We start from the raw sequence: 72089 nt of genomic DNA, 5'->3' as shown, positions 1-72089 counted from the left end.
CGTGAAGTGTGTATTTATGACACAATTTAGTAATTATCTGCCGCCAATCCAGTCCCATCATGCTGTTATAATGATTAAAACAATGTGCCTTGAAACATAGAGATTTAAACAACCACGTGTCATAAATACAAATGCAGCAAATCATCCAAATGCCAATACATTTTTGTTGTAGCTAGGGCGTAAAATGCGAAAACAACAAAAGGAAAACATAATTAATATAAAATCTTATTTAAGTTAAAATGATTACATTAAATATTGAAGTGTTTATGATTTTATGACTTTATATTTTTATTCATTCATTTCGAATGAAAGTGCAAAATGCTATTTTCTCAATAAAGGTTGCATTTAAAACATTAGATTAAAGTCCTAGGTAGAGAGTGAAAGGTCGTTGTTTGTTCCTTCATAGGATGTATCAATCAAAATCAAAAATATCGTTGAGTAGGCATGGCAAACACGAATGCAAATTTTAATTACGTAAAGTTTTGCTCCTTATCCCATTTCAATAGTGTATAATTCAAATGTAATATTCTGTTATGTATTAGCTAGTTCGTCCTGTGAACTTCTACTTATTGCAGCGGATATATTAAAAATGTTAATAAAGTTCTCGTTAAACAATATTATTGTTTATGTAGTACATCGTTCAAAATATATGTTGTAAGCATGAAGATAGTTATGGTTTAATGAAAAAGGTATTTACTCGATAATTTTAATCACCTAAAAAGAACATCTCTTGTAACACGGGAGTTTAATGTCGTCAGGAGAGAATTGAAACATAACGTAATTCCTACATCTGAGTCAAGATAATGAGGAACTGCACACATTGATGTCATTATGGAAAAGACAAATTTTATATAAAATGTAGAAGTATCTTATGGTTGATTTAAAAAAGAATTATAACAAAACATTTCTGTTATTTAATATCCTTGCATGTTATTGTTTGCTTACATAATAAAATATTACGGAAGAAAATAAAATGATGATATTTAACGTAGTAATTTTCTTTTCAAAACATGATTGTGTCAGAAAACATGTTGTAGATGTTAAATTATTTTGATGCACTCTGTGCATATACTGCTGCTAACTACCGTAGTGACAGTAACTTTCCTAATAGTTGATAGGACAAATACCAACAAAAGTACTTACCTGTCTTCTTCTATGTTTCATACTTCATGTAAAACAGTGCATTGCGTTGTTTTATAACAGTCACATGACATAACTTTAGAGACAGCTAATAATATATTATGTGTACAGACATATTACGAAATACACTTTGTGCCGAAAGTAATATTCTGGGTTTTTTTTTGTTTTTTTTTGTTTTGTTTTTTGTTTGTTTTTTGTATACTTCGAAGACTATAATAGTTTATTATGTAACTTGAGGTCTCAAGCTATGAAGTTGAGCGAAGATGTTACTGTCGGATATAAGGAAAATGCAAATGTACTTCATGACAAGAGCATTATCTGGATATATTTGATAAGATATTTTGGGAAGCATCAATATGGCCCAATCTGTGTATCTATATACTGAATGTGGTACTTGGAAACTTAATAACGTCTGTTCATCAACAAAACAGCTAAATGAACTATTTACATTCCGCATTTGTAATAAGTCTGCTTGATTGTCAGGTAATTTGCAGAAGGACATCATAATAAGAATGTTCTTTACATCTTTCAAACTTGATAAAATGTTCTATTTCATATCAATATTTTGAATATTGCAAAGGTTTCAGGTACATTTCATATCGGCAGTTCAACAATAACATGAATAAGTAGCATAATAATGTCAATAAATTGCTCAAACATAGTATATATGCTCTTAAATCGCAGATCGACACTTAAAAAAGCAAATTGTACATGTACTTTACTACTATTTCCCATCTGCATACATACGTATAATATGACATTTTGCTATTTTGATTTATTTAATATTTTGGGAATATTCAGAGGGACACAACAATGAAGATGTACAAACATATTCAAAAGACCTTTCGATTTACAGGCAACCCTAAAACGGTAAATTGTGTTTTTGTCACTGACAGTAAGTCATATTCATTGCATAAGAATAAACTATTAATTAATTACGTATAATTAATTTATATAATTATATCAGTACTGTGCACATAAAACACGTGTGGACGTTTTTGAAAGGACAAAAGTTTTGTAACTATTTGTATAAAACAAATCATAAGCAGTGACTTAGTGTATAAAATATAAAAGTGAGAGTGATATCTAGTAACTAAAACTCCTTAAATGAAAAAAAACTCATACGTGTATTTTTGTACAATATACAATATTGTACGGCAATCAAAATGTCCTTATAAAAGGTATTTCTTTGTCAAACCAAAAGATGTTTGTTAGCAAAGTAATCATACGGTTCAATCAAAGTAAAGTTAATTCTCTTCTAAATCTACCTTACTGATATACTGTCGCTTCTTACCGAGTTACAAATAATGATTAAGTATAAAATTGAAAAAAAAACAGTAAGTAATCTCTTCGCCTTAACGTAACTGATAGACTATCAATTACCTTGTTACCAATTCTTGTAGAAAACCTTACCGGACGAATTAACTTGATAATGTGTTCTTATTTATAAAAAAAAATAATGATGATAAGCATTGTTAATAATTAGTTATACATTATATATCTACAAACATTATATGACTTAAATTGACCTCACATAGTTACACTCTCTGTTATTATTTTATACTATTTCTGGCATATCATACAATAACTATATCTATCTACACTGGTGTTAGACATACTCTTTATGTATTTCAAACGAGTGTTTCCGTAACTTTTATTAAGGCAGAAAATCTAATTTTGGCATCTTGACGTCATTCCGACGCATGTTATCAATAAATTGCATGCTTAGGATCATGTCATAACGCCGTGTGGAATAAAGATAAAAATTCATACGCTACTTAATGAAAAAAGTATCGGGGCAAATGGCATTTATTTCAATAACAATTATAATTATTGTAGGAAACCAATCATTTAAATTATGGCAAATATGCAAACTTCTTAACGGCCTAGTTCCCCCAGGAAGACGTCACTTCGTTTCTTTAAAGAAGTTGTAAAATCATACGTTCCAATTAGACAAAACAGAAATATAGAAGATAAAAATATCAGTTTTCGCAATTCTTTTCAAATAAAGATTTATGCCCAATATGCAAGAACAACAATCAAGCACTTCCTTTTCAATTTTAAGGTTATTTTTCAAAATAAGAAATATTTATTCTAGAAAAAAAAACATTGAGGGAATAATCTTAAATGCCTCACACAAGTTACGGAAACTGAATGGAAAATTAATCTTGTAACATTATTGCCAGTCATGTTATGTCAAACAAAAAAATCAGTGGAGTCTCTTAAAAAAGTGAAATATTTGATTACAGAAGAAGAAAAAAACATTAATAAAACCAGAGATAGAGCTAGCATTTTGCCAAAGTCCTCACGCGAAATAAAGCGATGTGTATCTGAATATAAGTGGTAGTATGTTTTCCCAATCACGTCATTAAAGTTGCGTATGGTCAATACCAGGATTTGCCAGAGTCTATAAATTCCGATAAAATGCATTGGAGCAGCCTCTTAGATATCGAAGGCTAGTGGAATCGGAAAATTGTACAGAGAATTTGAGTATTCTCGTGGCTTTAAAAGTGTCAAAATCACTGCCACAAAATAAACGCGCCAGAAAGAGTGTTTATAGATATATAATTGGAATATTTTTTCTCTTCTGTCGGACTTAAAATATACTTCATTATCAGTTGAGATTTTTGCTGAAAGCTTGGATGTTTCAGAAGAAGAATTAATACAGGGATACTACTGAAATTTCTACTGTTTTAAGATAAATTAATATTTTTTAATTGAAAATGAAATACATCGCCTATTTATTTGCTTTGATTGTTTTGGCGTGTGTTGCTACAGCCTATTGGATAGGTAAGCATTTTCATTATTTTTTATTACCAATAATAATGCAGACAATGTTATACGGTGTTATTTTATACACATGTTAAATATTATGAATATTCTAAAATTGAAGGATTTTTAAATACACATGATATTTGTAGGTAGCAAAGTCATTACCAGAAATTCGAACAACACAATATTTTTCTGATTCTGATTATTAAATTTTTCAAAACGAAAATTGATGGAAAAGCAAGCAACAGTTGTTATTCTTTTTTTTTTAATTTTATACAACATTTATTTTAGAAACGGTATTTAATATGAAATTAAACAAGGAATGTCTCAGCAACCTATAATCGTATATATTTTCATTACATTTAGGTTATAAGCAGATATGAATAATAGAAAATGTTGCCGTGTGATTAAAAAAAATGTAAATAGAATAATTCCTGAAAAAATTGTACATTGTATATAGAAACATGTATATTTTTCTTAAGACGCAAAATGTAAAACAATTTTGGTAATTCAAATTAAGAATAAATAACACACAAAATAAAAACTATAGATTTGTGATGTAAAATAAATCATGCATATTTAGGTAAATTAAATATTACTTAAATGATAAATTCATATGAGGTCATCATTCTATTTCACCAAAATAATAATTTTAGCGCTTTCATTTACTTTTAGTGACTTCATTTTCTTCAACCATATTAAAATTCGACTGAAAAAAATACGCTAATGTATATCAAAGTTGTTGTTTGTTTACTTTGTCGAAATTGTCAACATATTTACAAAATATCTGTCATTTGACGTAAGTGTTCAAAGCACAATGTAAACGATTATGTGGTGTTAACTTCCATTATATCAGACGAGTTATATGAGCAGTGATGTAGCAATTGTTCGACTCAAACAGTGATTGTCCTTTATGTAAACATTTGGCAATATATTCTTCAAATGAATGGGAAATATCTATCTCATATCATAACGAATCAATTATACTGAACACACCCAGAAAGACAAAATATGGCTGCCAAACCATAAACAATCGTTTACCTCTATTTTATTATAATAATTTGTATAACTATGGCAACGAGATTAATTCTCCAAATGAATTAAACTTTTCACGATTTCCAGCAATTCAAAGAATTTCAAAAATGTATTTTTGAACCAATTTTGAAATCCCATGGGCATTTAATTCAGCAGGAGTATTACATCGCACTGAATAAATTGCGCAAATATAGACATATGTCTAAAGATAGGCTACAGAAAGTTTCGTGCTTAAACCTTTCAACTGCCATAATTTAATCTCCATTAATGACAACGTCTAGAATAAATGTCTCTTTTTATGGCCTGTTTTGTGTTACTTCCTTATCGTACTATTAAATAGATATGTATCGTTTCAATGGGTTTAAATCAAACGGAAATGAGGTAGACGCTACAGAAGAATAAACATTTAAAAAAAGTGTTCAGTATGGAAACAAGATCTCTTTGATTATTGCTTAGGTTTAATTTATCCAATTATGAATATAATTTTATTTATTTTAGGATAAAATATGTCTTTTAATTCTTTTATTTATTACTGTGATGCTATAATTTGTAATGAACAAATAACGATTTGAAGTACAATTGTATATTTTTTAATTCTTTCACTCTGATTTTCATTTTTCTATTTGTTGACACAGCATTAACCTTGGGTTTTTGACAAATACATGCAGTGTTTAACACTTAAGATTTTGGCTATGAAAACCCTTTAGATACGTTTGTAAGTGTAAGGAGTTATGTAATAATTCTTGAAGACCTTCTATCAGTGTTAGTAAAATCTAACAGTAATTTGCCAATAACTATCTGTTCACAACCCCAAACAGGGCGCACACTCTTTATTTGCTTTACAGTGCTTAAGTTTAAGTAATGAAAATATAACCTATAAAAAGTATATGGAATACCTCCGATTGGGGAACAATAATAATACAGGGGATGTGCCAGTTCATTGAATTTTAACTTTTGAATTTTAATTTTTATAACACTTTCATACATTAATCCAAACTGACTGTTCAATATCATTTGCACACGAACGATTAAACTGGTCATAAACTGTTGTTAAAACAGTCGTTGGATATACGAGTATATTTTGTTACCTGTTTTCGCCAAAAATATTGGAATAGACTTTATTTCATAAAACGTATTAATGTGTAAACTTAGTAAATAGTCTTATATTTTTGAATTTATAGCAATTTGCAACTTAATAGCAAATATATAGTAATACACATTCATCCCAGTGTGCCACAATTGTTTAATAAAGAGCCGTGGACCATATTTGTGTTTATGTATTCCTTGATGTAATAATACCATAACTTGAATAGATAATAGATAGATCATTTTCATTTTATTTGATAAGTTTTATAAGATATACTAATTGATAACGATGTTTCTAAATTATTATCTCCCTTTTTACAATGTCAACACGTGATTAAAGCACATTTTTTTTCGAAATTCTAAACTTTCACATAAATAACTGTTATTTTCATACTTGTTGTAATTATTTACTAGCCTAGTTTCTCAATGAAAATATATGTATCTTTTGATCCAGTTATTTTATGTAATTATTTTCGAAAATTATATATGCTATGTAAAAAAATTACGTTTATACATACATATGCACATGTTTTATTGTATGTTTTGTACTATTACGTCATTTCCTTTATGTATCAACGGAGGAAGCTGAATAAAGCGAAACATGTTTTGATACTTAATTTGTGTTGGTTTCTGATCCAATTGTCTTGTCTTGATGTAAATTAAGGTATTTCTCTGATTGTCATTTGTCGATCTTAAGTTATTTGATTATTTATGCAAAGCATTAATCTATTTCAATATTGCGACAGCGAAATAACGAAAACAAAAAAGGTAAAATCGAACAAAGAGTTGGTAATAGTTATACTTTATGGCTAGTTGTTAAATTTTCATTGACACATTTACTTGTAGTCAATACAATTTAAGTAGAATAAATATAAAACCTTATGTAAATATAATAATGTTTGTACTCTTTGTACGCTAATGGCCAAAACTCTCATAATGTGTGTGATTGTGTTACAAATTGCATAGAACATATTGAAGTCGCAAACAAAATCTAGGTTAAATGTTATTATGCTTTAGATTTTCTAATATAAAAACGTTTTGCGTATTATACACAAATATAGTTTCGTAAAGGAAAAATAAATTTAACAAACCTAACCTGGTGCATCCTTGTATTAAAAGGATAGAAGACAGTGCTCATGATCTATGCAGAATATAGTTTTAATGGCAAATAAAATCAATCAAAGAGTTTTTCAGTCATTGCTCTCAGTATTTAAGCATATAAGAAGAACGTTGTGATGTTCTGGTACATCTGGAAAAAATGTGTCTAACGTGATACATTTAGTTGCTTGAACTTATTTTCGCCTATTGTCTATTAAAACAGAATTTCGGTGCCATCATAAAAATGGAGCGCCGTTTATTTAAACATATTTAAAAATTTATAAAATAGCTGAAAATGTTTTAAACTTGCAGACTTGATTTTATAGGCATAATTTTCTATGATATATTGTGCAGCCGTCAATTGCAGGATAAAAAAAACTTACCAAACGCACAACTGTTCTAACCGCAACCAACGGATCTACTTGTAACAAGGATTTGAAACAAAAATAAGCACATGTATTTTTTGTTATTTTTAAGTTTTTACGTACAAATGTAAGACCCTTTAAGGACAAAAGTGACATTTTAAAAGTAACTCCCTTTGCCTCTTCACGTTTAAATGTACAAGCAAAATACTATATAAACAAAAGCGTATATCTAAATATACTTCTAACACCCTTCATTTATGTAGTCTCGAGATGATTTTGTCTGTCCACATTTTGTCTGTCCACAGTGCAACAATATCAGCAGTGCATATTCTTTCTGCATTAAGTTAATAATTATTAAATCAAAGCATTTGGGAACGAACTGGAATTACTCTCTTTGTTGACATTTACGTCAGTTTGCATGAAATAATTTAGAAATCAATGGGTTCAATCATTGCAGCCGTATTGCTATCTGTGTGCGTTACTAGTTGCTAAATGAACTGTCGCCGCCGCCAGCGTTTATTGATAATCGTAAACAATTTTGAATAGGAGTTTCCCAGATGAGAGAGAATAGTTCACACTTTTCTTAACATCATTATCTTCCTGTTTATCTGTTTGCCTTTTGATGTTTTGGAAAACGTAATAGGAAAGATTTTCTTGTTGTGTTCATAACTTGCAGGAACTTGACTAGTCAAAAGAATTTTGAGTATATATCAATTCCGCTTCTTGTTAACTATGTACTAATATTCGCGACGTAAGATACCAAGGTACAGTTGCATTAAAGTATATTCTATCAAAGGTCAATTGTTTTTGAAAGAGTTGATAGTGTTATTTAAACTGTTGTCAAAAGCAGACTAAACTTAAATGAAGACATTGCAATATACGCATTTTATTAAATGTAACCCAAGTACAGAAAGTATAAACAATTGGTATTTGTTACATGTAAGAACTGAACCTTATTTTTATAGCATAGATGCCACCGACATCATCAAAGTCGCTTCATTTCCTGATTTTAATGAAACAACACTTTTTCATAGCTATTGATAAAACCTCATTGAAACAATTTAAACAGGCATTTAATATGATTTCTTAAAGGTCATCGTTGAAAATGAACAGAAGTTATTAATTCATTTTGTAATGTTACAATGATAAGCATTATATTACATATTTTAGTTTATTTGAATAGAATAAAGAAAATGTAGCTGTTTTAAATTCTCTGATATTTTATATTGGTCATTGTTTAGTAATGCATACTACGATGTAGTTAAGCATGCTATACAATAATAATCACACTCTAATACAACCGTATTCATAGTCATTCCGAAGGTTAAAAAACAATAATTATGATTTACCTAAAGTGTTCTAAAATAATACGAGCTGATTGGCGTTACTTACGCCTACACAAGTTTAATTAGCAAGGCAATTTTATTGTTGATGGCATTTTCAGGAGAATATCATCTTTTTCAATGGAAGTAATTAAAAAAGCGCCATGGGTCACTGTCAAAATCGATTAACATGTGATTATTCACCATTCTAGTTTAACTATTTTTTCCTCAGCAACCAGATCTGATCACTCTATTTAATGCGAATGCAATTTACAAGGAACGGATGCTATAAATGGTCATCAGCACAGATCCTGACAAATAATGGTTTTCGGAAACTGATATTTTCGACATTTGTTAGAAATATGAGTATCATCATTAAATTGTCATGAATCAATGGTTATACTATATAAATCTTTGTTGAACATTGAAGTCGGTTAGACTGACAGCTTAATGAATGCCAATACTAGTTGCATTTTCAAAGAATATATTTATATTCTTTACTGGTGCTTCGTCCTCTTGCCAATGGTAAGACATGGTTTGTATAATATGTTATTTCAGTCTTTCATTCTGGAAAAAATGTAAAGTATCATGTGACATTTTGTGCACGATTGTCGGGTATATTGGTAAGGTTTATTTTAGAAAAGGCATCTGAATTTAATAATCAAGACGTTAAGTCGATCTTATAGAAGAAAATAATATTCACCCTCCAAAACCGGAGATGGCTTTAACATATTCGATTGAATATTACATATATTTGTGATCAAGCTTTAGTTTACAGGATTTTGTTTCAGTGCACAACGCATGATGTGTCTTTGTTTTCATAATTATACTTTAATTGAATAATATAGACATATATGTTTAAACGCCATAAATGATGTCAGACATTACGTTAATAACATCCATAAAGTCACATAATTCACGTTTTTTCTATATGTAGTGCAATATTCACAATTTCTATAAGCATATATTAGATATTTCTTAGCCTAGTATGCGTTGTCAGCATACAGTTGCATAGTGTTATGTTAAAATAGTGTGCAATATGTTAATAGAACTTGTTGCTTATTTGTTACATCTGAACCAGAACTTTGAAACAGTGCATGACAATGTTCTACATTTTGTTCTCCTTAATTGTTTTATACCAGATTTGAACAGAAAAAAAGTCTGACAGACAATGTAACTTGTGTGTGCATGTTTTTACATTTGATTTAATTATCACTCCTTTGTTGTTGTTGTATCTTTATTTGTCTTTTTAAGAAATTATCAAAGAGAAATAATAGTTTCTCCTAATGTTATACGTTTCAGGCAGGCAGAACTTGATGCATTGCGGAAAAGGCAATAACGTTGATAGTTTCCATGGAAATTGCTTTGTTAATAAAATCGCAGTTGCATGTAGAAATCAATACCGCAATTGTTTTGTAATATGAAAAGCATTTTCATAAAATACAAGTCCACATTACAAACTTTAACTAGTATATACATATCATGTTAAAGTGAGAAAAAAGGTAATACCTTTATAACGTCCCATACGGTTAAGCTTAACACGCTGCAGGTTTGTTGTTCAAATGACCGTCAAAATCCCCAGCAGTTGCATTAAGGAGAATTCAACATTTATAAATGATAATTGTGGAGTTTTTAATGTACATACACCCACATAATGAATGTTTTTATGAAAGTTGTCAGTATTGATTGAAAGAAATTGATAAATGATAGAATTTGAACAACATCATACAAAGCATCATACAAAATGATAGCAAAAAGTAGCATTGACCTTCCGTAACACTTTTTTCATTCAGTAATTCTCTCGCTAAATTGATCAGGTAACTAAATTATAGAAAACATAATGTTTTATTAATGGTTGTAGCATGAATACCGTGTATGAACAAATGCAATAGTATTGGAAATTAATGACATGACAGTTATTCGCTGCCTACATGATTTCTAAAATAACACACAAAAAGGCTTCGTTTCTAAAGAGGTCAGATTTAATATCAAACCGTGTTTTTTTTATCAACAATAAACATATATTGTTTTATCACATTTTAACGGCTTAGGTCAATCGAATATTTTGCATTGTATAAAATCTGTTCAAATTTGATATAATTGCAAAATGTAGAAACTAAATATGTTTAAATATACATTTTAATGCTATTTAAAATTACATTGTATCAGTTTACCACAGCTGCAAAGCATTTTTATTAAGATTTTGTAATCAAACCTTGAATAACAAGGGCTGACAATTAAATGCATAATTACAGTGCTATGAAAAAATGTTCAAAAGTATTATAACCTTTAAACTGAGCTAAACTGGTGACAAGTGAGATTTTAACATAAAAAATTTCCTTTTAGCACAAGAATAGTTATGTTTAATCCATGCGAACTTTGCAATTTAAATCTGCGCAGCTGTGGCGCAGAAAATACTGATGAAATATAACCCTGCTGGGACTTCCTTTTTTGCAGATAATCTTGGAAGAAGCACTCAAGCGCATTTTTATCGTTTACTGAAATTCTAATATATTAACAGTTTACATCACAGATATAAAGTCGAAAATCAATGCATTTCTGTTAGCCCTCTAGTGTATTTTATCCCCAAATTTGAATGAAATGGATACATTAACCAATATGTTCCTCAATTCCACAGTTTCTTTCGTATCCTATACCGATTATTTATATAAAATGTAATCAATGCGACACTTTATGTCACTAAATACTATGATGTTACTTTATATGACGCCACTATCTGTGCTATTGCCACGTTTCGGAAAACAAGGTTATATAACAGTATTCTCATATAAATAACACATAAGTAACATATCATCCCGAAAAAAGAAACCATTTTATGGATATGATCTGTGAAATCTGATCCTATCCAGAATATTCTTTATTGCCTTCTATACTCTCCTCTATGGGCGTGATTTTTGACAATGGGTATTACGATATCCTACATCTGAAATGTTTTTAAATATGTCTACCACACGTGTCCTTTTTAAATGCATAGTATCTTCGTGTTCCCTTTTGACACATAACTATTTCAATAACTACCAATGAAAACGGATGTTTACTTTAGACTTTTCAATCTAAAGATATTTAAGACGCGAAAAACACTCTAGGTTGCAAAAAAGTAAAATCTGGTGATGTTTCTTCATGGTGATCTACGACAACATAAAAAAAATCAACCATGTGACCTGATGTTTAACTGTTAATAAATGTACTGTTGCCTATGTAACAGTACAAATTTCTTAGCCATGTGGAACATGTGCATTGAAAGAATAACTTACATGGATATGTTGGAAATTAACATTACAAAAAGTGAGGGTAATCAAATCTAGATATCAATGTGTTACAATTGAAAATTTGATTTTAGCCATAATGTTTTTAAGGAGTAACGCTAATTCCTAATATCAATGATACATTATAAAACTTTATTCAAGTTTAGAAATGTTACCTTTATAATTTTACTACATTCGATGCATCCTATAAGTCTCGCAATACCGGTTTCAAGTAGCCATTATTCCTAGTTAATGACATATCTATCTGTAGAAATCTTTAAGTTATTATAATTTTGTAGAAAAACATATTGCAATACTGACATGGCGATGTTTCAGGACGATTGTCTTTAGGATAAATATATAAAAGCTATTTGTAAAACTAACATATTGTAGAATCCATGATGTGTTTTGGACAATGGTATTTTGAATGTCTTTTATTACTTTACTTACATCTTTAAATCAAACACATTGTAAAATGACAGCATTACACTGGCATGTTGACGTTTTTTTCGGATCAATGTTTTAAACTTAACTTTTTAATATACATGCATTACTTATTTTTCAGTGTATAATTTGTCGTGTATATTTTTATGTTGATATGATTATATTAAACATTAAATTATTTTCAATTCAGTAAACAAAAAAAAAATACAAAAAAAAAAATAAATAAAAATAAAAAAAAAATAAAATAAAAAATACAAAAAGAACAACAACAAACAAACGAGAAAAAAAAAGATAATTAATGTAAACACAAATTTTAAAGTCATTTCTACTTATCATCATCATTACTATAATTTTGAGGGAAAAAAACACACAAAAACACGACAATACACTAACTGGAATTAAAACTTTTTTCGTGTACCATTTTGTGTACTCTCAGTGTACTGTAAGCAGTATAAGCTAGACATTTGTATTGTCGTCCTAAAAACTACACGTCATTGTTATGAATGTCACTAATGTCTGATATTACGTGATTATATATATTATCTTCTTTCTCTTATATACATGAAAGCGTCTGGCACAACTGATTAGGAACACGTTTCATGTGATAATAATTATGAATACTTGTAAGAGGACTTGTTTAGTTATAGCACAATATCAATGACAGACACTCTACAACTTGTCTATTTGTAACCTATTACATATAGTTCGTGTATGAAACGTGTCCAGATGCACTTAAAATGATTTCAAAGAGGAAACATGATGGTTGTTTAAATATACTTTGTCAATAATCCTTTTCCGTTAATGCGAATGAGAAACTTTTTAATATTAACAATTAAAAGTAAAGTTTTTCGTTCAATACACATAGGAAAAATATTAAAAACAAACAAACAAATAAAAATAAATAATATATAATATAATATTTCTCAAAAGAATGCATGCTAGCGGTTAGTGTTCGAATTCAAAATAAGTGTTCCTTCTTTTTAAATTTAGAAAATAGTATGCAAAGGAAAGCGTATTGATTAAACTGCCTTTCCTTTTGCTGACGTTCGTTACGTATTTCTGTTTTGTAATTAAGATAAATTAACATTTTTTGTTTGTTTTCCTTTTCCCCTAAATGTCGTCAAACCTCTTTTGTCGGTATCGAATCCCATTACGAAATAATCAAAATAAAATGGATTATTATGTATATTGTCTTATCAAAACAAAAAAATCTTGAACATTTTTCTTGTTATGTAGTTAAATTATAATCTGTTTTGCTACATTTCTCGCCATATAGTTAAGAATGTGAACTCAGCTTTAGATAATTAAAAACAACAACAACAAATACAAAAAACAATAAATAATCTAAAGTAACAAAAACAAAGAAAGATTTAAATTTCTTATTCATTTGTCACATGTTGATTCATGTAAACGAACATTTTTGCCATGGAAAAAAGTTTTCAGCCGCCGTCATTTCATACATTGTTGTTATTATGTTCATGTGTGGTTTCATGCAATCAATTCTTGTTCTGTTTTCAGATCAAGACAGTTATTCCAACTACCTAGATGACCAAGGTGACATGCGTCTAGATGCTTTGAACGGAGCAAAACGAAAGTAATTATAAGTAAAATGCATGAACAAACCCTAAACAACAATAAACAGATAATTAACATAAGCAAGCAAAACATAAAGAATAATAATACTTCAAATATAATACATATCTAAGTAAAGCTTTATTATTTATGTTTATTAATCGTTTGTTGAATATGGCAATGAATATGTACATGTATTATGCTATGTTTAAAACACGATATTTTTCTTTTACAGTTCATTATTTTTTTTTTTGGTTTGAACTATTGTTTATTTTAAGCAAGTGAATAATATGATATGGAAAGCTCAGCACTGTAGCACATTTGTCTTTTATGTATGCTGTAATTAAATTGAATATTTATTTGTTTTGCTCTTATTCAATTTGTTAAAATTTAAAATAAACCGATAGGTTCATATAAAAAGTAAATATGAATATTTAACTTATAATCAAAGTGTTTCACATAAGGACACATTTGTTAAGATCACTTCAAGTTGACATTTCTATTCATATCTATATTACATCAATTGGATATGTAACTTTGTGACATCACAGTTTTCTTTGTCCAATCGCATCTTAATATTTTAAATGCAAGTACCTCATCTTGCGTAACCAAAAATGTTTACAGTTGCGAACATGTTGAAATATGTAACATGATAAAAGAATAATGATTAAAATAAACTAATATATTGTATAATTCATTGATTATATTTAACCTAAACTGGTTCATGATATTTTCTTCAAAAGCATACTACATATATATGAAAGTTGTATAGTATAAAGAGGAAAATGAACGCGAATAAATGTGCTCGTGGTGTTTAAGTGCATTTATATTAAATCACTTTCATTTATTCAGATACATTTACAAAGTTTGAATTTCAGTAAATGAAAATGTAAAACTATCATATATTTATATGTATTTAACGTATTTTCAATATACAGACACTGATATGAATCATCTTATCACAAATGATATATATGTATATATTCTATGTTTCAGACGAGGAGGAGTATGTATGAAATGGGGCTTCGTTTGTGTACCTGACTCACGACTTAAATTTACCAAATGCTGTCGAGGACTGAACTGTGTTTGTAACATATGGAGCACACATTGCAGATGTCGAGCTAAACTCGGATAACCGGCATTTCCGGACACTTGGCCCTCATAGGGCATAACCACGTGCTTTAAAGCTGTATCTCAACTTTTCTGTTTATATTGATTTATTCCTGACATGCCAACAGTAGCGTAATGTGAAAATATCCGTATAATGTCGCTAACTATACAAGCATTGTATATATAAATTCGAATAAAATGTTTTCTAATACATTGACAGGACAACGTTCAAGCATAAGTATGTATGATTACTATTAATAACCGAATAACGTAACAAATTATCATCACATTTGTATATACTTTAATCAGTAAATAAAAATAAAACAGAACTGGTCTACATATCGTTGGATTAAAAAATAAACATATTTAATTGTATGTTTTTTAATTTCCTGAAATATTAACAAGTATGAATCGTACTTAGAGAACTATGTTTACTTCTGAAATGTAAGTCATAGCCAATAATTTTATCGGCTTATGTGCAATTAGATAGGTGCTATTAAATATATCTTATATTTTTGACATTCATAAACTCATAGTTTATTTCGGATGAAGACGAACATTTATTTTAAAACAAACTTCTGTAACAAAAAGTTATCTATGGCATGATATTTCATTCTTAAAATATTAATATTTCGGTGTTCCATATGATAACGACGAGTTAACACCTGTCGATGATTTATTGTAATTTCAATATTAAAATATTGAAACTCAATTGTGTGTTGTATTTTAATAAAACATGAGAAAACAGTAATAATAGTGAATCAAATTGATAGATAGCGCGTAAATTAATACCACATCTCGTGATATAACAACCAGTTTTATTTTACCTTAGGAAGCACAAAAATAAACAATCTTGTGTATTTCGAATTGAAAATAAATCCTAAACTGAAGCATAAAATGAAAATGAACACTTAAAAGATGAAAGTATCTGATATTTTACTAATTGCTTCTTAAAACTCTGCCATGTAGCTACAAAGGACTATATCCTGAGGCTAAAAACCGTCAATTATCGTCACGTATTCCGTGAACGACAATTTATTGATCATACGCAATCAACATACTGTCAGAAGTAACGAAAACCTCAGAGGTATTGAAGGTCTCTGAAACGCACTAATGATTATGATTTTTCACGTATCAGTTGCATGTACATTGGATTAATTAGAAACAGTTGCTAAACGTTTGATATGTAGCTTTTAAAATAAAATATATACATGGAACAGTTTAGGATAAAACTCAAACATGTTTATAGTTGTGAGTTGTTTTAGTATTCAATTACAACAGAACGAATTGCTATCGTGTAATTTGAGAAAAGCAATCGATTTCTGATTATAACTGATTTGTTTTTTTAGACAAATTATATTTGTAAAGTGTTAACATTGCAGAGTAATGCCGCTTTAAAAATGTATTGCGATGAAGGTAGACTTTAAAGAGCAATGAACGAAGCCGCTTAGATTTACAGTAAACACATTATATCGCTAGGTTTCAAAGTTTTCTTGACCTTTTTTTTAAACAAACCATGCACAAACATATTTTCAAATCATAGCCATGAACACCGTGCATATCCACTAACGCAGGAATGTGCAAGTAACGTAAAAGTAACGCCAAATCTGTGCAACGCTATTGCCAAAACAAATAATACAGTAAGTAAACGAGCCAAAATATTTTATTCTAAATAAAATTTAAAGAAATGAATTAGCGCATACGGCTGCTACGACATAAAACTTTAACCAGCATTACAATTTATGTCAGGAATGTGTTTACTTTTCTAGATCATTCGTGAGAAAAACAATCTGATTACTGTTTTGAAGGTAACTTTTGTGTTTTGACAAATAAATATGTACTTTAAACACATTTAAAACTTTATTTTTTTCATATTCTGTATACCTAAGACATTTATCAAACTACCATTGTCGTATATTGATAGAAGGAAGCTGGTAAAATCGGATTTAGCTACTTTTAATGAGATAACCGCCGTTTCTTCAGTGCTTCATTAACGAATTCGGCGTTACCTCGTAAAAATGGTCTCAATTACATTTTATGTGCTAAATTAAGTGTAATATGACACGAGTATTTCTCCGGTACACCGAATATAAAAATCATTACGTTAATGTATCTAAAGATAACAACGAAACTAAAAATCGCCATCAATTCGATAGCAATATCGTCATTTTCACGAATGATCTTGGAAAATAAACTTTTCATGGAAATAATTTTGATGAGGTTTAAAGTATAATGTCTCAGCAACCGTATGCGCAAACCGTATGCGCAAACTCATTTCTTCCAATTTGTTGTACAATAAAAACATATTGGTCCATTACCCTATCGCAGTGCTCGTTTTAGCCACTAAATTGCACAATTCTGCGTTACTATTGCACAATTTCAGCGTTATTTGCACTTTCCCGTGTTACTTGATATACACGGTGATGAATATATATCAACGTTCTACATATATTATGGTTTTGCTTAGTTTTTGAAATCCTCACTCATAAGAGTAACCTTTGAAAAATTACAACTCATGGCGGAACAAAATAAATGTTGCAAAACTTAATCAGACATTATATCATATCTAAATAGAAATCTTTTGGCAACAGTCTTTTAGAAATCGAGTAAAAATGTATGTGCTTATTGCATGTATATCGAATTAAGAAGTTAATACTGAATACAACTGAAAACAACTATATCAAAGCATTTGGGAGCGCGCTGAAAATTACTTTCTTTGTTGTCATTCACGTCAGTATGCATCAAATGATTAGGGAATCATTGACTACAATAATTACTGAAGAATCGTTATCTGTGTACGTGACAACAGCTAAATGGCTCGTCACATCAAAAGTATATTGTAAAAGAGGTTTATGAAGAACGATTTCAAAGGAAAAAAGAAAATATCTTTTAATGTGTGCTATTTATTGCTCAAGGGGTTACGTTGTTAGTAATCAAAGATATAAAAAATGTAAGAAATTATAATAAAGTACATACAAAAACAATAGAATAATCTCGAAATTAATACAAATTTAATCAGTTTAAATTTTGATTCAAATAACTTAATTTGGAAAATGGACCATGCACATGACTTGATGAAACTTCTGAGCTATGAGTTGGTAACATAAACTGTTAAACACCAAACTGCAATAGAATAAAGTCGACATTGTATTAAGAGACCACCCAAGGGACTGCCAAAATGGGTTCTCTTAATAAAGTGGTCTCTCAATAGAATTCTGGAAAATTCGAGACTTTTTTATATTACAAGTCATAGATATAATAACATCTTTTTATAGAAACAAATACTGTACAATATTATGTATGTATTACAGTTTCATAATTACATTTATGCCTTTTTAAAAAACGTCATCAACATGAGTTTTATTTTTTGTACAAATGTGATCTACGCTCATAATTCTATCAACAGGTCATTTTGACCTTGAAACAAAGCATATTGTCTTATATTGTTAATATGTACATACACATCTCCTGCTGAACATACTTTCGAATCATCAGCCAGAGCTCCAGATGATTGTTCATGCAATGAGTTTTAAACTTCTTGATTTTTTCCAGCAATTAGTTTTAACACTACCCCAATTTCAAATTCAATAAGGTTTTTTAGAGATCTAGGATTTTTTTTTTGTCGAAGGGTCATATTTAATGGGATACTACATGTATTTTATAAAGCATCAGATGAGCACCTATCAGCATGCTTGGTTCTGTAATAATTAGTCCACTACGTTTCACGATTTTATTTTGACTACAAACGATGACATTTGCTTTTTACTTTGACTCAATTCCATGCAAGATTTATTTATTCATTTTTTTTGGTCTTATTAGTTGTCTGTAATTTTTTTGCTCGTTCCGACGTCATTTTCGATTTGATTTTCTGGAAGGGCGGTCACTCTGAGCCCATGACAAAACTGTGCAAATGCGGTGTTGTGATACGTTATTGCTCTGACAAAATATGTCACAATATATATTAGGATCGGAAAACTGTTAGATACTTTAAGACAAAGACCATGAAAAAAATATTTGTTTGTTTGCTTGTACACATCTAACCTACTCGCTGATTACACAGGTGAGAATGACCGTAGGGACGATTGTTTGTCACGGCCGTTTTATAGATACTGTAACTTTTTAATTTTGTACATTGGGGCCGACATTAAGTGGCCGCTAGCCGCGATATAAAATCGTCGTTAAATTGAATTAACTTATATAGTAAAAATCATCGGGAGGGATTTTATGCGGCCGCTTAATAAAAAAGTCGCTTAAGAAAGGTAGACGCAAGTACGATGCCGACTGTATTGCATATGTATTCAAAATCGAAGTACTAAACGTTATATACATCCACATTAAAAATTCCTTCCAAGTTAAAATACGATTTCAATGTACATGTATGCAAAGATACGTAACTTCTTTAATATTCTGGCTTTACTATGCGGTTGAATGTTGTTTCAGTTGAACATTTGTCTTCAATTGTTTAAGCAAACACTTTTTTCTTCTAATGAAGTATCATATTTATTATTGATTATGTATTATGTGTCAATACTAGTTTTAATAGTGGGTAATTTCTAATCAGAAGATAATTGAAATGAAAAAAATGGCATCTGTTTAAATATGATATATTTACATGTCCATTAATTTGTTGAACTGAAGGCTTCGGGAGCTCTATAGAAATTACTTGGCAAATATACATACCAATAATAGAGGATTATCTGGCTATCAATAATAGAGAATTATTTTGAGTTATTAAACCAGACTCATTAAAAATTTACTGTCTTAATCGGCATCAATCTAATTTATCATTTCTATAAATATACTGAAAAATAGTATTCCTGAAAATAATTGAAAAGTATTTTTTATTAACTTTGTAAAACGAGATATCAACAAAATTATGTTCAATACGGTGAAACTTGAAACTTTTTATTTAATTAAACGCCTGTTTCTATTTAACAATATTCAACGGCGTTGTACAGTACATATAATATAATAAGAATAAAATTGTGAATGCATAAGAATATGTGGATCAACATCAAATGAAATAAAAGCTTTTACATACAATTCCAATCAACATATTTTTAAAAAATTTTAGAGACCATAAAATGATAAAACTGATATACATGTAGCATGAGATAAGATTATTTACATACATGTAACTTGATTACAAATAGATTAAAAAGAATAAAACATTCATTTACATTGCACATTCATCACACTGTCAGTCATCAATTATACGTTACTCATGTTTATCTCATTTCAGATTTTAAAATAGTGATTCAAACTTTCTGAAAAAATGTGTTTTAAGATTTCTCTTAAATACATCAATATTTTTAGATTGTTTCAACTCTAATGACAGCGGATTCCACAATTTTGGACCAATAGTTCCGAAACTTCTGTCACTAAATGTTTTTCTTTTATTGAATGGAATAACGTAGCAGTTCTCAGAGGTTTTAGCTGAACGTAGTCGGGTATTTGGTACTTGTTTGGTTAGGAGTTCAGAAAGGTATTTTGGAGCATGACCGATTGAACAATTGTATACAAAAGTCAGAATTTTATATTCGATTCTAGATTTGATGGGCAGCCAATGAAGGTCGAACAATGCTTGCCTTGAACTGTCAAATTTCTTTCGTTGCAGAACTAACTTAGCGCACATGTTTTGAATACGTTGCATTTTTTCTCAATTTAAAATCGGATACACCATAAAGAATGACATTGCAATAATCCAAGTGTGACATTACGAGTGCTATTACTAGTATTTCAGCTGCTTCTTTAGTGAGGTATTTTCGGATACGTTTTATTCTAAGATAGTTTAACATTGCAGTACGGCACTTTCGTTTGACATGTTCCTTGAAATTTAGTGTTTGGTCTAGAAATGCGCCTAAATATCTAATGGACTCTTCGGAGTTGATCTTATCTCCGTTAATACAAATGGATTTTAGGTGACACTTTTCGAGTTGTTGAGAACTTCCAAATGTTATGAATTCTGTTTTCGATGAGTTCATCTTGAGTTTATTAGCGTTCATCCAGTTGTTGATATCAATCGCACCATTTTCTAATTCAGCGATTGCAGAAATTTCACTATTTTCTTCAGTCGGTTTAAACGTTTGGTTGCAGTATGGTCATCAGCGAATCCATACACCGATAATCCAGATGGAATCACGTCAAACAAGGTTCCCGCATACGTTAGGTAGAGCCAAGGCCCTAAACAACTACCCTGGGGGACACTGCACTCTAGTTGCCGTGGAGCTGAGACCGCCGAGTTGACACACACACGACAGCCCCTTGGACGAAGGTATGAATCAAGCCAGCTGAGCACTGAACCGCTCACGCCGTACTGCTTCTGTAGCACGTCGACGAGTATATCATGATCCACAGTGTCGAACGCGGCACTGAGATCAATCGCGATTAGCGCTGTAACTTCTTGTTTTTCCATGGCTGCCAACAGATCATTAACTAATCGCAGTAGCGCAGATTCACAGAAGTGGTATTTCTGTAGGCGGATTGGTTTGTAGGTAGTAAGTCATACTGATCAGCATGTTTATTTAGTATTTTCAGAGCTGCTTTTTCAATCAGTTTTTGATAAAAAACGATAGATTACTAACAGGTCTATAATTTGAAAACACAAGTTCAAGTCCAATTTTCTTCAAAAGTGGTCTCACGATAGCCTCTTTCCATTATTTGGAAATATTCCTTGCTGTAGTGATAAGTTTACCAGTTTTGTTATAATTGGGAGTAGTTCTCCAAGGAATAGTTTCAATATTGCTGTCGGTAATATGTCCAATTCACAAGATTTTGTCTGTAGTTCATTTATCAGCTCTTTAACATTATCATTTGAAAATTCATCAAAGGTAAGAAGAGATGGGACGTTTCTAGTATTTGGCTCGAATTTATCAAATGGTTCCAGGTCATCACGTATTTTCTCTATTTTATTCATGAAAAATGAGGCAAAGTGTTCGGAGAGCTCACTATCACTGTACCCAGGTGGCATTGGGTTTTCTGATTTAGTTCCTGTTAACTCAGACACTAACTGGTACAGCTTCTTGGAATCACCCTTTGTATTAGTTACTTTTTCACTTATTACTTTTGTTTTCTCTTTTTCGAGTTCATCATTGTACTGGTTCCGAGACTTTTTGAATAATTCATATTGTTGTGGTTGACGATATTTTCTCCATATTTTTTCAGCTTTCCGAGTCGATGTTTTAAGGCTGAGAATTTCGGGAGTGAACCATGGTTTAGGAGCTCTAATTACTTTTGTTATCTCTTTTTCAGGTGCATGAGTGTCCAGAACGTTCTTTATTTTTTTTTCAAACTCATTCACGTATAGATTAATATCACTCTGATCTATTGTAGTTTCACTGAACTCTTTTCTAACAGATGACTCGTCCATGTTTTTAAAGTTTCTAAATTTGACTGACTTACTGATTATGTTTTCTTTTTGAACATTTGTAACACATTTTATTGCTCGATGATCAGACACATAATCACCAGGTTCACATGCCACAATTTCAACCCCATTGACTGCTTCCGTAATAACAACGTCAAGAGTATTGCCAAAAACTTGTGTGCCAACGTTAACATGCTGCACCAAAACCCATAGCGAATAATGAGTCTTTAAATTCTGATATCACGCTATTTTCTTCATTCAGATGTAAGTTAAAGTCACCCAGTGTTAGAAGATTGGAATATTGAGGCATAATCCCTTCCATGAATTGGAAAAAGTCAGAAATAAATTGTGAATTTGTTGACATGGATGGTGGTCTATAAATGCCAATTACATGCATTGTAATGTTTTTGAATACCAGTTGCCAAAATACCAAATTCGAAACAATTTGTCACTCCAGATTTCAATTTCCTCATATTCACAACGGTGCGACAGGTCAAAGCAATCCACCGCCGATTCGGTTCTTTCGATTGGCTACACTAATTTTATTACCGTTTTGATTAAGGTCACTAGTTTCATATTCATGCTGATTTTCGTCCGAATACCAAGTTTCAGTGAGGAGGCAAAATCAAGTTTTCTGTTCTCGTAGTATCTGACCAACACGAAACATCCTTGTTTCGAACTGAATGACAATTAACAGTTATGAAAGTTACTTTTTCATTGAATCTGTTATTCAGTGTATTACATTTCTTTGGATATATGAGATTACGAGAGTTAATCCCATTTTGCTTTGTTAGAGGTTTTGATTGTCCACCCCTCTTTCTTTTCCTTTTTTTCCAGCCGGGGGCTATATCCAATTTATTTATTGTATAGAACACAGATTGATCTGGCTTATAATATCTCCAGTGGTTTGTGACATTTAATCCAATGTTCAATAATTGATCACGGTCGTAGGCAATTTTGTTTGTTGAAATATTTTTGGTTTGTAAAATGTCTACTCCATTATGATGTAAAAATTGTCCAAAATATTCAGTTGAAGTATGAGTAGCCCATTCAATCAATGACACAGCCAATAAATAAACACAAACAAAGATGCACACCGCATTCATTATCACATATGCACACTTTCAGTCAAATCCAAATAGAAATGAACTAGCAATTAAATATAATTCAAGAGCACAAAATAGCACGTCTGCTTCATACAGCGACAAAAGTTTAATTTGTAACGGTATGATACTTTAACAAACAATAGGATCGTGCAAGCTAGCTTGGCACGTTTACTATAAAGAACAATGAGTGCCATGTTCCTTTTTGTGCGACAAAACGCTCTTAGACTAATAAATGATGCTTCTCGTCGCGAAGACTATAGAAGGCGCATAACTCTGACACTTGCTTTGTTAATGCGAAATAAATGGCGAAGTTCAACGGCCAACATAAATGGGACATATATGACTACCAGTACAAAGTTGGAATATTGTTTTCTAGCTTGGTATATGGTAATTAGATACTTTAAGACCAGGCTAATAGATACTTTATTACCACTATAAATTTGGCCTTTATTGTTATTTACCAAACACTGTACAGTTTCTGTATTTAAGTTCCATAATAAAACAATAGTTACGAAGCTGAAATATTTAGATATTTTTTATATTACTTAGCACTATCCAGGCATTTCGTGAGCTTCACATGTTTTTGTTCTGATATATCAATGCCATACGGAGGGAAGACCATGCATTTTGTATAGCTATTTTGTAAGACAATTCAATCACGTATAATGTCCCATGTGACATTCATCCTTTAAATGAGACTCAGCCATGGGTCAATGTCAAAATTGATTTGATCTATGATGACTCAAACTTTATGTCCACGTCATGGAATTACTAAAGGCAAAATAAAAAATTCATAAATGGTAAGATTACTCGAATAATAAATATAAATTATGAAACGTTTGACTTGAAAACAGAAGTTTATTATCAAACTTCAGACATAAAAACTGTAGACGATATCACATTTAAGAATATTTGCATATATTAACAATAAAAAGGACTTCTTTACGATAGGTATTGTCAAACTTTGGCAATAAACGATAAATATTTAGCACTACCTTTGATCTTAGGTAAAGAAACTTTCAGGAACTTTTATATCTTATGTTACCTCTATTCTAAAAACATACAAATGTTAAACAAACTAAGGATGAAAAAAAGGTGCTTCATTTCAACCAATATTAGATATTATTTACTAAGCCATACATCAAAATAAAAACTGGACAAGCAAGTCAATATAAGTCGATATCAAACACAATAATTACGACATCGATAAGGAAGTCAACATTGTTAATTTTACTTGCTTATTATTTGATTTACTCTTTTACATATTGTTTTATTTAATTAAAAGAATGTGGCACTTTAAAGTACGTGTCTGTCTACTTTTTCTTCAGTATTCCAATGGAACCTTATGCAATATGATTTGATTAACTTCACTTTCAAGTAGTTACATTTTGTAAAGAAACATATCGTATTGCAATATGTTGTCTGCATATATCAAATTACTTTTAACAATTTCTCACATAGCGTTAACTTTCTTTGTTCATAGAGACATGATTACGTCCGTATATTTGCTATTGCATCATGCTCTTCGTTGACTATTATATATGAAAACCGATAAACAAACGTACACGTAATGAATGTCTTGTCTAAATAATGTTTCTATCATGTGTATGACGTTAGCAAAACGTTCTCCGTAGAATCTACAAAGAGCGATAAGCATGTACAAACACGAAGTCTTAAAGTAACTGCTCATAATAATACTTGTTCACTGATATGTAGGTATTTTAATCATTTAAGTTAATGACAAATAATATTGATACATGTAACAATAATGATGATACACCAACACATCTGAAGCAATTATGTAAACACTTCTATTGTCGGCAGTTGTTCATTATTTTATTATAACACATTCTTGCGAAAACAAGAGTAGCTTCAAGCAGAATAATCTAAATCAACGTTGATGTCAAGTTAAAATCACAATCGTCATAGCATGATAGCAAAACTTCTCATCCCTGGATATTTTGACGACAGGTTCTTATTCTACTAGTGTATTTATTCTGTCATTGTAGTCTGTAAAATTAGTAAACTACACATACAAATATGCTTTTTTGGGGGGGCTGATTTTACCATTTCGTCATAATATTGTGTTAATTGTATGCAATTATTGTTAAACAGGAACTAATATTGTTGCCATGTTGTCAACATCCAATTAATAAATTCATATTTAATCACAAGAAAGTATAGCATTTTTAAAACCTAATACACATAAGGTGATATCACACTACTATAGTACAATCATAAAAATATATTAAAAGTAGCCTAAATTACTTGAGACAATTCAACGTTCTCCACACAACATGAGGTTTAGAATGGTAACACGATTATAAACTTGACTGACCAGAATAAATTGAATACTTAAGAAATGGCACATAACATAACTTTACATAAAAGCACTGTTACTGTATCGTTAACTTTGTGGGTTTTAATTTTGATATTTAACACAGGCACCGAGGGTCCAATATATTAAAAACTCCCTTGCAAATACAGTAGCTTAAATTGCATCAACAAATATCTCTGAGCAGTGCTGGTCTGATGTTGATATTGATTACAAACCTAAATAATTACTAAACAATAGCTAAATGAGTCGCGTCACGACAAAACCAACATAATGCGTTTGCGACCAGCATGTATCCAGACCAGCCTGCGCATCCGCGCAGTCTTATCAGGATCCATGCTGTTCGCTTACAAACCCTATAACAAGTAGAGAAACTGATAGCGAACAGCATGGATCCTGATCAGACTGCGCGGATGCGCAGACTGGGGTGGAGCCATGCTGGTCGCAAACCCATTATGTTGGTTTTGTCGTGACGCGGCTCAAATCTAGGCGTAGTGCACATAATTGAATTTTGATTGCTTTTCGATTTTCTCTTCATCATGTATCAGTCCATTTCATTATCAAAGGCTACAAAGGCTTCACTAATTGCAGAAGAATTTATTGTCATAGTGTTTATTGGTTGCGGTAATTGCTGAATGATTTGCCGCATTAATGGAATATTATTGATGAAAATACATGACTTGTGATGCAGAAGGAATGGATGTGTTTCCTTCTTTATATTAGATATTTTTATCAATAATATTTTCATGATTTTTGTAGTGGAACAAATGTTAGTTTCAAGGTCATATTTCTTGTAAGTATTATATTACAACACTCGTATACATGTGTAGAAATGAATATTTAATCACTATCGTGTGATACTACGCATACAATTAAAACATTTCGAAACTACGAATTATTAATATTTTCTTATCTCCATATTTCAAATAAGATACACAGTTACTTTTACGGTAAAGGGGAAAAATCTTCTTTGCCAATGAAATATTAAAATTAGAAAAATCTCCTTTTACAAATATTTGATATCGCCTAAAGTATTTTCCATAAACTATAAAACAATATCAACATATCTTTAAGCGTAGATTTGCCAATTAGCGTTTGGTTCCCTTTGACATTATGTAATTGATTGAATCACCGAGAATCTCATAAGTAAATAACATCTAAATTAGGAATAGATAGATAACATTATAAAACGAGGCACTAGAAGTAGACAATGTAAAGGTTGCCCTTCTTAAGCGTAAAATATATGAAGGTATTTTGAAAACTGATACATTTTATTAATAGATATTTTGACATAAAGTAAAATTTCATCTTGCTGAACAGGTTTGATGGTTTAAGCACACTCTGTACCTGAAATTCTATTTTTTTCTTAATTTTATTGAAATGTCCAACATGTGTAAATAGTGTTTTTGATAATTATGGATTTAAAGCATGTTAGATGCTAAACAACTGAGGAATTTAGCGCGGTACATGCAGTTACGTCTCGTAATGGTAGCAAAATGTAAACAAAGTAGGTTTATTATTATCATAATCTTTATTATTATTATTATTATTATTATTATTTATTATTATTATTATTATTATTATTATTATTATTATTATTTTTCATACAAATACTATGATCATTGACTATAGTTATTCTAATTATTATTCTATAGTTATTCTAATTGCCAACAGAACAGAAGTAGCATATAATTGGCAAAAGAATATTTCCTTTGAAACTGTAACAAGATGAAATATTGTCGTAAATTGGTATCTACGGCATCTTACATGTATTAACATGATAAAAGAGTCAACGTTATTTTAACCTCATATCAGAAGAATTTACAAGAAATTATCTTTAAATGGAAAGCGAATGAACTTATTGATATGCAAGAGCAATAACACATTAACCCTAGGGAATAAAAGATGTAACACAAAGATTATTCCCAACATAGTCCCTCTGACGTTTTGCCTACTTACATTTAACCTGAATTAGAGAGTATTCTCAAGGATATTCAAAAACAAGAGAAATTTCAAAGATAATCACAATTTTGATCAGTTTCTTAAGTATGAATTTATAAAGAGATGCAAATCCAGGCACTAGAGACTACAGTATAACTGTCTTTCTGACATTTCAATACGTCCTGGGATTTTACAGACAAAGCAAGCAAAATGTTAGACGTTTCTATATCTATTCGAAACCTATTTAAACATATTGCAAATCAACATGAACACACAGAACTAATTTAGGTTAATTCCAAACAGCGATTAAGACTAATAACAAACATACGTCAGGGTGGTCCGTAAAGTTTTAAGACTGTGGTTATGAAACAAAGTGCTAAAACTTAATAAAGAAAATAAAAAAAGACATTATGAGAGACTTGAAATTAATGTTGACAGAAATAGTACGAGATGTCGGAAGAACTAAGAATTTTGTCAATAGAAGTTCAGTGAAACTAATTAGAAACACACTTCTGTTGAAATGGTCAGTTGTCTAAAAATTATGAAATTTTAAAACAAATTTTAAACGTTTCAAATAATAACAATAAATGTTAAATGGGTTCTAAGGCTGCTTTTGTCAAAAAAGTGTACAAAAATAGACGACATGACGTCATGAAAAAGTGATCAGTGAGTTGTTACATGTGCTTTTCTTAAATGTCCATGGTATATGTTTTTTTGCAGGATTTGTTTTAATGTTTCAGGAGTAATCGGTATAAGATACGTCTGTCAACTGGTGAGTGTTTCATTGTATTCCTTGAGCAGTTCTACAGTCTCAAAACATTACGGCAACCCTCGTATCATAAAAAGAATCTTTATAACTTAGGTATGACGTTGTTGATATGTTTTACTTTCGCAATTGAAACATGTGATGCATTTGCGTTAAGTCACATAATTATGCAATATATTAACTGAATATGTATATAAACAAGGTAAATAGTCCTTAAATAAAATCTTGAATTTGAAATACATTTCGATTCTTTTAAGTTACATTATTCCGATCTATATAGTTGTGTCTATCTATTTCTTAAACATTGCTAAACTTTTTACCAAACACAGAATTGAAAAAATTATAATTATAATTGTACGTGCCGTTTCGAAGTAATGAGAGCAATGACGTTATGATAATGCAAGTGTTTACCTAGATGCTTGACTACAAAGTATAGTAGTAAATAATGTATTGAATAATAAGAAAGGCGAATTTAATTTGAAATCTGTAATAAATATCGCTTTATTTAATTGTTTCCAACAAACACACGTTTAGTATATAATGGAATAATGAAAGCGTAAAGAACGTATAGAAAAGAAGAAACATCATCATTTTGGCTTAATACCACTCTGCCGACCAATTATAAAGTAACAACAAAATGGCCTTAAGCTGCAAAACGTCAATTAGTGTCTTATTTCAATGAGCAATATGTTATTGATTTAAACATCGTCTACCAATTGTCAGGGGCAACCAGTTCTTACAGGCATTGCGTGATCTGTGATCTAAATAAATTATTCGCCATAGTCATTATATCTATCTTATGTATAAGATACATTTTTACCCCCACACACACGCACGCGCGCACACGCGCGCGCGCGCACACACACACACACACACGCACACACACACACATACAACAAAAACCTTTATGTAATCATTCGGGTTATACTCAAGTGCTTTACTATCAGCGGTTTTGCATCAAGGAAACTATGGCAACGATTTCCTTCTTTTCATCTTCATAATAACATTAAGGGCGAATATTCATTTCAGTGTTATGTTATCAATTCTAGTAAGTATTGTAAACACATTATATATAAACGGTAGGTAATCAAGTTATATATTGCATCTACATGTCAAATCCACAACGCATCAAATACACAAACAATATTATATTCAATGATGAAATTGTTGTTTTCCTTTTCTTTAAAGTATTCATTAAAGACACCTTTCGTATCCACTCACTTTTACAACAACATTTATTTTCTTTGTTATTTTATTGGTCTCTATGTCTTATTGTTTTTATTTCGTAATGTCTTGGTATACTAGTTATTAAGATATAAATGTTTTTGTTTGAAAGTTTGCATTAAATATACTCGTATACTAAACTAATTCTTTCTTAATTTGTATACATGTAACTGTTGCCAGAGATAAAAAACGGAGCAAACTGTCTTGTTCAGTTGCAATCACCTAAAAGTAAAATTTAAGATCATGCTTGCATAAAGATACTTGTTATTATATCTTAAGAACAGCTGGTAAAGCGTCTTCTTGACCAAGAAGCGTTGTTTAGTTTTTGTCTAAAAGGCAAAATGTTAACAGACAAAGAAATTTCTGATTTTGTCGACGGACAGAAAGCTAAAAAAACACTGTGAGCAAAGCTAAATAAGACCTTAGAATATTTGTAATGGTTGACTGCTACACTGCCATCTGAATCGCGGAACTTAAAAGAAATTACCCCTGCACAGCTCAACTCGTTCTAGAAAAGGTTTTATTTGAGAGTGAGGAAGAGAAAAAAGATTTTACTGTACAATTCGGGAATATATTTTGACGAGTGCACAGCTTGAATAGTCATATTTGACGAGCCGAAAATGTTTAATAATATATAAATGAAAAATGATAAGGATAAAATATAAACACTACCTTCAAATAAAAGACTGTCCCACTCCTTTTGTCATTTAAACGTTACTGACAATTTACGAAGGCTGTCAATAGATATTTCTATTGGTCACGTGAGTTATTGATTAGTTAGTTGTAATGAAAACAATTATGTCTAAATGTAGACTTATTATGACTTTTCCAATACACCGACCATTTACTATTGAACGGGCATAATGCCACTTTAAGTGAGAGATAAATTTCAAACAGCTCTTTCAATTTTCTATAGTTGCCGTTTCGATTGCGATATAACAGAAAATAATTGCATTTAAAAGGAGCTTTGTAAGAGAATTAACAAAAGTCCAACTGTTTACAATAATTGTCATGGAGAAATTAATATAATGTATATTGAATCCAAAACAGAAACTATCAGAACCATTTTTGTAGACTTTCGTAAGTGTTGTTTTGTAAATAATATAATGTTTATATTTACTCATCAAGCTCCTGATTTAAAGTAATTGAGTCGTAACAATGTCGAGTATATAAATTCAATAACTATTCACTATTAATTTATAAACATGGTTATATCATTCACGAAGTATCATAATCTTGTATCTTTTATTTCTAATACTGTATATTAAAATTAAGTACTGATGTATCTGTATAAAATTGAAGACAATTATTTAAAATTTACCAGTAATAATTGCACAAAATTTCAACTTAAAGTTTAAGATAAAAGAAGCATTTTGTAATGTTGACATAATTATGGGAGTGCAATGAGTGTTTATTTCAATTTTATTATAATTTTATTAACTATTGACCATCAGAAAAGATTGTTATTTTTTTTATAAAGTTTTCTTCAAAAATACAAGATAATGCAAATAATATAATAAAGCCTTCAAATTAAATTTGTTTATATCTGTGATTATTTTGCTAAAAACACGTAATATATAAAATTGTAAAATCATGCCTTATACATGTAATAATGTGGCTAGGAAGCAAACGGTTTATCAAACATACCGTTGTTTTATAAACAATGAATTTATATTTTAGAACTAAATAAGTAGAAGCTAAGAGTAGATATTTTAGTTTTCTAAATGATTGTAGAATTAACGCTACGTACCAGTTAAAATCAAATATAAAAGAGACAATCAAATATTAACAATGAGAAGCGCTTTGAGACCACGACAATTTATTTGATTATGCTGAGACGGCTATATCTATTAGTTTTTCTTTAACATTGTAGACACAAAAATCTTGAGATTGTCTGTTGCCTATTAATAATTTGTTTTGACAAAATGACAGCTTGTTCATCTTACTTAGAATGCAATTTAATTTTAGGATGTTATTGTAAAGCATGAACAATACAATTCAACATAGGAACCACTCCCCTATTTATTGCATACGAGACAGAATTATGTACTGTTTACACCGTTGCTAGAACTTGTATTACACACCCATGTGTAAGATAAGTCGCGTGCTTTAAATGTCGTCATTCCCGCGCGCCTTTTATGAACGAATTGCTTTCCTAGAATGACGTTATTTTGCCGACAGTTGTGAATGTTGTTAGTTCATACGCTGCTATAACAAAAGTGCTAGATAAATATAAAATTACGCAATTTCTTTCAAAAATGTGATAAATATCCAATAGGCAGGAAAAAGAACCAAACACCAGCTGCCGTTACAGAGAAGAATATCAGCAGCCGGTGTAAGAGTTTTGTAATATTAACATGGTGTTGTATTATTCTTTTTATTTAACAACTTTGTTACTAAAGGATGTGATAAATTAACATTTTGTTAGTCAATATTAAACTAGATTTATGTGAACACATTTCGCTTTGTTCTAAAAATGTTATACAGTTTAATGCAACAAATCCCTGCTAGATACAATTTAATAACTTTATTCGTTATACATCAAGTTTTATTGTTTTTTAATTGGAAATTTATTTTGGTCTTCAGTTTAAATTTACATACACTACTGTTCTTGAACTAAGTATTATTATAGATAGTGTTGTTGAGTTCCAAACAGAAAATATGCAAATAATATTGATAAGAAAAAAAATGATCAATCGACTTTCAATGTCATGATATTTGACAAGTAATCAAATGGTCCTGGAATTATGAAAAGAAATGTAGTCGAGAATTGATTTTGTAATGGAAAACCATAAAAGAAGTCACCTTATCGATATTTGAATTATTCATAAACTAAAATGGTATTTTAAGTAATAAAATGTTTCCAATACTGCGTTATTGTTCTGAAAAGCATTGATAATTAACTGTTCGGCAAGCATATTTTTAAATATAAAGAATGTATAGTAATTGTTAGGAATGATTTGATTAGGAATGATAAGCAATTAATAGAGATAATACAAGCTTTGTTTATTTTGAACATGCTCTTCTTTATTCAGCGGACCGGCATGGATGAGAAAACATACAAATTGACGAGATTTTTTTCCGGTAATGAGGAGAATGAGTCAGTAACAACAATATCGACTAATGATATAAAAAACCTTTGTAATAGCATAATTGATTCAATGACATTTAAATGATGTCATAAGTATTGATTTATCATATCATTATAATCTAAGCGTATTCACTGACTTTTTTCTTATAATTATTAGCAAGTTATGACAGAAATAAAACAATCAATTTGAAATGAAATGAACGACATTAATCAAATTAATTTATTCTTTTAATTTTACTGAAACAAAAAAAATCAAAGGAAATTGTCTTTTGTTCTGGTGGGAATTACAGGTTCATAGAATATATTCCATATTGTGGTTTTAAACTGACATATTTTCATAAATTAAATTTGATATTCGAATAACTATCTAGTAAAGCTCTTAAAATGGAAAACAAAACTCGCAAAGGATTATAAAGAAACATTCTCAGAAATAAGTTGAAATCGATTTTTGCCAGATTTGGGTGAAAAGCGTTGTACGCTTTTCATTTTAGGGGTCATATGCGCAAAGAAAATGATAATTCGGGGAAAACCGGGTTACGGAATGATCTGAAAATTTACACACAAGATTTTGGTCTAGACCTACAGCAAATGATACATTAATCATGAAAAATATATTAAGTCCCGTCATGTCAATCAACTTCAGTGGGGTCCCTATTAAAACAGTTTTTACACTATATTCAACAAGTGTAACCCGTGTTCGTCATCTGTGTCAGAGCATTTCAATGTCCATTACTAAGATCAGCTTCAAAACAGTAAATATAATAATTATTAAAGTTGTTGGAGTGTTTGTGGCCGAGTTGTTAATGTCGTTGACAAAGTACTTGCCCTCTCTCGAATCGCGCCAGTGATTTTGATTTAGATATATATTTTTTAATAATAGATAAGTTATTACGATATATACAGCGTTCAAGTTTATTAACCTTATAAAATGCGTACTGGTAATGTTTTATCCACTCAAAACTAAAGGTATTTCGACGTCTTCACGAATAAACGCTCTATTTTACCATGTTTCAATTTCTTTTCATTTTGAACTAGTCTATCGCCAGCACTTTGCTAAATTTTATTTTGAAATAATCTGTTTTTATAATTGAAATTGTTTCATTTACCAGAAAGGTCATTTTTTTCTAAAAAGCATTCTGCAGAAATCTTTTTCTCTAAGATGACATTATATGACTTACGTTACATTTCCGAGCCATTTTCGTTTAGAGTTACATCCCTTACGCTTGAATTTTTATCTGGAAAATTTGTAGTAATCTTCATTGTCTCATAAGATTGTAAGAACGACGTTACAAATACCATTTATGAATACAATTCGTGTGCGCAAACAAAAACATACAAGGAGAGCAATTGCTATATTTACTAATAAAGCTTGTTTCTTATTAGATGAGATGAGTAAGCGGTTACCATGACAATAATAGCTCTTCTGTAATGAACTACTTGATATTGTACACTTCAAAATGGCATGACCTATATAAATGTTGTTCTCACTATTGCATATTAAAGTATTAATGACATTAACTGCATTTGACTTTTACATTAACAGACCATAATGTCTAATTCATTACTTTAATAACTGCAAGGTTTAAACGATAGCAATGATCAGAGTCATAAAAGAGGTAACATTAAACATGTCCTGCAATTACATCTTATTTGGCGTATTTGCATTCAAATCAAAAGACAGCAAAATTAATTCGATTGTTAATATATATAACTAAAAACATAATTATATATATGATATAAATGATATAAATCATCTCACTAAAAAGAATGCAATATTCTTTTACATGATTCAACTTGTTGTTAGATGCTACAACTAATTACAGTTTATATGTTTAACATATGTTCTACATTATCTACAAAAATGCCGTAAAACCTATTGCATTATCAACGTAGTCAATACGTTACATTAACACTGATGTGAACGAAGGTTTGTTCATAGTGTCTAAATGAAATTATGATTTAAAGTTTCAAACATATTTTAATTATCTACATCATCAATCAATATTTATAATCTACTTAAGCCTACTCAAACTGGCGTGATCGGAAGCTTTTAATTCACCTAAAAGCGAATCATGTCGATTTTATAACATTTTGAACACTAACAAAAACTTGTTTAACACAACTTTTAAGGTTTCACATTTGAAAAAACACCAGAAGTCATGACTTTCTGACGAAAGTTGCTGATAATCTTCTCAAATTAGTTTACTTGATTCATTAATTTGAAAATACAATGTTTGAAGATTCATTTTGCAATATGGTCCTTTCTGAAAAGTACTCATATACTAGACAAATAACTATCGTCCGAAAATATGAGTTGAGGGGTCATTGACATTCGATTTATTCAAAGAAACCATAGTGATTTCACGTGTCTTGAAAAAGATGTTCTATCAATCGAGGAACCTGACAAATCAGCCTGTGACACTTTGATTGATATTCCTTTTGTTGAATGAAATTACAATTTGGTGTTGTTGTTATGCTATACGTTGAAATGCGTTTTATGTTCCTCTTTGGCCTTATTCAAATCAAAACAAGTTCAAAATATTGACTAAGAATAAATGAAAATTATTTTTCACAAAAGAATTAATATTTCTATACTGTGTTGGTGCGACGTAACACCCAACACCAACTAATAAAATAAACAAAACATAAAATTGAAGGTCCTGATTGATATATTAAAGTTAATCAGACGCGTGATCAATTGTTTGTTTGTTTGTTCAGATTTTTTAATGGTACGGTAATTTTCCTGAATTGTTTGACTAGTTTCTGTTGAATACATGGTAATAATTATAATCTGATAACAATGTAAAATATTTTAATATTAAAATAATATTTTAGTCTTTAGCAATTCTAAATATAATACAAAAATACAAAAAAAAATATTACTTTGTTCATGTATAATTAATTGACATAGAATGGTGAATTTTAAAAGATATTATGTTTTATATATGCTTTGTAAAGCAATATAACATGAAATTTACTATGATTTGTCATTAAATACCAATAAAGTACAGAAAATGGCTTACCAATTAAAATAATTGGAAATTTGTATGCACATTATTTGTAATTGTTTACTACTTGCATATTCATATTACTTTATGAGAATCACTGGAAAAAAACAACGATCGTTCAGTCATAAGAAAATAGTCTTTATCAATGTCAAATTATAATACAAATAATAATTTCGTTGTTCAATAAGAACTAATTCAAATAGTATGATTATTGAAATAGATATGATATTTCATGTCTACGTTATTGACAAAAAGTCTTATAACATGATGGTTTCTAACGATGATTTGTAATTTAATTCCTATGTAGACGTACAGAAAATGGCTTGCCAATTAAGACAATTGTAAATTTATATGCACATTATTTGTAATTGTTTCCTACTTGCATATTAAAGGCACAATATCCCTCACAAACAAATCTTTTTAAGAAAGGTCAAACAAAATTTTTATAATCATTCTGTTAAAATAATGGTTTTAGAGAATGTTAGATGATTTTTAACTGAAGAAAGTAGCGATTAATGTGAACCTTTTTGTCATAAAAGTGGACGAAATTAGGAAATAAAAACAAAAGCATTTCTGAGATATACTGGGCCTTTAAAATTGCTTTTATGAGAATCATAAAAAAAGAGAAAAAGCAATAAACGTTCAGTAATAAGTAAATAGTCTTTATCAATGTCATAATATAATACAAATAATAATTTCGTTGCTGTTTGATAACTAATAAAAAATGATATATTGAAATAGATATGTTGTGTATTATATTTCATGTATACCTCATATTACGTTTCGCACGATATTTTTTTAACGATGATGATGATGATTTTTTAGCAAAAGTGTATAGAAAATGGCTTGCCAAATAATACAAGTGAACGTTTATATACACATTATTCGAAATTATTGTTTACTACTTGTTTAACTCCTCACGCTATGGTACCTTAGATAGATTATAATAAACATTTTACCGTGGATATGATGTTACGCAAAAAGCACTTCTAAACTATATTCTTTTGTGCTTAACATTTCTAAAAGATAGTTTGTCTTCTTTTTTTGATTCAAATTAGTAAATCAATTAATAAGCCTGTTCAGTCAAGAGTTGGGAGTTTCTCATTGACGTTTTGCTATTTCAATCGTAAAGATTCTATGTTATTATTTACTTATTTAAACAGAAAGGGCCATGAAAACTATATAAAATGCAATTGAATAAAAAACGGGTCTACACGATGTGTCAAAACCTTTTGAGACCTCTTTGGTCATATTTTCTCATATGATATCAGCTCTAGGTAGTGCCAGAATGTGGTTTGGACAAATAAAATTAAAGAACAAACATTAGCATAAGAGAGCGACGCTCACATCCAGCCTAACGGACCACCAACGTGCAGACCAGAAACCCAAAACATTGGACTAGGAAGGAGAATTGCATGGTAATCTGAGAGGCAACTGACATGAAAGGTTAAGAACTTGACGGGAATAATTAGGCAAATCGGAAGGGATGGGGCACACAAAAGACAACGACACACATGAATAAACAAACAGATGCATCATTTTAAAATTGTACTATCATATATTGATATCATTGTTTTTTATTTTAAGTTACATGGTTAAGAAGACGACGGAATAAGCCAATGAATGCATTTACATTTAAAAAAGAAACTTTGACGATTTATTTACTCCAGATATACTTAGAAACGTCAGCAAATTAATTCCAAAAATTCTAGACGTTTTACACGAGCAATAGCCTGCAATATCTGTTGACAAGTTGTAACAAGATTTAATATGAAAATTCGATTTGCATAAATGACAGTCTAAAGATTAGGAAGAAAAAGCGATTTTTTTGCCATTTCCTCGTCGATATCATGAAGAGGACTTCTCAAGTATTTTTGTTCTTATATCAATTAAATATATATACGTTAAAAACGCAAATCTTTTAGCATTTTAGAATAATACTGCGTGCCCAGGATGATGTCATTCCGCCGTTAGGCGTTTGGAACGGAATATAAGTTCATACATAAAAAGTAACGGATACAATGACATTGGTTTCAAAGAAAAAGTTATTTATTGAGATTTATCATTTAACATGTAGAATAATATGGTCGAATATGCAAGTAAAATATTTGACTTGTATTTGCAATTCAGACTATATACCTGATGGAAGGATATTCCGATCCAGCACTTTTCAGATATTATTATTCACAAAAGGACGTCAGTTGTTTTATTTCTGTACATTGTAATGAAATATACATGCAATGTTCTATAATTTTATTGAGTGTGTTGTATTGTATCATGATAATATATTTAAAAAACAACAACAAAAAAAAACTCCATAAAGATAAAGTCTAAGGTCATTTGGTTTTCATTGCAGATTCCGAAATTGTGTTGGATAAATAGACTATCACATGTGGCGAAATTAGTAACATATTGTTAGCTATCAAGAAAAATCCGATTAGGGGGAATGAATACCGAGATATGACCATCATTCAACGAAATCAGCGTAAAACAAAACAAAACAAACAAAAGAAGCAAGCAAACAGACAAAAGAAACAATATTCAGTAAATAATAAGCGTCTGAAAACCAGTAGACAACACAACAAGAATACTTTATTCACGGATATACATTATACAAACAAATCGCATGACTTATATATAGCGGTTCAAATTTATTTTTCATAACTTTTCTTGTTCAAAGTATTTCTATAACAAATGGGCAAAACACGTATATCATCAGCTTTTACAGATTTCCTCCAACAAAGCATTACATTTATCAAACCAATGTCTGGCACTAGACAATTTCATCCCATGATGTCTGCTTAATACATCAATGTGTCTATGCAGAATATTAAAATTAATGCGTTTGTTAGATATGCTTTTAGGCGATTTTCGAGCATTGATGATCAATGCTTTAACTCAGCAATGAAAATTGTAGGCTTTTGTTTTGTTGCAATTAAATAAAATTGATGTATGACATCCGCTATGCCCCATTTCATTTTGACTATCTAATTGCCCTACGTCAATATGTGATAATATATTGTTTGAAAAAAAAGAAATAGTTTCGAAACGTTTTTATCGGTCAAATTGGAATTCATTAATTTTCGATTTTAGATGACGATTAAATATATTTATGTTCGTGAGTTAAATCTTTCTTTTAAATTTAATCAAATATGTTATATTTATCCTTGAAGATTGTTCAGCTCGACAATATTGCTGTGTGTTCATGTTTGTGGTACTTTAAGATGTTCAATTTCATTTTATTTGATCTTTTACTATCCTGGCGGTTCCAGAATTCTTTCTTGAACACTGTATTATTTACCTCAAGGATAATGTATTAGCATTCAAGTCCGGTCATGTTTATCTCATTTAGAACACGTGCATTCTGGGATCGTGCGTCGCTTTTCATGAAATGACACAAAAGAGTCACTTTAAAGATTCCAAGAAATCCACAATAAGAATTCAAATGTTCACTATTTGCATGTTTAAATGCTACATACCACATAAGCCAGTGCTAGGAGTCATTTATGATAGTTGGCATTTACCACTACCATCTGTGAATCTTATAAGAAACTGTTTTACTTAAACCTGAGTTGGTACAATGTACAAGCTTATACAACGAGCTTATTTATCTTAAAATACAGTTTTATCTCTCTTTTAAGTAATTGACTTACCTGAATAAAAGGTAGTTCTGGAAGTAAATCTTCTACTCAATAACATCTATCACCGCTACAAGATAATGGCATTTAAGAATGATATGTTTGCCAATGAAATATTTATTGCAAGGTATACAAAATGAAGCATCAAAACTTGTAAATTGAGGAGTGTGTATGTTAAGCTTATTCGGGATCTAAGAAGAACTACTTGATCAAGATGGTTATAGAAAAGATAAAGATGGTGAAACATCTAGACATTTGGTAGGATATCAGGAAGTTTAAAATTTGATTTGTTCGAATATGCTTTCTATATTTATATCAATTTATAGTTTTGATTTGAACTAAATGTTAAGAATAAGTCAACTCAATTGACTCAACTGGTTAAGTATTCAAAAATTCTGTAGCAAAAACATCTTCTTTTCCATTTCCTTGTATTTCTACGTGGCTTGGGATCCAACATTATGTGACTGACTTAGTGTTTAAATACCATGAAATCGCAACAAGATTTTCTTGACCTTATTATTATCATCGAATTGTCGGTTTAATCTGATAATAACACATAGAGTTAGATATGGATAAAGAAACAACATTTATAACATAATATATATTTATAAATGTTTGATAAATCAACAGCCTGTGGCTTCAGCAGTATATATCGATGAAGTGCAATGATCAAAAGTCGACATTTATTCTATTTATATCATAATACAAGACTGCATGGGAAACTATTAAAGATCCTGACCCTTTCATCTTCCATAGAGATTTCCAGAATTAAGCAAATAAGTTTAACAATTCTAGCCGTTTCTACACGAGGAAATAGACTGTATTTGCATTATCTGAGTACACTTTGTAACAAACGAGAATGAGATAATTTGATTTGCATTAACGAATGCGTCAACGACACAAATAGAATAACGACTACTGCAATTTTCTTATCTGCATTAAAGGGGGTGGGCTTCTCAAATTGTTATATAATATACACGAGGTTCTATTGAACTCGAATGATGTAATATACTAAAAAAAGAAAATATATAGAATGGTATGTCTTCAAAATGATTATATCAACACTTTACAAATTTTATACTCTATCGCTTATGCATAGTATGAATAAAATGATGTTTGATAAATCGTTTATATTTTTATTTGTTATTGCTAATTACAACTGGAATAACAAAATTGATCGCGATGAATTCCATGGCAAGGAAATCAATGTTATTCATTATATTATACGGAATATGTTTTCTCCAGACAAATGTGGTTTCATAAACACTTCAATTAATTTAATGATAAAAATGTATAAAAATCGTTACTTTCTTAAAGTAGATTTAAGTAATAAAAAAAAACAACTGATGCCAAATAATCGAAAAGAGAAATTGTTTAAGAATATGAGCATTCCAGAACGGTAAAAATAAATAAATTCCAAAAATGAGTTCTTATGTTTGTGTACCTTTGACAGACTTGCTTTTATATATTGATAAAATAAGAATTGATAAAATAAGTTCGGTTTCTTTAAATTTTTTCAGAGCAAATAAAGAACAATTACAAAAATACTATTACCACATTATATGAATTCAAAAGTTGTGGTAAAAGTTAATATATGTTTCCTAATTACACAAATAATATATACAACATAAGGATATTGTTTTAAATTGCATATCCCTATCTTACCAAAAACAACGATTTACCGTTTTTGTCTCAAATTGCTTAACCTTTTTACTGCTTGCAGATGATAACCCTTTCCTGTTTTTTGTTGTTGTTTAAAATACACATAAATGTTGTACATAACCAGCATCGGAACAAAATATGTTATTGCTATTTTTAGCAGGTGTGGCTGTAATTTCACGCATGTCCAACTCACTTTAAAAAATATATTTTCAAATTTCTTTCGTTCAAGGTAATTTGTAATCATATGAAGTTATTTTACGATAAGAAATAAATAGCTTTGTATCTGTGAGACAGCAGAAGTGCTGTTACAGAAGATACAAAAGCCGAGTTTAAAATATTTGTATTTTATTAGGTAAAGATTTTCTCTAACAAAACTTATCATTTATCAAAAGATATTTGGCTATTGACAAGTACATTATATGTTTTCTGCAAAACACATATCTATGTTAAAGAAGAACCACAATATTAATGTGTGTGTCAAAATTTCTTCGGGCAGAAATAGGCATTATTGATAGATGCTTTAGTTCTTACCCGTTAATAAATACATGAAATAGCATTTTATAAATATCAAGTAGTTTTAAGTTTCGATAATGATTAATTCCGTTGATGTTAAGCTCTAGTTTCGTGTAACTCAAACTGATTTTATAATTGGTAATAACTTTTGGTTAAACACAGATGCCACTAATTTGTTTGTCTGGAATATTTTTTATTAGCATTCATACACTTGTTACTATATATAGTAACAAAATTGCCTATGATTTCAACTGATTATGAGTGTCACGTGACCTATTATGAGTTTGCGGCCCGGGGCCGAGAACTAGTTATCAGCCCGCAGAACATGTGCACGTGCACAAACTGAAACAATGACGTCATATTTTACGTCATGAAACAGTTAACTGTAAAAGTGAAAGTAGGTTGACAGCACATCGTATTTAGTACAAACACATTTTTGTTACTGTTGAAATTTGAAGAAATAATACGACAAATTCAATCCGAAAATAAAATGAAAATAAAACTTGCTTCTTTGAACACACAAACAGTAAACATCTCCGTACCGAACACAAGAATTTCAACCAAAGAACTTCAAAGTAGATTTCTATTTGTTGTTGTTGTTTTTTTTTTTCTTTTTTAAAAATGCTACTATTAGATCTACCAAGTGTATTAAAGACATTAATACACGTCAGAGTAGGGCCGGAAGGTGATAATCGGCCCTGAATGAATAATGGCCCTCGGGCTAAAGCCCTCGGGTCCATTATTCATTTTGCGGGCCGATTATCATCTTCCGGCCCTCTCCTGCCGTGTATTAACCTCTTATTATTTGGAATATAATTGGGAGAAAAACTTGATTACATTTTTTAAACTAGCTTAAATACGTTTTCCATTCTTTTTAATACGCTACCGTGTCCTTCTTTATTAGAGACATTATCACAAAGGGAAGAAATATTTCTAATGCAAATGAGATACTGGGAAAACTTCTAAACCCAGTTATGGATTCTTGTAATTTTATATAGCTAAATAACACGAAAGCGAGGGAAGAGTTTTAAGTATTATTTTAGAGTACATTTTGATAAATTGTTTGCGCGAACAAAAACAAGTAGATAAACTTGGTTTAAACTTTATCCAGTTAGAAAGGCACGTTTATATAAGTTTTCGATATAGAGTAACACATTCACAGATATTTCAGACATATCTATTTTGCCTTGTAATCCTTCAAATGTATAAACTAAACGTGGCGAATTCAAAGCGACGGCAACAACATACTTCGGTAGATCAGACTCTTGTCAAAATATATTGCTCTCTATAACAATTAATTATGCCTCGAGACACTGTTTATCCAAATTCGCCGTCACATAATTTCAAATGATATTTTCAAAAAAGTCAATAAATATATAAAATCAGAAAAAGCTCATCAAAGACATCGATCTCATATTACAAAAGATAATTATGGTATTTTGTTAAACAAGCAGAATAATTACATGGCATTAGGAAAACAGGTTGGCGTGTACTTTGATATGACCGCGTGGAAAATGAGTATAAGTGGAAGAAAAAACGATAAGATATTTTTGTGATTTTAAAGCAGAAACCATGAAACAATATGAGTCATTTTTTTATCACGGAAAACTAATATGGTCGATTTTATTATCAAATGGCTTTTGAAATTCCCTCGTTATTTTAAAGAAAGTTTTAAAAATCTCTGGATTACAGATAAATGTAGACAAAACAAGGCTCTTTGGATAGTCGCAATGACAATATTTAGAGCGTTGTTCGAAAATAAGAAATTACTTTGGACAAAGGCCTTTTTATGTTGTTAGATATAACCTTTTCTATAATCATACAATAAATCGGTGATCTTAATTAAAAAAAGAGTTTAAAACCCTTCTAACAATAAGGTCCAAGAGGTTGCTTTCAACCTTAGGGAGAATTAGTGTGATAAAGACGCTAGGTCTCGCAATATCAAACCTTTTTTCTTAGCATTTCAAACTCTTAATACTAGCTTCCTCAAAATTATCAAACTTATTTATTACCATTTCATATCCCTAAACAAGATCGTTTAACTTTTACGAGCGAAATCTGATATTTAAAAAAAATTATTTTTGAATAAGATGTTTTGAATTTCTCTATAGTTCGTTTTCAATGTTATCCTATAAACAATTGACTTATTTTGTTACATAACTGGTATGATCAAAAGGCTAATGTCAGAATTGCAAGACAAAATCTTTAATCACAAACATTATTTGAAAACCAGGTCGTTTTATTTGTTATTTTTTTTTTTAATAAAATTAATGGAAAATGACCATTCTCTTGGATGTTCCAAAGGATTATGCAAGATTAATCCAAATTTGTCATGTAAAGAAGGTAAAATTTCCGAACCAATAAAAAAACTCCAAATTTTTAAACCAAAAACCATACAAGTTTTTTTAAAATCCCGGGAAACAGATTCGCTCAATAATAATGTTTAATCCCCGTTCCCGCCAAAAAAAATTAAAAAATTAAAGGAGAATTCCCCCCAAATTTCACTTTAAATTTGTAAGGGTTCTTTTTCCCGTACCTTTAAAAATTTTAACAAAAGACCCCAAAATTTCATTGGTTTCCAAAATAAAAATTTTGGGATCGTATTACAGAAATAAATTAAAGGGGTTTCCCAAAGGGAGGAAAGATAAAAACCTGAAAAATTTGTAAATATCAATCCAGAGACGTTTTGAACAAAAATTTTTGGTAATAAAAACAAAGTTTTTTTTTTCCCTTTTAAAAGGGAAACGTCCCACATTTTTTAAAAAAAGGGAACCCCCAAATGAAAATTTTCTTTTTCCTAATCAAAATCCCCATTTTTTGATTTGTCCTAAATACCCATCCCCTGTAAATAAACACTTATCTTTAAACTAAAACATATATTTACAAAAAAAGCTTTGATCCCAAACCCAATCAAAGGGGCGCCAAAAGAATTTGACCCCAAGGTTTGAAACCTAAATACTTAAACAAAAGATGTTTTATTTTATATAGCAAAACCATTACATTTTCCCCCGGGGGCTAGGACATTTTAACCAAAATAAAATAGACCTGTCTTGCCAAGATAAAAAAGACCAATTTTAAGTCAATTAACCAATCTTATAAGACTAAATCCCCAAATAAAAAAAAAAATTTTCCCTAAAGATTTTTTTTACCAGTACAAGGAAAACCAGTCATCAGCAAAAATAATAAACAGCACGAGTATCGGACCTGGGAAGAAAAAAAATGACCAAATTGATAAAAGAAAAACTGTTCATAAAAATGTAAATAATGACCCCCTTTAACAATATACTTTTAACTTAAAGTATATTTTTAAAGGGGGTCATTATTTACATTTTTTTTTTTGGTTTTTGACACTTTTAAGATGAACACAGTTTTTTTTTATCAATCTGGTCATATTTTTCTTCCCAGGTCTGATATTCGTGCCTGTGCATATAATAAAAACTTACTGCTTAGGGTTGCAGACATGTCATTGACATATATTAGACATAAAAGAGGACCTAACATAAACATCAGGGGGACACCATAGGTACTCAGAGCAGTAGTAGAATGAGTACCAGCCACATCCACCAGCTACTGTCTATCAGAGATAAGACTTAAACCATGTAAGAAATGTCATTACCTATGGCAGATGCTTGAAGTTTCATGAAGAAAAAGAAAAAGAACTTCTTCATGTGCAGTATAGTGTGATCAACTGTATCAAATGCCCTTTGTAGATCTCAAAATATCATGCAATACTGCCTTTGTCCATTTCAAATTTAATACAATCTGTTACAATGAATCAAAAACAGTTGTCATGTGTCAGTTGAAAAACCACTTCTAAACCCTGACTGAAACTGCCTGACCATGACTCGAACCCATGACTTTCAGAAGACCAACTGAGCTATCCGGCCGGCTACACATTTTCTCTTTAATAATGAAACAGTTCTAAACCACAACATATTTCCCCACTATATTGATTTGTGTCTTTAATTTCTTATGTTTACAGAGCATAATGAATTGAACTCATGCTTATATGCAGTCACGGGATGAGAAAAACGTTCAGCTTGACCAGAGCTCGAACCTGTGACCCACAGAATAATGTACCGCAGCTGTAGCGATTAAGCTAATCTGGCCGCTTACACATGTTTCCCCTAAATAGTGAACAGTTCTAAACCGTGACAGATACTTTTAGATTTTTTAAAATTAACAGATAAATAATTCTTAATTAATAAATAAGAAAAAAAACCTTACATACTCATAGTCTTAATTAAAAATAACAATTTATATATCGTTGTATAATTATTTTACTAAAAAGGGGCTTAAAACAGTTATTGGTTGTGCCATTATTTATAACAGGTCAATTTAAAAGTGAAGATAACTGTACTAATACATGTACAATATCTATTTTTTTTGTATATATAAAAAACTAACCTTTTTTTCTATGATAAGAAATTTTATGAAGGCTGACTTGTATTTTGCATCAAGGGCACCGGGCGAAAACATGAAAATGCAACAAACGAACCAACTTGTGGTAGATTGTATTTTCATGTTTTCATCTGCACACCGTATTACCGGCGGCAGTGATGGCAGATCACTGCAGTGATGGCAGATATCCGACAATTTCCGATCGATACAGGTAGGTTATAAATTTGGTTGGTTTAATTATATTACACAAATACGGCCGCATTTCAATGCTATAAAACTATTGTCCATTGAATGGCGACAACTGTACGGTAATATTTGGACTCGCTTTTTTCCTGTTTTTAAAGACTATTTTTGAGCAGTTAAAAGTGACAGCCTCGGAAAAATCCGTGAAAAAATGTCTGTTTTTTCTGTCCAAAATATCTCAAGTTTTAATAAATGGGCAGGATTTCCTGTTATCAATATAGACGTTCATCCATTGGGGTCACGCAAGCCAAAATATCTACCCCATGGAGTCTTTTCTTGAAAGTTTTTACAGACGCTCAATCTTGTCCGGTCGAAGAAAAAAATGCTGCCGTTGTAGGCAGAGACATATTAAAAAATGCTGGCCGTCGATGGCAGAAAATACCATAAAAGTGGCTAACATTCTGACAGAAAATCAAGTTTCAATCTTTATCAATTCCATCTTTTCTTTTGCGTCCTTTTAGTCGGAATTGACACGTTAAACTATCATTTCGAATATTTTCTCAAGATAGAAAAGTTATTAATGCGGTATGTGCATTGAAAAAAGCTTTTTAGCAACATGCAGTTACAATACAAAAAGTGATGATAAAGTACAACAAAAATGCACTATAAATAGAGAAATGAAGTTCAACATGAAAAACTTCATTTTTCTATATTCATGCATGTGTGCTTGATCTGTTGGGTCTATCAGTTACATGCATACAATACTATATGTTTCTTAAGTTTAGCAGCGCACTCCCTTTTTAAGACATAACGCCAATTGCATATTACAGCTAGCATATGACATTATTTTCTCGAGGTAATAATGTTCATCGCTTTATGACAAATAAAGGCTGAAATTTACCTAATCGGCGTAGCTTATAAGTTATTAAATTGATGTAATAAAGGATAGACTATTAACCTCGCAACTGGCATCAGTGTATCATAAAACAATGTATGTTAATGTAAAATGGAAAGATAATATTATTGACAGTTCAAATATTTTCCTATATTATCAAGTTCTTGAAAAACACGACAACGTGGATTCATTTCTTTAAAGTTTCATGTTTGTAATAGCGTTGTAGTTTGTCTTTGAATTACATTTACTATGCTAAACTATTAACAACAGTTCTAACATCACGTGCTCCCATTTAACTACATGTATATATATTTCTCATTCATTTTAGCTGTAACCATGACAACTTATAAAGATGAACCTTTCGATGATTCAGACGAGGCAATGGCTCCATTAGATGGCTCGTTTCTTGATGTATCTTTGGAGGAGACTGTTAATAGTGAGATATTTGACTGTGACATTTGTGGCAGAGGTTACAAGACCAAAGCCTTACTGAAAAGACATCTCAGAAAACATTCAAGCGAGGAAACATTTGAATGCACGAGATGTACACAGTATTTTAGCAGTCAGAAGGCACTTGATGATCATATTAAGAGTAAACATAATGAGAAAAATCACCTCTGCGTCACATGTGGTAAATCATTCATGACAAAGTCTAATCTTAATTCTCACACTAAACTAATCCATCCAAGAGTTGATGATGCTAAATCATCAACTTTGATGTCATGTCCTTTTAAAGACTGTAAATTAACTTTCAATCAAAAGGAGAAATACCAGGATCACATGAATACACATACAGGGATTAAACCGTACTCGTGTGCACAGTGCGAAAGAAAATTCCATAACAGGTATATAAAATCAAAACACGAAAAATCCTGCCTTGGTTTGTCAGTCAATACATGTGATGTATGTAATAAGGATTTGTGTGATAAATCGTCTCTTAAGAGACACAAAGACGCTCAACATTCCGGGAAACGATTTGCATGCCTTTGTGGAAAAAACTTTGCTTATTACAGCTCTCTCTTGAAGCATAAGAAAGAAAAGAAACACTAAAGATCTTAAGAACATTTTGAATACATTTGGCGCATTAAAGATAAATAACTTAACACATTTATCATATTATGAGCTATCAACAGATAAACACCTGTGAAATAAACTGTCAGATGTGATAAATAGAGGATATGTGTTTGGTTCAAGTGAATATGCTGTATATGTCACTATGAAGTGAATTTTTTAAACATTTACACGAGCGCGAAGCGCAAGTGAAAATATCAGAAAAACCTCACTTCATAGTGAGATATAGAGCATATTCACGTAAAACAAACAAATCTTTTTATTTTACGTCGCATTTAATACTTATTTCTTTCATATAGCCAGACGTTATCAAATTGGTGGAAATTAACGTTAATGTATATGACGTTACCTATGACGTCATGAAAATCTTTATCCGTTGTGTGTTGTTGTTATTTTGTTATATCTTTGAACAGTGTGATATGAATTATATCACACTGATAATTTTTTCAATATTTCATCGAAAAATGTAAGATAAATGTCTTTAAATATCAAATTAGGTTTCTCTGATATTAACCTTCAGTACTAGAATGCTGTATGTACAGACACATAAACTTGCTAGCATTTACAACAGCACTGTATATAGACAGCAGTAATATATCTTCGTCTTACTAAATTAGGTAGATTTAAGTATCTGTTACAGTCGGAACGAAATTGCCGTCGTTTGGTTTCTTGGCTGATTATTTGCTACTGCATATCTTAATTAACATTAAAGTTATGTTCAATGGATGGCGCTGACATAAAAGTAAGCTTAATATTGTTGTTAAGGTTCGCTCGCTAGTAAGTTTTTTTTTTATTTGTTGTAAGAGTCACCTGGTTAATTCATTATTTGTTTATCCAGAAGTTGTAATGTTTTAAGTTATGAATCTGTGTTCTGTTTGATTTTTTTTACAGATAAGGAATCTGCTTTTTAATAAGTTGATCATTCCACAAATATATCGTACTTGTTTAGAAGTGATAAATAATGTGAAAAACTCATGCACACCAGTATACTACTGCCTGTGGTAGATGCTATACTGATGCGGCATAGTAATTTTTATCTACTTTATCATTTCTAAACAATTAATCGCATGTGTTGATTCATATATCAGGTAATTGCTATGTATGCAACGAATCTAAGTTGCCATATAACGATGTGTGTTCGTCTGTTAAGAAATGAGAGAAAGCTATTTCCTTAAAATGTTGTTAAGATATTTTAAATTTTGTTCATTTCTTAATATTTGAATATTTTGTTGTTGTTGTTTTATGATAAGATACCCATACTGATTACTCACACATGTATTTGTACATTTTTATAAAACTTCTCCAAGCACAAATTAGAGGTAATTTTTAAGGGTTAAATAAACCAGTTCTCTAGATCATGGGTATTTGAAATCATGTATATTTTTCATTGTAAAAGATAAAGAACACATATTTGATAAATTATAGTGCTTGTATTTCTAAGATGGTAATATATTTATGTATTTATTGTACATCTACTTCTAAAATATAAATAAAAAATGTTGATATGGAAAGTCAATATGGCAATGCTACACTTTTACCAAAATTTGTTAATGATATACTTTATGAAGTTGTGTCGTATCACATGTTATATCAGAATTTTAAAGATACTACACTTTCTAAAATGTAAGATATCATGAATATAATATTTATCTAATAAACAATTTACCTAACATTGTATGTCGAACCTGATAGTGTTCATAGAATCTATAACATGATACAAGAAAATGTTCACATGTTCGCTCTTTTCGGTATATATGCAGTTACACAGTTGTAACAAGTAGATTTACTGTTAAAATGTATGTATTTTTTCCTGTTACAGTTCTAAATAAAGTTTAATCACCAGAATTGTGTTACTTTATTAAACATCTGTAAGGCCTTTACGGATATGCGCTAAAATCTTTGATTCATCGCATGCATGGAATTGCCTGACGCCCCTTTGTCCATGCGCAGGTTGATCTGGTGCTGACACATTTCCAGTTTTTCGTTTCTGCTTCTTGCGTTTTCTGTCTGCAGTGTCAAAGAAGTGGTCTCTGAAAATAGGACAGTTTTAACATCTATGGGTTGCTTACTTTGTATTTTTAAAAAATATGTATTAGTAATTACAAATAATTGTTATGAAAATCTTTATCCTCTATGCATTTATTTTTGCTGTATCATTGAATGTATAGAACGGGAACCAATATTCTATATCACTCACTGTTTCAAACAGTATGATATAGATTATATCACACTGATATTTTCAATATTTCACCAAACAAACGTAAGATAAATAACATGAATTTCCTTGGCTAGAACTGTAAATGTCGCTTAGATCTACACCCAATCTCTTACCACTTGTCGTTTATGGTTCGAACCCCGAAAGGGACGAACTCTTCCGTGTGAAGATGCTATCCAGTTATCTTATGGAAGGTTAGTGGTTCCCACAATGGCCTCTCATGCCTTTAATGCCTTCCTCAAACAAGTTAGTTGGAAATCGTCACTTGACCTTTAATTTTACCAATGTTAGTTAAACCTAAGCAAATACATTGTACCTATAAAGAGTACTCGATGGTAAGTCGTTTCCTTCCATGGTTTGTGTTGATAACAGCGAGATGTCCGGATACACGGGTGCTTTACTTGTCCTTATAAAGAAAGATCTATTTGAAAAGAATACAGAGGACAAATGTATCAGTATTGGACTGACGTTTCAGATAACTAAATATTAAAATAGATGTGTTCTATTTTATTAAAAGGTGGTAAGATTTATTTTGATATCATTTTAAAGCGAGTACTTACTTTTCACTTAAGTATTAATAACGTAATTAATGTAAATTAATTTTCATTAAAACAAAGTATATAGCATAAGGTTGCCAGATAAATAACCTGTCATATATATACATGTATAAATATATAAATATATATATATATATATATATATATAGGATGATTACTCACCTATCAGGGTCCATTCTGACATTATCAAGGAAAAGCTGCAGTTGCCATCATGTCTGGAATATCGTCTGGCTTCGGTGTTCCTAGCCCTGATGGGTCAAGGTCACGTAGAGTGCTGAAAAATTGTTCAACTTCCTGTGTACCAAGAGCTCGGGGGTTATAGCATTTCTCCGGCAAGAAATGAAAAATCTGCAGTTTACGTTCAATGTGGACTAGTAATGACTCGTACGTAATTATAGGTATGCCTTTGATATATTGTGTTTTAGGAGGGAATGACCCAAAATTTACTTCATCAAGAAGATAGTCTCTAAGTTCCAATCGTCTAGAACATCTTTCTAGTACAGATATTCCTGGCTCGTCCTCGGCCTCAAACCATCTTCTCAGTAGGTGAACAAATCTTGCTTCTTTATCATATGACTTGTTTTTCATAAATAATTCCACGTCTTCGCCGAAAACCCTTTTTGCAAAAGCTACACTCTGTTTGTCAACACACTCTTTAACAATAGCAATATTCAGCATGGTGTCTTTACTTTCTGCTGCTTCATCCCATACAGCTTTACTTAAACCAGAAATTCCAGTTGTACAAATTTTTGTCCTTAAACACGTCAAAATATGACATGCATCATTAAAGTGAAACATTGGATTTCCTGATTCAGCTACACATGGCTGAGAAAACCAATTTTTCTTTTCACAGCCGGTGAGGGCATCACTATTCTTTACAATGGAACGTTCTGACCATTTATCAAAGTTTTTAGGCCAAATATTTTCACATATAGTAACTGCTAAAGTGTCTTTTGGTATTTTGTTTAAGAATTTCGATGCAAGTTTTGATAGTTTTGGTGGGTTATATTTCTGTTTTGGTTTTCTTTGATCCTCATCGACTGCAGTATTTCTACTGACATTGTGAAAAACTTTTGATAGTGCGTCGGTTAACTTAGTTTTATTCCATGACAGGAAGTACGTCAGATTTTCCTTTCGGCGCTTCTTCAAGGTATCTAGGCATATTATGATTTCTTTCTTCTGTAATGTTTTAAAGATCTTCATATTATCGTTTAAAATCGTGCACAACTTTTCAACCGAAGAAGCTTCCCAAAAAGTCTTGCGATTGTTGTCAACATTCCTTAAGGCATTCAATAGTTCTTTACAATCGTCATTTAAAGTGTCACTTTGTGCAAAATTCAAACTTTGTATTTCTTGCAAGTTATCTTCAACATTCAGGTTTTCTGTCACTTCATTTTCGGACATACTTGTGAATGTTTCCATTTCATTTTTTTGTAAATGAATCGATCTCCATAGTAGAAATACCTCCAATATCTGTGTCTCCACTAAGCGCAGCAAATGCACTACTCACTGCAGTTCCTATTTCTGTGTCGTTTACAGAGAAACAATTAGGTTGTGTTGTAATATTGTTCACATCATAGGTAGAAACTGGTAAATTCAGATGAACGGCTGTATTAAGGCTTTCTCTGAAATCATTATTAACATCAAAAAGTTCATCAGTATTATCTGTATTGTAATAATTAGCATTGTCTGTATCACTGAACATTAATCTCATGAATTCACCTAAATGCATGTCGATAACAGCATTCTGTTCATGTGCGTTTGGGTTTATTGATGAAATCTCACGTACGTCCTCTTCTTCTAAATCATGTTCACTGTCTAGAGACTGAATCAAAGTTAAAGTGTCGCTTCCTTGTCGAGATTCATTAATGTCAGACTTGTCTTCATTCTGTTCAAACTTGTCTGATTTTAACTGCCATTTATGTGCTGTACTGCTGTATACACGTAAAGGAGAATCTCGAGTGTGACCAAGTACTATCAATCTGCCTGATTCCTCTTTTTCAATCAAAATATCTTGTAAACCTGATACTTTGTACCTGTTCCTTACATCTTTTAACAAGGCTGATTTTGGTTTCGATTTTTGCTCTTTCCACATATCCTTTTGTAGCTGATATACAGTGAGACGCACATCCTTTGAACCCCTTACACCATACTTGTGCCATTGACCATCACTTGATGTGGCAATGACTCTTAGACCTTTATCTTCACACTTTTTTATTACATGTTCAATCATTAGTTTAAATACTTCGAAGGTCATACTTGAGCCTTTAAGTGCGTAGGCAACAGGATGAGCATTATTTATTTCTAAGTGAAACTTCCGATCTAAATCATTTACCATAAACATAAGGATCTCTGTTGCAGATGTCCGACACAGCTGATAAACTTCATCAAACCATTTTTCTAGTCCTCGTAGCAGGCTTAAAACATTATCTGTTCTTGCTCCGTCATGTGATTCTACGGGTTGCTTTTTTGTATTCATAACATGAGGTCCACCCGTGACAAATTCTACATCTTTTGGTGTTTGTTTTACACTGCAAAACGGAAACTCTCCCAAGAATGACACTTTACGCTGTTGATATTCATTTATCATTGTTCGAATATCTTTATTCTTTTCTGAAAATTTTGTTGGACGTTTTGGATTTTCTGAACCGTACAATTGATCAAGTTGTTCCCATATGCTCTTCCATAGCTCATCGTCAAATTCTACCTGAAATACAGTTGTTGATTGCTTGGACCAACAGCTAAACAGGAGACTGTTACAGCTGTATGCAGACATTTCACATAGCAGTTGCGGAATGTAATATTTGGGTATTTCATAGAACACAGGGGTAGTGTATTTACTTTTCACCTTACACTTATTTTCAAACATAAGTTTTGGATCCAATTCTACCGATTCCCTTAAGCTTCCATCGGGGCTTGCTACAAGAAATGAATCGTTACTTTTGTTTGCAAGTCTTGCGCACCCTTCTTCATAAAAATCAAGCTTCGGGAAAAATGCTGGAAGGACATGGCCTACAATTGTTGCTACGCCGTCGATTTCGTGCAAACTTCCATATTCCATATTGGATTTCTGTTGTTCAGAAAATTGGACCGTGCTTTCCTTTCGATTGACAACCTTATCGAAATGAGCTTGTTGCTCTTTTAACAGACCTAATCCCAAAGCAGTGTTGCAAGTACTACCGGTAACCATAGCTTTTGAACGAATTTCAAACCATTTTTCAGATTTTTGTTTTACATGTCTAGAATCATTGCTCGATACATTTGTTTTTAATTGATGAAAATTTTCCTGCTCATCCATGTCAACAATCCCATTTGCTGCAAACATGTCTTGTTGTCTATTAAACGTAGCACAAATTAGACATATTTCATTAATAAATCTGAGCGCATCCTCAATGGACGAATCAATGTCGTACTTTGCTACCTTTAAACTATAACAGGGGCATATTTTGATTTTGTCCAATGCTTTGATATACAGTCCCCTAGATTCATGAACTTTTCAATACCAAGCTCTAGTCGTACAATTATTACACGTAAGTTTTTAATACGATTGCTTATTAAGGCTTTTAATGTAACTAATTTCTGATTTACAATGGGACTAGCTGTTGATGGGATGAAAACATGACCCTTTTCATCAATCTTTTTCACCAAAGTAAACAGTTCAGATACATTTTGTTTTTCATCTACGTTTCTCTCTAAACGTTGTCTAAGTGTTGGCTCCTGTTCAAAGTCCCAGCAATCTATATCCCCCATCAATTTCCCCTTTCCTCTAGCTATTTTCTTTCCGTCAACTCCAATTTTAATTAACTTTGATGGCAAACAACGTGCGATTGAGTCTATTGATGATTCCATCACACCCGGCATGATTGGGTCTAATTTATCTTGACACAAAGTCTTCAATGTAGGAACAGCAAAATTTATTTCAGAGGCAGACGATAAACATTCCCCCTTACTCTCTGTTCCATCAATAACTTGTCCAACATTGCGAGGTCCGGACATAAAACGAAGAAACTTGCCCTTGAACAAACGATAACCAACCTCCCAGAATCTCTTTGTTTCAGGTCTTATGTAACGCATTTCTGAAGTTGTCGTATTTGAAAACCACTCAACTGTATCAAGAAAGTGCAGAAAAGAGATATTGTTCATAGGAATTTTTTCCACTTTTTATAGGAATCTAAATGACCACTTTTTTTCAAATGCTTTAAAACACTTGGAATTTTATCTATCAGTTCATTCATGTTTTCACTTTCACCCTCGTCGACATCTGCATCTTTAATGATAGTTCCAATATCCATTTCTGATAACAGGTTACTTAAGTCAAAATTAGAAATGGTAAATTCATTGTTGTCGCGTTCCTTAATACTTTCCGATAACTGCCCTTTAAATGGGGTATTACATTTTATTTTCTTAGCCCTGTCGCCGCGGTATATTCCTATCCTTTCATCTTCAGTGACAAACACTTCCCCGTCGGCAGGAACTATATCGTAAACTTTTGTTCTGTAGCCATAACTACCTGTTTTGTCACTGAGTTCCAATTCTCTGTATTTAAGGATAAGCAGCTCATGAGAGTCTACAAGGTGATTTACTGTGTCTTTATGGAGATCGAATGAAGATTCACAATAGCAACACTTGTATTTCTTCATAGTTGTTTTCTACAAGGGCAAAAATCAAATTTAGTACATATATTACAGGTATGACAATCAAACATTTGATACAATTCAAGCATATATTTTCGATGCACATACCGCATTAATAACTTTTCTATCTTGAGAAAATATTCGAAATGATAGTTTAACGTGTCAATTCCGACTAAAAGGACGCAAAGAAAAGAGGAATTGATAAAAGATTGAACTTGATTTTCTGTCAGAATGTTAGCCACTTTTATGGTATTTCTGCCATCGACGGCAGCATTTTTAATATGTCTCTGCCTACAACGGCAGCATTTTTTCTTCGACCGGACAAGATTGAGCGTCTGTAAAACTTTCAAGAAAAGACTCATGGGGTAGATATTTGGCTTGCGTGACCCCAATGGATGAACGTCTATATTGATAACAGGAAATCCTGCCATTTACTTAAAACTTGAGATATTTTGGACAGAAAACAGACATTTTCACGGATTTTTCCGAGGCTGTCACTTTTAACCTGCTCAAAATAGTCTTAAAACAGGAAAAAACGAGTCCAAAATTACCGTACAGTATCGCCATTCAATGGACAATAGTTTTATAGCATTGAAATGGGCCGTATTTGTGTAATATAATTAAACCAACCAAATTTATAACCTACCTGTATCGATCGGAAATTGTCGGATATCTGCCATCACTGCAGTGATCTGCCATCACTGCCGCCGGTAATACGGTGTGATCTGGCGCCCGCTTACTTTTTTTACTATGTTGGTTTCCATATGGCACAAATCATCCACTATAAAATTTAGTGCACACATTTATTCAAGGGCAAGTAACAATCTACTCTATGAAAAGTCTGTTGTCGGGCTGACTCTGGAGACCTGTAAGTTGAGACCGGTGTCCCTCCATTACAAATATATAAGACAGAAGCTGTCCTTTTCAAACTATGCACATGTTAGAAAAAAAACTAGAATAACTATTCAGAATATGATTTTTTGAGACTTTATTAATTATATTGCTTGATCCAAGTTTAAGGACATTTTCAATCAATACATGTATTATCATTTATAACTTTAAATGAAAGTCTCATCCCTTTAATAATAATGACATAACTGTTCAGAAATATTATAAGTCTCATCATGTATCAATATAGTATACTAAGATATACATGTATGCACATAACAATAATTCCCAGTTTCTATTAAATAAATATGAAATCCCAACATTAACATTAACATGCTTATGATGACCTTACAACTGGTAAATTTCATACAACAAAAATAGTAAGTAATACCTAAGATAGAGAAAAGAACAAATAATTTAGTAAACATGAGTTACTTCCCCTTAAAATATAGAAAACCTGAAACCCAAAAAACCCCAAAACCCGGGCAAAAATTATAAAAATTTTGCGGGCCCTCAGTTTTTATTAAAATATGATAAAAAAATTTCAAAAAGGGAAAACCCCATGAAAATTAATAAATAAAGTTTTTCAAAAAAATTAGATGGCCAGGGTAAACAGCAGTAATTCCCAAAAAATTTGGGAAATAGTTTTTTCAACACCCGGGAAAACCGGGGGATACTGGAAACCCCTTTTGGGGAAAAACAACCATTTTTGTAACAGATAAACGTAAAAATGGAAAATAATAATATTCTTTTACAACAGTTTTTTACCTATCCTAATACCTTCTTTTTAAGGTGCACTTTCTTCTTGTAGGAAAATTTTGAAAATATATAAATGAATGAATGGATACGGCATCAATGTAGACCACAACGATATTCGAAATCCGGGTTTTAGTAACTAAGGGACAAGCTGTTAAACTGAGCCTGCAATTTCGTGAAAATAATATCACAATGCACATGAATTTTTACATAAAGTTATTAAATACAAATACAGTCGAGACTGTCATATGTGACTTTCCAAGGGATCTTCAGAAAAAAGGTCACATATGACAGGGAGTCTCTTAATACTGTGGGGCCCCATGATGTCATCACAAAGACGAGAAATGATAAATTTTGATCAACTATCTTATACAGTCCGAATCCAGCCCTATCCGAAAATATGGCATGCAAGCTGTCAGTCACAGAAATTAAATTCAAAAAATTAAATTTGGGTTCTCCCAAAAAAGGGTCCCGGGTTTTAAAATTAAAAAAAAATTTCCCCGTAAATTGAAATACCGGGGTGAAATTTGAAACACTGGTAAACAACTTAAAAATTTTCTGTTTTAACTGTTTTTTTTAAAATTTATTCCCCTCTTCGTAAAAATTTGCGGTGCCCTTGGTTGAAAAGGGTTGGGGGTTTTTACGAAAAATTCCTTTAATTTTAAATTTTCCCCCTTCCCCGGGAATCGGAAAAATTTAAATCATGAAAGGCTAAAAATATTTATTTCATACTTGTTATTTCCCATGATAACCGCCGAAATGAAAAAAATCTGCGGTTTTTTCTAAATTAAATTTTTTTACCTTTTTTAAAGGGTTTAAAATTTTTTTGAATTTCCCTGCAAAAACCCGGGGGGCTAGGGGGCGGGGACGGAAAATTGCATTTTCCCCAGTACCGTCCATGAACAGGCTCAATCAAACCGAGCCTGCAACATTTTCAATTTTGTCGTGTTGGGCTTTCTTTAGGGATTCTGTATTTATCTATTTTATTTTTGCTATATATATGTAGGAAGATTTATTTCAGAAACAGCGACATGGTCTTTGAGTAATGTATATGCAAGTTTAATTTAGATTTGGCTCATTAAAATTTTATCGAGGAATGGCGGAAAACAGCGACTTTCCAGTTTTCCAACGATTCCTGCAGAGCTTTCCCTGCAATTCCAGTATCGTATGATATAAAAGCTGCGAGCGCGCCCTTGATCGACCTCTTTTGCACGCCTAAAAATTGTTAAGGTTAATCCACGAGAGTGATTTTTAGAATTTTCAGACATATTTTGGTTGTTTTTGACTTGCCTGTGTAAACCGGATACAGACGAAAGTGAAAGTAAGGATGGCGTTCGATGTTTGGATTCACCAGTTGGAAGTTCCATGGTTCAGTTAAATTGTTTCTTGTTCATTTTTATTTTTGTTATAGAAGACGATGCTGACGGACGCTAAAGATGACCGATGACCTTCATATTTTCTTAGAAGTTTTGATCTCAATTAGGAACTATTTTTTTGTGTGATGCGGCTGACCAATCAGAATCCAGGGCGTGGATGACGTTTGTTATTGCTTACATGTTGCACGTGTTTATATTTTTTTTAATGAAGATATAGAGAAGAATGTACATGCAGAAAGGAACGAGTTGGACAAGAAGCCATTTTAGTCAAGAAATCTTTTACAGTTTGACAGTTCAGTTGATGTTCATGCTGAAAATTTGATAAAACTTCATAATCTGTATTAGAAGAGATATTTTTCATCTAAATATATATTAGGGTTTTTGGAATGGAAATCATTCATGAGTTATGCTCATGTTCAGTCCTTCCTGTAATTTATAAGTCTACTTAAAATGTTAAATATTGATACTGAAATCAAGGTAAATAGAATTTATGCTTGTGTTCCCCTGCTTAAAGTTTGCTTTTAGTGTTGAGCAGTGGTAAAAGAGTAAGTGCTCACTTTCTCACCCCTGTGTAGTCTCTGCAATGGCTTTTTAGTAATAAGAGAGTGGGTATAAGGACTTTATAATTTCAATCTTCACTCCTCTTTTGGGCATGTGCTTATGTTCGAGCAGTGAAAATATATGAGATTTTACTCATCCAACAACTTCAGTGTCTGCGCAGTTTAGATAGTTACATGTTATTCTAACTGTGTTTATATATTTTTATCCAGTATAATGATTCGACCTACTAGATTCTTGACCAACGTATTATGAAGCTGAAATTGTTATAAGAAGTACAGATTACAGACACAGATAAAACATTAATATGAAATTTTATATTGTTACAAACATTTTTTTTTGAAGATATTTTTCAATTATATTGGGTTGAAACTTAACATGATATGGCTTTTACTTCATCCCTAATGTCTCTCATTTATCATATTTAGGTTTATCTAGGGTATTGGGGTCTGGCTCCTTAAGCTTGATTGCTTTAAGACGCCTTGCATGGACTAGGAATTCGAACCATACTTTGAATTTATTTCTTAGTGCCGGGCCCCTCACTGGACCCCTGAAATATTTTTCTGGTGTCAGAAGTGGGATATGCTGAGAATTTCAAAGGCTACTGGATACAAGTGAAGACTGGTAGAGTTATGGAATCCTGCATATCTAGTGATGCGGACCTAGGCAAGTTGAAGTTGTGATCCTGACAAAGTTTGCTGCTGACAGTTGAGTTGGAGAAACAAGCTTCTTCAAGATACAGTTTAATATAGAGACACCAATGTTGAATGCTAAGCATTTTCCATGTTTGTTTTTAATTAAGCCCATTTTTTTTAAATATAGTATTTTTTTTTTTTTTAAGAGATTAATGTAATATTATTTTTGATGTTCAGGCATTTATGATGGGAAAGAGAAGAATCTTAAAAAGAGAGACAATGAGGGTGAAGGTGCTGATTTTAGTGACTGTACAAGTAATGCGGATACAGATTTTGAGATTGGGGGACTTGATGGGGTACATCCTAATGTTAATCAAAATCAGAATTTGAGTGAGGGTATATGTACAGATCCTGGGCTTATCTGATAATTGTAACAGGGACACTCAACTGTTGGTGATAATGTAATGGGTGATATGTTTAGGCATAATTCTAACACAGATATGGGGCAAGCACTGAAAGATATGACCGCTGCTAATAGTTTTGATACTATTCGCCAATCTTAATTTTAATGCTTTAAACACAGGGTCTTTAGAGGATCTAATGTCAGAGGTCAAAGGTAAGGTTCAGGTTACTCAAGGTCATGTTTCAAAGTTGTTGGAGCCAGTCCCTACGGTTAAGTAAAAAGAACATCTTCAGCTGGAATGAACAGGCGCAAGAATAAAAGGTATGTTTTTAAATGGCTCAGAATTCCCTTCTAGTGGATGAACACTGGCATTATAGAGGTAAGACATTAGAACCCACATAGGGTTTTCTGCTAGAAGAAAGAACTAGAACTACCAGCCTTTTTTAACAGGTAAAGGAAACTTGGCAAGGTTTGGTTTAAAATAGGTTCAACAGAAAGTTGCAGACAGATTTAGATGGTCAGAAGAAGATAGGTTAGATGAGTTTTAACTGCCTAGACTACAAAGGTTTCGATGCTGGGGACTTTTGGGTTTTTGGGGCAACTTCAACCCCAAAAAGGGTTTAGGCAAAACCAAAACTAAAAATTTAAATTTGGGGAAAATTTTTTTAAACGGGGTTTTTTAAGGGTTTTACGACAAACTAAAAACCCTTTTGGGGCCAGTTTAGTAGGGGATGGGGAAAACAGAAAAGAGTTCCCCTGAAGAAATTTTCAAATTTGACTTAAAAGGTTTTTGAAAATGCCTTTTTGCGAGCGTGGAAACCTGAGACCAGAAATGAAGAAAACTACTTAGACGATTTTCCCTTTATGGGTTAAAATTAATTTATAAAGCCCAGATTTAGGTTTTAATTTTTTTAAAAAGGGCCCAAAGACATTTATGAGGCAGTAAAATTAGGGGGTTGCCCTTCCAGGAGACAAAGAAAAAAGTCTTTCCCTTTTGGTAAAAGACATACAGTGAAAAAGGGAAAGAAGGAGCACCAAAAAAGGTAATTTTGATTCTACAGAGGGGGGAAATTAAAAGGGGGAAAAGGGGTTTTGAAAAGGTGGGTTTAATTTTTACAAGAAAAGAAAAAGGCCCGTTAATAATTTTTGGGTCAAAAATTGTTTTCTAAAAATGCCCAATATAAGAAAAAGATGAAAAAGAGAAAAGATTTTAAATAAACCTCTTTTTAGAAAAAAAAGAATTTTATAGTAAGACTTTGGCTTTTTGCTGTGAAGAAAAATTGATGAAAAAACAGGAAAAATAAACTGGTTTAAAAAAAAATTTTTGAAAAAATGTTATGAAAGTGGGGAAACCCCGGGGAAAATTTAAAAGGGAAATGGCCTACACTGTTCAAATATTAAAAAAGAGGGAAAAGGGCACGTGGGGGAACAGTTCTTTTGAACTTCCCGACAGTCTGGTAATAGAGGTAAAGGGTACTTTTTAAAGGGACAAATTCGGGTTAAAAATTTTAGGGGGCTGTTCTGTTGGCCGAGAAGACGACCCCTCTTCATGAGAAACATTTGGCCATACTAATTTGGAAAAAGAAAAAAGATTAATGAAAGAAGAAAACTACCACCTTGTGTTTTGGTGTTACAATAGAAATTAACCCGTACAAAGGTATAAACCATTATTAATTTTCCACTGTTTGATACAGGTGCCTCTAAAAGACAGTCCCCTTAGTAAGAGTATTTAATCAAGATAAACCAGAACAGATAAGACCTTATTTTTGAGAAAAAAACATTACTTTTTAATCAGGGTGCAGGGGTAATGTCCTGAAAGAAAATGGTAAGGCTCTATTCGATATTGAATTAAAGGACCTCTGAAAATCAGTAAAGATATAAATTGTTGCAGAAATAGATGACGAAGGCCCTTCTTGGGGCTTGACATAATGCAAGAGGATGAGAGTGGACCAAAGTGACCTGTTAAATTAAGTAAAGGGGAGTTTTTTGAAATTTTTTTGTGGTAAAATCAGATACCAATTTTACAAGTAGGTAAAGATAATCGTGGTACGCAAGGTTACATGCGGCAGACCACTAACATGGTGGCCAGGTTATAGTGAACAAAGTGATAGATGTATATGTAGAAAGGTTACCTGAAGATGATTATGACAAGGCCAAAGATGTGCTGGGTAGAACCCAACCAAGAATTTACAGATAGATATTCTTCTCGTCATGGCTAATACTATTGTTGATATAAAACAGTTGTCCTACACAAAAGGTACGTGTGAATGAACCCTTTTTTTCTGAAGCAGTCTCGATAAATCAAGACAGTGTTTGTTGGGTACAGCTGAAGGCTATGTAGATCTGAAAAAACTATCATTACAGGAGGAAAATCCAGTAGAAAGAAATAATTTTGGTGCAAAATTCGTAGGATCCAGTTTGATAATCAAAATACTGAAGTGTCCCGCGTGATGACAACAAAACAACAAAAGTCCTTTAGAGGTACCTGTTCATTTAAAGAATTTATTTGAATATAATCAAGTAAAGGTAGGTCAAAGGCCGAGATAGCAGAACATTGCAGGGTTGCTCATACAGAATGCAGATGCTTTTCTAAAACATGAATATGATTTAGGTTGCACAGATTTGGCGTGCTGAAATTGAAAAGGAGATTTCAAGACCAATCAGGGTTGACCACCAAGAAGAGTCCCAAATTTGCATTTGCCTGATGAAGAACGGAAGATCTTGGGAGAAAAATGGAAAAACAAGGTATAATTGAGAAAGTCTAAAAGCCCTTGGGCCAGTCCATTTATGTCTGGTATTCAAGAAGGATGGAAAAGTTCGACCATGTATTGACTACCGTGCACTTAATAAGGTAAACCAAGTCTGACAGCTTATCCTATACTTAAGAACTAGAGATTGTTCTTTTGATGCCTGTAGCAGGTGCAACACTATTCTCAACTTTTGATATTAACAAGTTCTTATTCATCAGATACCTGTAAGGGAAAGAGATATTCCTAAAAACAGCATTCGTTACAAAATATGGGTTGTATGAACATTTTAACTATGCCTATGGGGATGAAAAATTCAAGTGCAACCATTTTCAACGTTGTATAGAGGCAGCTCTCAATGGACCTTCAGTGGACAACTTGTTTGATATATCTAGATGACCATTATTGTGTATGCAAGTACCTTTTGATGATCACTTAAAAAACGAGTTAATGCTGTGTGTTAGCTAGAATAAAGCAAGCTGGTCTTCCTTAAATTGAAGCCAGAAAAAAATGTCCCAAATTTTTTCAAAAATTCGGGTTTAAAATTTTTTGGGGCATACAATTTCAGCTTTATGGTGTTTCCCCTTTTTTGTAAAGAAATTGGGAAGTTAAAAATTTTTGGAAAATTTAGTTTCTTTCCAAAAACTGTCACCCAGGGTTTGGGGGCTCTTCTTGGTATGGGAATCCTATTTCAGACGGCCCTATCAAAAACCCATTCCCCGTTGATGAAGCCCTTGTTGACCCTTTAAAAAAAAAGGTAAAGAAAATTTTTAAAGGCTAAAAAAATGTGAGCAAGTCCCACAAGGCTTGAAGAAAAGGTTTTTTTATTAGTCCCGAATCAAAGGTTTAAAAATAATGGGAAAATGGTGAATATAATACTTGACTGTTTAAAGCAAATGATTTTTTGGTTGGGTTGGGGGCTTACCAAATTCAGGGAAAGGGGGTAGAGCGAGTAAATTAAATTAAGGAAAACAAGATGTTGACTAAAAACTGAAGAAAAAATTATTGCGTGACTGACAAAAGAACTTTCCTAGCCCCTGAGATATTTTGTAGAATACTACAGACAATATAATTTACTTGGACGGAATTTATAGTAAGAACAGACCATTCAAGCATTGGTGTAATCTGTTTTCTTTCAAAGAAAGCCGAAGGGTAGGCATGCGAGTACCCTCGAAATATTATCATCTTGTGACTTTAATAATAGATATTCGTTCAGGTAAAAAGCATTCCAAATGCAGAATGGTATGTCCAGATGTGTAAAGCCTTTTGGGATTGTAATGTAAATTATTTTGATGAATTTGGAAGGCCATTAAGGTGTGGTCCATGTAAGAGTGGTGAATGAGAGTACGGATGATATGCAAATGCGCCTGTGATGAGAGCAGTTTAAGTTGAGTAAAGGTCATGGTGCAGTTGCAGTGTGTCTGCGTCGCGCGACAAAGATTTTTGTGAACCCGTCGGGAGACTTGGCGATACAGGAATATTATAGACAGTAAAAGAGGAGAAGTGTACTATGTGGGCCCAAACAATAATGTAGTACATGAAGGGACCTATGATAGAGGCAAATACATATAGGTAAGTGGCAGTGGTGATAAAAGAACAGGGTCAATTCTTTGAGAACCATCCGGCAGCCATGGTAAAGAATGGATGAAATCTCCACAGGTGGGCAAGGTTGAAAAACTCAAATGGTTTGTGAAAGATGTATTTGTTTAAATATCAGGAATGCTGTTGTGCTGGAAGATAATTATTACAGTCAACAGTTTTGAGGGCAGTAGATATCATAGAGGATGAAGGTGAAAGTTCAAAGGTCACAGGTAAAATAGGTGAGAGTTCAGACTTAGAGGGGGTCAAAGCAAGTTTCAAAGTTTACATATTTATGAAACAAAGGACAATTTCTTCACAAAGGTCAAACAACGATATTGGTAAAATCTACAGGCTACTGATGGTAAGATATCAACCACCTAATATGGGTTCTTAGATTTTTTAATACCCTTACTGAAAGAACCCACCTTTAAAAGAGATTCAAATTACTGGGGGCCAGCAACTAAAAATTATTGGGTTGCTGTGGGCCCTTCAACTAGAGATTATTGAATGGTTATAACCCCTCTAAGCAATTTTGTCCTAAAGAAGGTAAAGGAACCCTGTAAATTGGCAAATTTTAGTTCCTAGGGCTTTGAAAAAATGAATTTTAACATGAAGTTATGGTGGGCAGTTTTAAGGTTTGGCATTTTTGGGGTGTAAAAAGACCTATCAGAAAAATTAAAAAAGAAATATTTTTTGGTTTTAAATGAAAAAGGGAAATGCAAAAAAATTTGGGGACTCAAGTGTATTTTTGGGGGAATCCAAAAACGTCCAGCTAGGAAAACTAAAGCTTTCCTTTTGGGAAAAAATTTAACCCGTGGGTGGGGTTTTTGGAATGGTTTAAACTACAGATAAATTTTTGGGCCTTTTCCTTTACCCCCGAGGCAACAGGGTTTTTTATTAGTTGTTAAAAAAAATTAAATTTTTTAAAAAGGGGTTTAATATTTTGGGTGTTCCCCGAACCCGACAGCCCCAAAAACTAAAAGCTAATGTTTTTTTTAAAAGGGTTATTTCAAAGTTTTTGGGTCACCAAATTTTCCCTTTCAAAAGTGACCTTTTGGGGGTAAAATTTGAAGTAAAATTTTTGGGTTTAACTTTGGTTTCTTTAATGGAGGTTCGCAAAAACTCGGACCGGGCAAGAAACCCCAAAAAGTAATGGTCAAAACTGAAAAGATTTTTAATTCCGTACTATTTTGCTGATTTTTGGCTTATCTTAAAGGGGAACAAAAAATTGGGGGTTAAACCCCAGGAAATTTTTGCTGCTGCATAGGGCTTTCGGCCACAAAAGCTTTTTACCCGGTTAAAGATTTCCCAAAATGTTAAAAGCTAGGTCGCAGGTTCAAAACCGGAAAAATTGTCAAAAACATTTATGAAAGATGGTTGTCTGCAAACCCTCTTAAAAGGGAGTATGCAAAAAATTTTCGCCAGAAAAATGTTTTGGCAAAATCAGGTTTGCTAGACAGAATCTTGGTAGGCCTTACTTTTGAACAAGTAACAGCTAACGATGGGTTAAAATTTTCAGAAAATTTAAATACAAGATAGGAGACTGTGCATGGTACTTTTTTCATGAATCTGAGGTTCCGCCTGGGGGGTTGTGTCCTAAATTGCAAAAAATTATACAAGCTCTGTGTGATAACAAAAAACGTGTTAAACAGTCTAATTTTAATGATCACATCCGTGTTATTTTTGTGCCGTGTGGCGGCTGTAAAAAGTCTCCCCGTACATTTAATCAATGATGGTTACATTTTCGGATCCTTGAAGATCGTTCAGCACGACATTATTGTTTGTGCTTGTGGTATTTTAAGTTTCAACTTTCGGTTCGGCATTTTCTAGTTGGGTGGTTCCAATATTCCTACTTTGAAATAATGTTGATCACCCTTAAGATATGTTGCCCTGTCTTTTTAAAATTGTCTTTTGACGTCTTATCTGTGATACGCAGGCTTTCAATAACCTCTGATCCCCTTTCAAAATTCCCATTTTATTTTGTTCCGCCCATTGTTTTCCTTCGTTTAGGGCACACCACGCCTTTTGTATTAATTGGGGGACCATACGCCGCTTTTTCATGGAATGGCACGGAAGTGTCACATTGGAAGGTTCCATGATAACCGCCGTATGAACACATCTGCGGATGTTTCTAAATTCAAAATTTTACTTAATTCACAGTTTAAAAATGTTGAATTTTCCGCTTAAAGCCGGTGCTAGGGGGCGTGACGGTAAAATTGCACTTTCCCCAGTACCGTCGCATGAACAGGCTCAATCAAACCGAGCCTGCAACATTTTCAAATTTTGCCGTGTTTGGGCTTTTCTTTAGGGATGCTGTATTTTATCTATTTTATGATCACATCCGTGTTATTTTGTGCGCGTGTGGCGGCTGTAAAAAGTCTCCCCGGTACATTTAATCAATATGATGTTACATTTTCGATCCTTGAAGATCGTTCAGCACGACATTATTGTTGTGGCTTGTGGTATTTTTAAGTTTCAACTTTTCGGCATTTTCTAGTTGGGTGGTTCCAATATTCCTACTTGAATAATGTTGAATCCCCCTTAGGATATGTTGCCTGCTTTTTAAAATTGTCTTTTGACGTCTTATCTGTTTGATACGGCAAAGGCCTTCATAACCTCTGATCCCCTTTCAAATTCCATTTTATTTTGTTCCCGCCCATTGTTTTTCTCGTTTAGGGGCACACGCCTTTTATTAAATTGGGGGCCATCGCCGCTTTTCATGGATATGGCAAAACGGAAAGTGTCACATTGGGAAGGTTCCATGATAACCGGCCGTATGAACACATTGCGGATGTTTCTAAATTCAAAAATTTTACTAATTCACGTTTAAATGTTGAATTCCGCTTAAGCCGGTGCTAGGGGGCGTGGACGGTAACTTGCATTTTCCAAAGTCCCGCCCATAAACGGGCTCAACCCCAAAAAAGCCTGAACATTTTAAAATTTTTCCGTGTTGGGCTTTCTTAGGGAGCTGTTTTTATCTTTTTTAAACTATATGATAAAAGGATAAAAGTTTCAAATGCTGGGTTCATCACTTTAAGTTAAAGCCTTTTTTGGGGACAAGGTGCCGAAATGGTTTTTAAAATGGAAAAATTTAAAAAAGGATTTAAGTTGGTAAAGGGTAAAAGGTTTGGAAAAAAAATTTGTTTTTGCTTTTGCATTTTTGGTTTAGTTTTCTTTGTTTTTGTTTTTTTAAAGATGGCCAGGGCTAGGGTTGAAGGGGTTTGAAAGGGGGGGGGTGTAGAAGGGTAAGATTTTGCCTGAAGGGGCAAAAAAATTTGAATTGATTTTCATTTTTTAAAATACATGAAAAGTGAGTATAATGTGCCGTTAAAGGGGTTTTTAAACTGTAAATTTAAGGGGTGGAGTTTGCTGCGAAGGGGGTACCCCATGTAAAATCCCCTGGACATTTTGAGAAATGCAAAGGGTGATCTTATCACAGGGGCCTTGGTGTTAGGAGTCACCGGGCCCCAAGAGGGGGTTTAGGGTGGGGGTGGATTTTAAAACAAGGTATCCGGGGAAGACTCGAGACCCATGGCTAATTTGTTGGTTTGTAAAAAGTCCCAAGTGAGGAGGGGATTTTTGGGAAGAATCTTAAACAGGGGAAGACGGGGGACATTTTTATTTGAGAAGGGGGAAAAAAATCAACAAACGGGGGAGGGAAAAGGGGACAGAACGGAGCCCCAAGAAAAGGGAAGGGGTGTTTGATAAAAAATATGAACAATTTAAAAACATTTGACACCCAAGACGACAATTTGTTTAACGTTTTGGTGTGTTCAGAAAGGGGGGGAGCGGATAGACAGGGGACGGGAAAAAGGGGTAAAAACCGGGGGGGGAAACAGATCGAGGTCGGGGGCATTAAAAAGCAAATTTAAATGTTAAAAAAGGAATCAATAAATCAGGAAAAATGTTGTTATTGGTTTAAAAATTTTTTAAAAAATGTTTGATTAAAAGGGTTTAAAAAACTTTTTCTAGCGGGGGGTAAAATGGGGGGCCCCTGATGTCATAAAAAAAGACAAAGAAATGAAAAAATTTTGTCAACTATTTTTTATACAGTCCGAATCCACCCTATCCGAAAATTGGGCGCAAGCGTCAGTCACAAAAATTTAAATATCATAATTATTTTTGGTTTACTTTTAAATACGGGTTTTAATTCAATAAAATTCCCGATCTTTGAAGATCCCTGGGGTGAAATTTGTACACTGCCCAACCTTAGAAATTTTTTTTATCGCTGTGTTAATTAATCACCTCATCGCTCTTCGTAAGATTTGCGGTTGTCTTGGTTGAAAAATGTTGGAGTTTTACGAAACATTCCGTTAAAAAATACCCCTTCCGGGAATCGGTAAAACTCAATCAATGCAGGCTATAAATATTATTTCATACATTGTCTAGTTTTTTTTTGGGGGCTATATATATGTAGGAAAGGATTTTTATTTAGAAAAAACAGCGACATGGTCTTTGAGTAATGTATATGCAATTTTAATTTTTAATTTTTGGCTCATTAAAATTTTATCGGAAGGAATGGCGGAACAGGCGAACTTTCCAGTTTCCAACGAATTCCTGCAGAGCTTTCCTGCAATTCCAGCATCGATGATAATGATAAAAAAAAAAAAAAAAAAAAAAAAAAAAAAAAAAAAAAAAAAAAAAAAAAAAAAATACAAGCTCGAGCGCGCCCTTGATCGACCTCTTGCACGCCTAAAAATTGGTTAAGTTAATCCCACGAGAGTGATTTTTTAGAATTTTCAGACATATTTTGGTTGTTTTTGACCCGCCTGGGGTAACCGGATACAGACGAAAGTGAAAATAAAGGGTGGGGTTCGATTTTGGGTTCACCAGTTGGAAAATTCCATGGGTTTATTAAGTTGTTTCTTGTTCATTTTTATTTTTTTTTAGAAGAAGAAAGCTGACGGACGCTAAAGTGGCGATGACCTTCATTTTTCTTTGAAATTTTGATCCCCAATTAGGGAAATATTTTTTTTTTGTGATCGGCCCGACCAATCGGGAAACCCGGCGTGGGGGACGTTTTTTATTGCTTACATGTTGGAAAGTGTTTTTATTTTTTTTAAAGAAGATAGAGAGAAAAAATGTACATTGGGAGAAAAGGGAAAGAGGGTTTGGGCAAGAAAAAGATAAAAACAGAAACCCCCAAAGAAAGCCCAAAACGGGGAAAAAATTTAAAAAATTGCAGGGGTCGGTTTGGGTTGAGCCTTTATGACGGATGGGGGGAAAAAAAGGGAATTTTCCCTCCACGGGGCCCCAGGGACCGGGTTTTAAAACAGAATTTAACATTTAAAAAATTTAAATAGTAAAATTTTGAAATTTTAAAAAAATCCGGGGAGATTTTTTCCTGGCGGGGGTTTTTGGAACCCTTTAAAATGTGACACTTCCTCCCTTCCATGAAAAGCGGCGTTTTGGTCCCCAAAATAATAAAAAGCTGTGGCCCCTAAAGAGGGGGAAAAAAATGGGGGGAACTAAAAAAATGGGAATTTTTTAAAAAGGGGAAACAGGGTTATGAAAACCTGCGTATCACAGGGTAAAAAACGTTTAAAAAAAAAAATTTAAAAAGCAGGCAACATATCCTAAAGGGGGATTCAAAATTATTCAAGTTAAAGGAATATTGGAACCAAACCCAAATAGAAAAAGCCCCAAAAGTTGGAAAATAAAATTCCACTGCACAAAATTTAAAGTCGTGCTGAAAAATCTTCAAGGGGTCGAAAAAATAACTCATTGGTTAAAAAGTAAGGGGGGACTTTTTAACAGCCGCCCACGGGAAAATTTAAAACGGGTGTGATCATAAAAAAAATTTTTTTTAAAGGGCCCTTTTAGTCAAAAATTTTTACAGTTTTTACAGTTCAGTTGATGTTTTATTCTGAAAATTTGATAAAAAAATTCATAAACTGTATTAAAAAAAGATATTTTTATCTAAATAAAATATTAGGGTTTTTTTGGGAAAGGGAAAACATTATGAAGTTATGTCATGTTCCCGTCCTTCCTTAAATTTTAAGTTACTTGAATATTTTATATTTGATACTGAAACAAGAAAAAAATTTATGCTTGGTTCCTTTCTTAAAAAATTGCTTTTAGTGTGTGAGCAGTGGGTTTTAATTTAAATGTCTCACTTTTTCTACTCTCACTGTGTTTTCTCTGCATGGGGTTTTAGTTTTAAGCAGGGTATATGAAACTTTTATATCTCATCCACTCTTTTTGCCCTGTGCTTAAAGTTCGAAGGGAGTGATATAGAGTATTTTAAACCCTAAAAACTCTAAAGTCTGCGCAGTTTAGTGAGTTATGCTTTTTCTAGTGCTTATTTATTTTCCCGTAATTTAAAGATGACCTAAAATTTTACCAAAGTTATGAAGCTGATGTCTTAAGAAGTCAAAGATTACAGACACAATAAACGTTTATGAAAATTTTAAAATGTAAAAACATTTTTTTTGAAAATATTTTTTTAATTATATTTTTGAAAATTAACATGAAAATGGGGTTTTTACTTTTATCCCCCATGTCTCTCATTTAAACAAAATTTAGGGTTTTTCTAGGGTATTGGGGTCTGGTCCTTAAACTTTATTGCTTAAGACGCCCCTTTCATGGAAGGATTTGAACCATATTTGAAGTTATTTCTTAGTGCCGGCCTCACTGGACCCTGACAATACAGTCTCAAAGAAAATTAAATTTAAGTATCATCTAGCTGTCTATATACCATTGTGACTTAAAGATTTTCCTTTATGTTTTGCTGATTGATATTATTACAGAGTGTAATACCACACTTGCAAAAAAAAAAATATATATGGATATAATTAAATGGGCAAATAAAATAACTTTCAAACATCAAAGAATATGTAAAATGTGTACTGGAAAATATTTGTGCACATTAATATTTAATCAATAAATTACATGCATTGATTACTTATTGGAAAAATTTAAACTTAAGAATTTATAGAAAATAAAGTTTCTAATCAACCTCCGCTTTTAATGGTCTTTATTTATATTAAATGGTTAAATTGGGTTGATATCTTTTATAAATAATGCTTATTTGAACTTACAATATTGACAAATCTTAATTTGAGCATCATTATTAATGAAATAAAACCATGAAAAAATGTGTTACAGGATCTTTCAACATATCCATATCCAAAGCTTTTTCTGGTTTAGTAGATCTATCAATATTTTTTCCGTATTAATTATGCAGTCATAGAAAGGTAAATAAAAAAAATATGCTGCCTAAAAAATCTTCCGTGGGCACTCTATAATTAAAAAAAAAAATCTAACACAAGTCTTAACCAGTTTACTCAGGCCATAATGTACATTACACCACACATCGATTGCGTCATG

The 72089-nt window shown here is 31.8% G+C and overlaps 2 protein-coding genes across 2 annotated transcripts; one reads left to right on the top strand and one right to left on the bottom strand.

Annotated features, from left to right (window-relative positions):
- The first annotated feature begins 47720 nt into the window (after positions 1–47720).
- Positions 47721–48389, top strand: LOC132739549 (oocyte zinc finger protein XlCOF15-like). Its single transcript, XM_060727260.1, has one exon. It carries the CDS (start codon positions 47721–47723, stop codon positions 48387–48389), a length of 669 nt encoding a protein of 222 aa, XP_060583243.1.
- A 1924-nt stretch (positions 48390–50313) lies between these two features.
- LOC132739551 (uncharacterized) lies at positions 50314–54514 on the bottom strand. The gene is made up of 3 exons (XM_060727263.1): positions 51345–54514; positions 50942–51046; positions 50314–50440 (listed from the first exon to the last, which is right to left on the bottom strand). The coding sequence occupies exon 1, from the start codon at positions 54505–54507 to the stop codon at positions 52606–52608; it is 1902 nt and encodes a 633-aa protein (XP_060583246.1). The 5' UTR covers positions 54508–54514; the 3' UTR covers positions 50314–50440; positions 50942–51046; positions 51345–52605.
- Between the last annotated feature and the right edge of the window lie 17575 nt (positions 54515–72089).

Source organism: Ruditapes philippinarum, unplaced genomic scaffold (assembly GCF_026571515.1).
Source record: "Ruditapes philippinarum isolate M1 unplaced genomic scaffold, ASM2657151v2 ctg4628_1_1_1_1, whole genome shotgun sequence".
Lineage (NCBI taxonomy): Eukaryota > Metazoa > Mollusca > Bivalvia > Venerida > Veneridae > Ruditapes > Ruditapes philippinarum.
This window is presented reverse-complemented; position numbering and strand designations above follow the sequence as displayed.

What these genes read in the sequence shown, in the direction of transcription:
- LOC132739549 (XM_060727260.1), top strand. Translation starts at nt 47,721, where the DNA reads ATGGCTCCATTAGATGGCTCGTTTCTTGATGTATCTTTGGAGGAGACT.
- LOC132739551 (XM_060727263.1), bottom strand. Translation starts at nt 54,507, where the DNA reads ATGTTTGCAGCAAATGGGATTGTTGACATGGATGAGCAGGAAAATTTT.